Genomic DNA, 71,749 nt, shown 5'->3' with positions numbered 1-71,749 from the left:
TGACCTAGTGGTTAGGATTCTGGGCTTTCACTGATGTGGCCTGAGTTCAGTCCTGGTTTGGGGAGCTGAGATCCTGTGTCGCATGGCCAAAAACCCTCAGAAAACAAAGAAAGCCATGTAATAGCTGTGTCCATCACCAAAGTAAATTATCATGTCACCCTGCCTTTAAAACCTTCAGTGTTTATAATATAAGCATATTTCTCTATATAATCACAATATCATTATTACAGTTAATGAAGAATAGCAATAATTTCTTAATATCAGATAAAATCTGTTCATATTCAAATTTCCTCAGTTGTCACTAAAGGTCTTTAATGCATTCAGCATGAAAACATAGACTAGGATATAAAATGTTAGAGTGTGTTGCATATAGAAAGGATAAATATTTTTTCTTGAAAACTTCGTATGTGTGTGTGTGTGTGTATACTAGAATGTAAAATAATTTTTTTAAACTGCAAAACATGATCAAAAATGTTGAGAAGCTTTGATATACAGGTGAAAGTACTGATAAGTCAGAAACAAAAGCAAGATGTTCAATAGCATGACTTCTTGTCAACAGTTTCCTGGAAGTGTCAATCAATGAGAAAGAGAAATAGAAATGTATAAATATTATAAAAGAAAAGACAAAACTAGCTGTCATTGTTTGCAGACAATATGATTTTCTTCTAGAAAATCTGAGAGAATGTATATAGCCAAAAACTTTATCTTATTGTTATTGTTTTTGGTAAAGCAATCACAAAAATTTAATTCACACTTGTTCAGCTATTCATATCCACATCTAAATCTTACCCCATGTGTAGTTTACAGTTATCTATAGATTGATGAAAGTGACTAAAATTGTATGGTTCTGTTCAAACTTACAGGAAAATGACAGTATCTGCTCTAGCATTGTTTATTTCTCATTGTGTATTTTATTTGTTTTCCTGTCATACTTTCCCTCATCTTTTTATTTTTTAACCTTTCAATTGAAGTATACATAAAGTGCATAAGCCTGATGAAATTTCATAAACACACTCAAGAAATAGGCAGCCAATTAGCAAAGAAAAGACTGTTAGCCACTCTTTAGTCACTACTCACCTCTTGCCCCCAAAATAATTAAAACAAATTTAACAACAGATTTAAAGTGCTGTCTATAAGTTGAATTATTGTAAAGAGAATCATACTCTGACCATACTTGCTATAAATCAAATAACTTTTTAAATACAGACACTCATTTGTTATGTTATCATCTGAATTTTGATACATATTTGCTTTTGAGCACATTTAAAAAATACATTCTACAGCCAAACTGGTGTGTGTGTTAGTCTTTCAGTTGTGTCCAACTATGCGACTCCATGGATTGTAGCCTTCTAGGCTCCTCTATCCATGGAATTTCCCAGGCAAGAAAACTGGAGTGGGTTGCCATTTCCTTCTCCAGAGGGATCTTCCCAACGCAGGGAATGAACCAAGGTCTTCTGCATTGCAGGCAGACTCTTCACTGTCTGAGGCACAGAGTGGTGAGCTTTAATTATATGAAAGCTTGAATTATCCATGATACTGTTTACCTTCATTAGTGAAAGTAACTAAATTATTTCTAAATATATATAATGTATTGTTCTTTATATTTCATGATAATATGGGTAATAGTGAAAGAAATGTGGTTGATGATTCATTGTGTGACCAATCATTATTTTAGTACTATGCATGTGTGAACAGTATCCTTCAGTTTGTAACTATAATAGTAGTGTTGTAGCCATGTGTTCAGGAAACAAACTCACTCAGAAGGACGATGCAGATAGTGGAGTGCAGTTTATTACACTGGCGAGCCCAAGGAAGAGTATCCTCTTAGCCAAGGACCCCAACCAGTTTTTGTGAAAACCTTATATACCCTAAGTGTATGTGCACAAACCCACCTTCCCAAATTCCCTGACAATCAAAGTTAACCCGTGATTCATATGCCTTAAACCTAGGTAGTTAACAGTGGACAGTTATCAACAGGCCTGTGGTCATACCCCAATAAGCATAATAGAATGAATAGAATAGAATAGGATTCTATTCAGTTGCACAGATAATTAAGGTATTCTTTTAGGCGATGGAGAGTGCTGGGGCTCTTCCTTCTGGGGGCCTGGTTTTCCAGTTGGTATGTCGTTTCCATAGATACTGGGGATATAGATCAAAGTCCACAGTCCGGCCCAAGATGGAGTCCTGCTTTCAAGATAGAGCCTTTCTGTTTCCTCCTTCGTAGAATCTGTTGCAATTTGTGGGTTTGTTGCTTCATTTTACGATAAGGCCAGTGTCTGCTGAAGTTTGCCTTGCTTCAAACTTTTCTTAAAGTGTTTCTTTTCCCTCTCTTTTTTTTTTTTCACTTGCTTTAATTCCAGTCTTTGATCATGAACTATTAGAGTCCCCTAAAGTCACTGAGGCCTTAGGCATGTCCTAGGGTTGAATTCTTATAGAATTGTCCAGCCCTCCCCCCAAACCAAATTTAATTATTCACAATGACAGATAACAACTACCATAGTGAATAGATTCCAGAAAACTGAAATTCTCAAATTTTATTGTGCATTAGATTCACCTGGGGTACTTGATAAAATTTTATAGCTCCTCTTTCAATTTGTATTACATTTTTGTATTGTATGAAGTTTCATCTACCATATAATCTAGTAAATCTTGGTGGAGCTCAGACATTGTGTGGAACTAGACTGAGTTTTGTCCTGGCCCATCCATTTCCCTGCCTAACTCCATTTTCTAAGCTCTCATGTTTCATCTTTCCCTCACAATCCCTATTATTGTGGCTCACCCAAGCCTGCCCTCTTCTGGGTTCATTGCATCATTCCTTTTAGCTTTCTTTTCAGAATGAAAATAATAATTTCTTGTTCTCATTTTTCAGAACTCCAGTTTAATTCTTAATATTATTAGGTTCAGTTTAGTCACTCAGTCGTGTCCAACTCTTTGTGACCCCATAGACTGCAGCACACCAGGCTTCCCTGTCCATCACCAATTCCTGGAGCTTGCTCACACTCATGTCCATTGAGTCGGTGATGCCATCCAACCATCTCATCCTCTGTCATCCCCTTCTCCTTCTGCCTTCAGTTTCCCAGCATCAGGATCTTTTCCAATGAGTCAGTTCTTCACATCAGGTGGTCAAAGTATTGGAGGTTCAGCTTCAGCATCAGTTCTTCCAATTAATATTCAGGACTGATTACCTTTAGGATGGACTGGTTGGAGCTCCTTGCAGTCCAAGGGACTCTCAAGAGTCTCCTCTAATACCACAGTTCAAAAGTCCAACTCTCACATCCATACATGACTACTGTAAAAACCATAGCTTTGACTATATGGACAAAGGTATAGTCAAAGGGTAGGTAAATGACAATTGAGACACTAGCTTTCTCCCACCAGTGAGTCTCATCACTGGCATCTGCCTACTTCCTGGTTTCTCCCAAAAGTAAATTGAATATTTGATGCAAGTCTTTGTACTATCATGGAGAGAATTTAACATCCATGAAGATAAATCATACAGAGCACCACTTGGCTCAACTTCAGAGACTTCTCCTGCACTTCAGTTGTCCACACTCATGGCCACATCCAGGGTCTTTTAAATCACTCATTACTGTTCCACTTCTAATATCTTAAATTTGTATTTGCAACACTCTGGCTACTATTTTCCCATTTAAGGGATTATATTTCCTTATTCTTACTATTCCTAATCTTTGGTCTCCTGTTTTCTCCCAATTTATCAGTCTCTTGCAGACTAATTTTCTTTCCTAACTGGCCTGGGCCCTACAATCCATTATTTCAACCACTATTTTTCCATATTCTTGGCTTACCACATTTTGATCTGATAACACTCAAAAAGTTCATAGTCTTCTGCTTCAATAAAGTTCTCAGTGCTATAACCTCAATCTTTCCAAGAATTTCTGGCCAGCTTTATCTCCCATCCTTTCCTATTCTCTTAGAAATCTCTTTCCACCAATCACTACTCTTACTTTGAATCTTCACCCCTTCCCTGTCTGATGGTTCTTTCTCCTCTGCACAATATTAGGTAATCACCTAATACAATTCTCTAACTACCTAGTTAGACAAGGTTTTCCAAATTTTACCCAATTGCCTTAAATGATTTAAGTACTTGTTAGTTTCAATGTACCAGGAAATCTAAGCAAGGTGGCCACTTGAAGCCATTTGAAGATCCTTATCAATTCTCTCTATTCATACAGCTATCTTTGTATATGGCCAAATGGCTAAATGATTCAATAAAAATTCCTTGCATGCTGTGATCTCATTGTTGCTGATCCTCTCTGCCATTTTCCTATGTGGCCTAAAGGGACTGCTCTTGAAACCATATGTGATGACTAGAAGAGGGACAGGAAGAAGTCTAACTGCTATAGAGAATTCTGCACACATCACCTTTTCTGTGACTTCTACTGTAGTTTCATGGTATTTGGATTCTCGAGCCAATTTGCAGCCCAAAGACACACCAGTTTTCTTGATTTTGTCTTTTATAGGTATACTAGTAGCATGCTGGTGTTCACTGAATGTGTATGTAGCAGGATTTAGTGATGGCTTTGGCATCTGAGTAAATGAAAACCTTGGGTTTTCATAATGCAGTTGATGGATGACTTTGTTTTCCTCACCCTTATTTTTTTTTCTTTGAAATTTATATTTATTTGTTTGTTTAAAACAAGTAGTATATCAGCATAGTTCAAAATGCAAATAATACATTTACTTATATAATAATACTTATTAATACTTGATAATAGTAATAATTATTACTTCAGTTCAGTTCAGTTCAGTTGCTCAGTTGTGTCTAACTCTTTGTGACTCCATGGACTGCAGCATGCTTAGGCCTCCCTGTACATCACCGACTCCCCGAGTTTATTCCAACTCATGGTCATTGAGTCGGTGATGCCATCCAACCATCTCATCCTCTGTCGTCCCCTTCTCCTCTTGCCTTCAATCTTTCCCAGCATCGGGGTCTTTTCAAGTGAGTCAGTTCTTCACATCAGATGGCCAAAGTATTGGAGTTTCAACTTCAGCATCAGTCCTTCCAATGAATATTTAGAACGGATTTCCTTTAGGATGGACTGGTTGGATCTCCTTGCAGTCCAAGGGACACACAAGAGTCTTCTCCAACACCACAGTTCAAAAGCATCCATTCTTCAGTGCTCAGCTTTATTCACAGTCCAACTCTCACATCCATACATGATCACTGGAAAAACCATAGCCTTGACTAGATGGACCTTAGTTGGCAAAGTAATGTCTCTGCTTTTTAATATGCTGTCTAGGTTGGTCATAGCTTTTCTTCCAAGGAGCAAGCTTCTTTTAATTTCATGGCTGCAGTCAGCATCTGCAGTGATTTTGTAGGCCCCCCAAAATAAAGTCTGTCACTGTTTCCACTGTTTCTCCATGTATTTGCCATGAAGTGATGGGACCAGATGCCATGATCTTCATTTTCTGAATGCTGAGTTTTAAGCCAACATTTTCAGTCTCCTCTTCCACTTTCATCAAGAGCCTCTTTAGTTCTTCTTTGTTTCTGCCATAAGGGTGGTGTCATCTGCATATCTGAAGTTATTGATATTTCTCCTGGTAATCTTGATTCCAGTTTGTGCTTCATCCAGCCCAGCGCTTCTCATGATGTACTCTGCATATAAGTTAAATAAGCAGGGTGACAATATACAGCCTTGATGTTCTCCTTTCCCTATTTGGAAACAGTCTGTTGTTCCATGTCCACTTCTAACTGTCGCCTCTTGACCTGCATACAGATTTCTCAGGAGGCAGGTCAAGTGGTCTGATATTCCCATCTCTTTAAGAATTTCCCACAGTTTGTTGTGATCCACACAGTCAAAGGCTTTGGCATAGTCAATAAAGCAGAAGTAGATGTTTTGTGGAACTCTCTTGCTTTTTTGATGATCCAATGGATGCTAGCAATTTGATCTCTGGTTCCTCTGCCTTTTCTAAATCCAACTTGAACATCTGGAAGTTCACAGTTCACATACTGTTGAAACCTGGCTTGGAGAATTTTGAGCATCACTTTGCTAGTGTGTGAGCTGAATTATTACTTACATAATACTCAAATTTAGAACTCACATTACCATTCCTGTTCCTATGTACCCCACTCTTTCCACTCTCACAACTAACCATTTTATTAGTTTCTGATATGTCCTTTTAGTGTTTTTTAGTGGCTCAGAGGGTAAAGAATCCACCTGCAATACGTAAGACCTGGTTTCAATCCCTGGGTTAGGAAGATCCCCTGGAGAAGGGAATGGCTACCCACTCCAGTATTCTGGCCTGGAGAATTCCATTGACAGAGGAGCCTGGCAGGCTACAGTCCATGGGGTCACAAAGAGTTGGATACAACTGAGTGAAATTTCTTTTCACTTTTACTCTCATACAGATATAAGCAAAAATAAATATATATTTTAATTTCTCCCCTAACTTATACAAAAGGTAACTTATTACTATATACTAGTCTGCATCTTGCTTTCTTCACCTAAGTACATCCTGAAAATATATCAGTGCTTACAGAGCTTTCCCATTCTTTCTTACAACTTCATATATAGTATAGCATTCTATTGTATACTATAGTTTTTAAAATTTAATCCCCTATTGATAGAAAGTTAAGTTTTTCCTGTCTTTTGCTATTATAAACAATGATAAAATGTACATACATTATCCATAAAGTGCAGAAGTGTCCTTATTGTGATAAATTTTCATAAATAAAGCTGTTGGCTCAAAGGGTAAATCCATTAAATCTTTGTTCCACTTAGAGTTTTAACCCAGCTTATAGTGTAAGGAAGAGATTAAACTTTATCTTTTTCTGTAGTAACAGCTACCTGCTTGTATCAACACCATTCATTCAAAAAATAAAGTCCATGCTTACTGCAGTGATTTGATTTTGTACTAATTTTCTCTATATGTTTGGTTCTATGCTGGACTTTCTTTTTAGTCCCAGTGGTCTGTTCCTCATATTGTAGTGACTCAGTGTGTACTTTTTAAATTTTGCAAGTTCAGCTCAGCATGGTTTTATTAAGGAGGGTGCAGGTACTGTAACAGAGAGACCCAAGACTGAACGCAGGTAGTTTAACAAGATAGAAGTTGGTTTTTCTCATATGTTAACAGTGTAGAGGTAAGTGGTCCAGGGCTGGTAAAGAAGCTCTGCCATGTCTGAGTCCAAGGTGGCTGCTTCATCTTTTGTTATCTCCTAGCCAGCAGGATGGGGGAAAGGGCCAAAAGAGAACATGAACTTTCCATTTTAGTGTCATATGTGGGATGGCTCACACTGATTTTTCAGAACTTGGTCACTTGGCCACTCCAAGTGGCAAGGGAGATGAGGAAATGTAGTCTCTCACTGGATAGCCATCTAGCTGGCTAAAATTTAGGAGTTCTATTAGTAAATAGGGGGAAATGGTTTCTTCTACAATGGTGACCTAATGCTAAGGACTATGACATTGAAGTTATTGAGGCACTGTAACCTGAAGAATGGCATAAATTCTTCCCTCCCAGGGACCAGTGCAAAGGTGTCTAGGGTTCCTTTAGGCTTTACTTTCCTGCCCTCACAACATTGGTGCCTTTTTTTTTCCATCAGAATCATTTACTATTTGCTAGGTCTGCTCTCTCTCTCTCTCTCTCTCTCTCTCTCTCTCTCTCTCTGTTCTCATATGTGTGTAGGCTTTTTTCTTTTGCTTGTTCTTTTCTTATTGCTTTACTCACATGTCCTTGGAGAATAACAATTGTTTTCTGAGGCAACTCGTGGAGCTTGTTAATGAATTAATTGGCAAAAAGTGGCCTCCCAGAAAACAAAAACAAGAACCTGTTTATATCTCTAAACTTTCCACATCACTTGAATGTGAAAAAGAATGGGTAGCTTAAGTGACCCAAATAAGTGACCCTTTTATATTTGCAGAAGGTGAAATTTACATATGACATGAGATTTGGGTTATAGAAACTGCTATGCTAAAGGATAGGGATGAAAACAAAAAGGAAAGATCCTAAAGCCTTAGAGACCGTATTAACTAGACTGGGATACTTTAGAGAGTGAAAGGAGGCATTAAAGTAATTCAATATATATGAAACATTTACCTATTTATCAACAAATTGGCTTTATTATATTGGTAGACTGTAAAACAGTACTGTTAAAAACTAATTTCAAAAATAAAATTCTTTCTAAAAGTAAAAACATATGTCACTTCACATTAAAGCAAAAACACTTATTTGTATTGATTATTTGAACATTAAAAAGTAATACAAGCAGAAGAATTTTTGGTATATATCCACATACTTTAATTTGTTTCTTAGCCACACCTTTCTCTAACATCACACTGTCAATATTTCTCTGAAAATGTATTTTTCCATATGGTTGTGATTTTTTTTTAATAAAATTGTCTGCAATTTGTTTCACAGTTGCATTTTTCATAAAATTGCCTGCAGTTGTCCCATAGTTGCAAATTTTTATAAATTTGAAATGGCAAACATCTTCAATTGGCTCTTCTCATCACAATGTTTTTAACTGAGAAAACACCCTCCACAGAAGAAAAAACAATTCTACTAAATGGAAGACATTCTCAATACTAATATTTTTATTAGAAATGGATATATACTTTAACTCAAATATATTCATAGGTTCTGTCTTTTTGCTTCCATTCAGAGTACCTTTCCTTGACTAATGTTTTTATAAGATAAAATCTTATCCAATAATTTATCTCTACTTTTAATTCCTTTGACTGTTTTGACAAATTTAGATACTGAAAAATTTTAGAATGTCTCAATTTCATTCCATTCTGGAGCAGATATCCATTTACCTAATTAAAATACAATCCTCATTTTTATGCAAAATCTAAAAAGAAATTATACAAATGAACTTATTTACAAAACAGAAACAGACACAGACTTAGAGAACAAACTTATGGTTTTTGAGGGGAGGGTAGAGGGAAGGGATAGTTAGGGAATTTGAGGTCTATATGTACTCACTCTTACAAAAAAAAAAAAGAATCCTCAACAAGAGATCTTCCCTCCAAGTTGAGATATCTATAAGAAGAGTTACATAGTTTCAAAATCAAATGTTGTACACTATGAAGGATTGTCAGTCTCCAGTCTTCCTTGACTGATTGTCAGTCTCCATACCTTCCTTTCTACAAGGTGTATGTATTAGTTTTCTATTGCTGTGTAACAAATTTAACAGTTTAAAGCAACATCCATTTATTATCTCATAGTTTCTGTGAGTTAGGAGAATGGGCGTATCTTGGTTGGATAATCTGCTCAAAGTCTCATTAGTCTACAGTCTAAGTGTTGGCCAGGTGTTGGCCAGTCTCACCAGAAGTTCAGCTAGGAAAAGATCCACTTTTCTCAGTATGGTGGCAGACTTCATTTCCTTACAATTGTAGTACTGAGGTTCTTGTTTTCTTGCTAGCTACTTACCAAGAGCTTCTCTCAGCTCCTAGAGGCCACCTGTAGATCCTTGCTATATGGCTCTTTCCATAGTCCCTTTCACAACATGGCAGTTACTTCAAAGCCAGCAAAGGAATCTCTCTAGTGTTTGTCTGCAAGAAGCACTCATATCTATCTTGTAATCTAATTATAGGAGTGACATCCCATCAACTTTGGCTTATTCCATTGGTGAGAAATAAGTTGCAGGCCCTACTCACTCAAAGGGATAGGATTACACAGAGATGTGAATTCCAGAGGATGAAGATCATGAGACCCATCTTAGAGTTCCTCCCAAGTTTCCCTGGGAAACACTCTGAGTTTGAGATTTGTGGATAGGTGGATTACTGGGGACTGCTTTTGGGAACAACAACTGTAAAGGAGTGAGGAGTAATAACCTATATGGGAAAAAATCTAAAATAGAGTGGATGTGTATATATGTGTAACTGACTTACTTTACTGTACTACTGAAACTTACTTAACATTGTAAATCAACTATATGTCAATAAATTTAAAAAAATTTTTATATATAAAAAAAAGATTGGATAGAGAGGAAAAAGGTGCAATTCGAGGTTGCAATCTCACAGAGTAAGATAGTCCTTCAGAAGTGTTCTGAAATGAAGCAAAGGAACTAGGCCTTTGTGACCTTCACTGAGCAACCACTGCATGTGGGCTGCCCCTGAGAAGGGGACATAACCTTAAGCAAGGCAGGTTCAACACAGGACAATTTCTTTCTTTCTTTCTTTTTTAGCAGCAAAAAGCTCAGGTTTTTATTGAATGTGTTACTAAAGAAGTTTAGTCAAAAAGACCAAAGCCCATGTCATCATCAGATTCTTAAAATTCTTCTTTCTTTGCTTCTACTTTCTTGTCCTTAGCTGGGGCAGCAGTGTGGATTGGGCAGGACCTCCTATGGGTGCAGCACCAGCTTGCTGGCATCAAGTCCACCAGCCCCCACTTTGCAGATGAGGCTCCCAATGTTGACATTGGCCAAAGCCTTTGCAAACAAGCATGGCCAGAAATGCTCAACATTTACATCGGCTGCTTTAATGAGGGCATTGATCTTATCCTCAGTGACCTTGACCCTCACCTCATAGCCCGCACAGGATGAGGACCGAATAGATGCAGGTGAGCTCCAAGGTGGAGGCCATAGTGCATGCAAGTGCTAGATGGGGGCTGCTTGGAGCGGTGCTAGTCACCCAGATGAAGTGAGGGTCTCACCACAAAATGGCCTTAGCTTCCTCAGGAGAACCAAGCACCTAAGCAGCAGCAGAGGAAAGGACAACACAGGGCAATTTCTGAGGAAGTACTCAGTCATGAGTGGCCAGCAACCAATATTTCCAGCAGCTAGGAATAAGTGTCTCATTTCTAAATTGGGGGATGAGGGGGTGAGGGATGAGGGTGGTGGTAGTTCTAAGTGACATGTCACATGGCCACTACACTTGCTTAACCATAAAATCTCCTTAATTGGTACATATATTTCCCAAGTACTTTGAGTAAGATTTAATTGAATTTACAACAACAGAAGTATTCCAAGGCTTCGGAACTCTATTGGTAGGTGGGTCAAAAAGGGAAGGGCTACTCAGAAAAAAGTGGTGGTTTTGATATATGATGTCAAGGGTGGGTAAAGGGAACAGAGTTTGGTGGATGAGAGCTCTTTCATACCTTTTATTTTTTAAATCTCAGTTCAGTTCAGTCACTCAGTCATGTCCAACTCTTTGCAACCCCATGGACTGCAGCATGCCAGGTTTCCCTGTCCATCACCAACTTCTGGAGTTTGCTTAACCTCATGTCCATCGAGTAGGTGATGCCATCCAACCATCTCATCCTCTGTCGCCCCCTCCTCCTCCTGCCTTCAATCTTTCCCAGCATCAGGGTCTTTTCCAATAAGTCAGTTCTTCCCATCAGGTGGCCAAAGTATTGGAGCTTCAGCTTTAGCATCAGTCATTCCAGTGGATATGCAGGACTGATTTCCTTTAGGATTGACTGATTTGATCTCCTTGCAGTCCAAGGGACTCTCAAGAGTCTTCCTCAACATCACAGTTCAAAAGCATCAATTCTTTGGCGCTCAGGTTTCTTTATGGTCCAACTCTCACATCCATTTTTAAACCTGGGGTGTATTTATTTATTTTTGGCTGTGAGCAGAGTTTCTCTAGTTGGGCAAAACAGGAGCTACTCTTCTGTGCAGTGCCTGGGCTTATTTTGAGGGCTATTCTTTGTTGTTGAGCATGGGTTCTAGGGCACATGGGCTTCAGTGGTTGTGACTGCAAGGCTCAGTAGGTGTGGTGCACTGGCTTAGTTGCCTCTCAACATGTGGAATCTTCCCAGGCCGGGGATGGAACCCATGTCCCCTGCATTGGCAGGCAGTTTCTTTAATACTGGACCACCAGGGAAGTCCTCATACCTTTTAATAGCATGCAAAATATCATGCAGGTCCAGGCTAAGATATTAAATTTACAAATCCAAAGATACATTTCAGTAAAATAGAATAGAATAAGAGCAGAAGCAGGATGAACTTTTATAGGGGGGAAAATCTAAAGTCCTGTCTAAGTTTAGAAATTACTTGTATGTATGAAGAAAAGTGTTGCTATGTGTAAAAAGCAGTTCATGTGAAAAAATATCTAAGTTTAATTTACCATGGTTTTATCTCTATGACATGACTGAGAAAAATGATAATGTAACCTTTAAGTTGAGTTAAGTTTATGCTACTGTAAATGACAGTTCTAGTGTATCCTGTGTTAACCAGATCTCATCTGTACTCAGTTCAAAGTATTTTATAGCACACATATAGAAAATGCATGAATCACAAATATACAGCTCAATGAATTTTCACAAAGTGGACATGCCCACTGGAGTGACCAAATGTTCCAATTTCCCTAAAGGTGTCCTGGTTTCAGCACTGAAAGATTTGTATTTTGAGAAACCCCTCTGTTCTGGACAAACTAGGTTTGTTACCCTGCTGCTGCTGCTGCTAAGTCGCTTCAGTCATGGCCGACTCTGTGCGACCCCATAGACGGCAGCCCACCAGGCTCCCCCGTCTCTGGGATTCTCCAGGCAAGAACACTGGAGTGGGTTGCCATTTCCTTCTCCAATGCATGAAAGTGAAAAGTGAAAAGTGAAAGCGAAGTCGCTCAGTCGTGTCCGACTCTTAGCGACCCCATGGACTGCAGCCTACCAGGCTCCTCCATCCATGGGATTTTCCAGGCAAGAGTACTGGAGTGGGGTGCTACCCTAATTCACTCAGATTAAAAAACAGAACATTATCAGCACCCTAGAAGCCCTCATATGGATTGTCCGTCACATAAAGGACAATCTTCCCCTCTTCCCCAAAGGAAATAACTATCCTGACTTCTAACACCATAGATTATTTTGAGGTCCTTTATTTTAGTATGAGCACTGCAAACTAAAGAGCAGAGGTTAAACTTCATAGCTCATGGGCTGAATCCAGCTGGTAGATGTTCTGTTTGAGTTATGCAATACTGGCCTTTTCTTTTCCTCCATGTACTTTATTTGAGGGACAGTGCTAAGAGTTTTAATACAGGTACAGATTCATGCAACCCCTACCACACTCAGTATACAGTGTGTTTGATTGTCACAAAAATCTTCCTCATGCATCTCCTTTGCAATCACATATTCCACTGGCTCTTAGTCCTTGGCAACCAATGATCAGATCTCCGTCTCTCTAGTTTTGCCTTTTCCTGACTGTCATACATTTGGAATCTTACACACCAGGTAACTGGTGAGTGTGCCTTATTTCATTCAGCATAATACCCTTGAAGTTCATGCAAGTTGTTACTTGTATCAATAGTTCATTCCTTTGTATTGCTGGGCAGTATTTCATTGTATGAACATCTGTTTGCTTATCCATACAAGGACTTCTGAGTTGTTTTCAATTCTGAGCAATTATGACTCAGTTCAGTTCAGTCACTCAGTCGTGTCCGACTCTTCGCGACTCCATGAATCGCAGCATGCCAGGCCTCCCTGTCCATCACCAACTCCTGGAGTTCACCCAGACTCATGTCCATCGAGTCAGTGATGCCATCCAGCCATCTCATCCTCTGTCGTCCCCTTCTCCTCCTGCCCCCAATCCCTCCCAGCATCAGAGTCTTTTCCAATGAGTCAACTCTTCGCATGAGGTGGCCAAAGTGCTGGAGCTTCAGCTTTAGCATCATTCCTTCCAAAGAAATCCCAGGGCTATCCCAGGGCTGATCTCCTTCAGAATGGACTGGTTGGAACTCCTTGCATTCCAAGGGACTCTCAAGAGTCTTCTCCAACACCACAGTTCAAAAGCATCAATTCTTCGGCACTCAGCCTTCTTCACAGTCCAACTCTCACATCCATACATGGCCACTGGAAAAACCATAGCCTTGACTAGACTAACCTTTGTTGGCAAAGTAATGTCTCTGCTTTTGAATATGCTATCTAGGTTGGTCATAACTTTCCTTCCAAGGAGTAAGCATCTTTTAATTTCATGGCTGCGTCACCATCTGCAGTGATTTTGGAGCCCCAAAAAATAAAGTCTGACTGTTTCCACTGTTTCCCCATCTATTTCCCATGAAGTGATGGGACTGGATGCCATGATCTTCATTTTCTGAATGTTGAGCTTTAAGCCAACTTTTTCACTTTCCACTTTCACTTTCATCAAGAGGCTTTTTAGTACCTCTTCACTTTCTGCCATAAGGGTGGTGTCATCTGCATATCTGAGGTTATTGATATTTCTCCCAGCAATCTTGATTCCAGCTTGTGTTTCTTCCAGTCCAACGTTTTTCATGATGTACTCTGCATATAAGTTAAATAAGCAGGGTGACAATATACAGCCTTGACATACTCCTTTTCCTATTTGGAACCAGTCTGTGGTTCCATGTCCAGTTCTAACTGTTGCTTCCTGACCTGCATACAAATTTCTCAAGAGGCAGGTCAGGTGGTCTGGTATTCCCATCTCTTTCAGAATTTTCCACAGTTTACTGTGATCCACACAGTCAAAGGCTTTGGCATAGTCAATAAAGCAGAAATAGATGTTTTTCTGGAACTCTCTTGCTTTTTCCATGATCCAGTGGATGTTGGCAATTTGATCTCTGGTTCCTCTGCCTTTTCTAAAACCAGCTTGAACATCAGGAAGTTCACGGTTCACATATTGCTGAAGCCTGGCTTGGAGAATTTTAAGCATTACTTTACTAGCATGTGAGATGAGTGCAATTGTGCAGTAGTTTGAGCTTTCTTTGGCATTGCCTTTCTTTGGGATTGGAATGAAAACTGACCTTTTCCAGTCCTGTGGCCACTGCTGAGTGTTCCAAATTTGCTGGCATATTGAGTGCAGCACTTTCACAGCATCATCTTTTGGGATTTGAAATAGCTCCACTGGAATTCCATCACCTCCACTAGCTTTGTTCGTAGTGATGCTTTCTAAGGCCCACTTGACTTCACATTCCAGGATGTCTGGCTCTAGGTCAGTGATCACACCATCGTGATTATCTGGGTCGTGAAGATCTTTTTTGTATAGTTCTTCTGTGTATTCTTGCCATCTCTTCTTAATACATTCTGCTTCTGTTAAGTCCATACCATTTTTGTCCTTTATCGAGCCCATCTTTCCCTCTTCCTTCCTCCCCTGCCACACAGTCACGTATGCAACACATGTTTCCCCTGAGAGAGGTGGCAAGACCAGAGGGCCCCACCCGAGTCCATGTGCCATTTTCATTGTCAGATATGAGCCAGATAGAAGAAAAGTTAGGATCATTTTCTGAAAATCCTACCAGATACAGAAAAGAATTCCTGAGACTCTCCCAGGCCTATAACCTCATATGGAGTGACGTATACTATATTCTAAATGCCACTCTCACCCCTGACGAAAAAGACTGTATCTGGAAAGCTGCAAAAGCCCATGCTGATCATTTAGATAACCAAGACTGGGATAGCCCAGTTGCTGATGAGGCGGTGCCTCAGTTAGATCCCCACTGGACTTACCAGCCCCGTGAGCCAGGTATCAGGAGACTTAATCATATGATTACCTGCATTCTAGAAGGAATGCAGAAAAATACTCATATCCATGTCAATTATGATAAAGTCAGAGAAGTCAACCAAGGGGCAGATGAAAATCCAGTCTTATTCTTGGCACGCCTCACGGAGGCAGTACAGAAGTATACCAACCTAGATATCACCACCCCCGCTGGATTACTCTACCTTCACGTTCAATTCATCAGCCAGTCTGCCCCTGACATCAGAAGCAAGCTTCAACAACTAGAAAAGGGCCCTGAGACCCCTCAAAGAGTCCTTCTAAAAGTAGCCTTCAAGGTGTTCAATAATAGGGAGGAGGAGGCTAAGATAGAAAAAGAACGTGAGAGAAAAGCTAAATATGTCTTTTTGGCGGCAGCAATTAAGGGAAGAGATCAGCCTGGCCCAAGTCATCCCAGAATGGGGCTTAAGACCCTCCCCCCCACCCCCCGCGCCCCAGACCCTGCTTACAATGCAGAGTCAGGACACTGGGCAAAGGCATGCCCAAACTCACGGTCCCCACAAAAGCATGCCCAACCTGTGGCCAATGGAGACACTGAAAGATGGACTGTCCCCAGGGACGCCCTGGCACCCCTGGGGAGGTCCCCACCTCCCAGAGTTGGAGAGTGGAATGTCCACAGGGACGCCCTGGCGCCTCTGGGGAACTCCCCACTTCTCCCCAGAACCCCAGCCCAACCCTACAAGAGTTGTTCCAATGACGGGGCCCCGGTTCCAGCCCCCTGGCCCGTGTCCCAAACACGAGCTCGGAACTTAGGGTAGACAGAGTAGTGGCTGGAAAAAAGACCTCTTTTATAGTAGACACTGGAGCCACTTTCTCTTAACTTCCTACTCTGGCCCAACTCAAGACTCAGAACTCACAATCAAGGGGGCTCTGGAGTTCCCCTGAGGCCAAAAATCAGCCCTCCATTACTCTGTCAATTTGGAAAATTGACACGTATACACTCATTCCTGATAATGCCTCAGTGCTCGATGGCACTCCTAGGGAGAGATTTGTTATCCAAATTAGGGGTCTTTATTATCATACCCCCCTCGATACAGTCTCCATATTCTGCATGCAGATGGCACCTGGACGGTCCCTATCCCTCACCCCTGACCTTCCCTTGGATCTACCCTTAGACCCCCAAGTCTAGGACACTGATCACCCATCCATAGCCAAACATCATCCCCCAGTCCACATTACCCTAAAAGACCCCTCGACTATAATCACCCAACAGCAGTACTCTCTTACCCCAGAGGCCCACAAGGGACTTAAGCCTATCATAGACCGTCTTCTTCAAGCCTTTATCCTAATTTCTACCCATTCACCACAAAACACCCCTATTCTGGCAGTAAAGAAGGGACCAAACTCTTGGAGACTGGTCCAGGATCTGCGAAAAGTCAATGAGGCCATCACATCAACATTCCCAGTAGTCCCTAACCCTTACATCCTTCTGTCTACCATACCCCTGACTGTAACCCACTTCACGGTATCAGATCTCAAAGATTCCTTTTTCACCATCCCTCTCCACCCCCTCTCCCAACCCCTTTTTGCCCTTCACCTAGCAAGACCCCGAGACTCACGTTTCCCAACAACTAACATGGACAGTTCTCCCCCAGGGGTTCAGAGACAGTCCTCACTCTTTTGGACAGGCTTTACAAAAGGACCTACAGACAATCGACCTAGCCCCGAGTCATCTCCTCCAATACGTAGATGACCTCCTCCTTTGTAGCCCAACCCGAAAACTCTGCCTCCAACATACTGCCAAACTCCTTGGGGCTCTGGGATCCTGGGGTTATCGGGTATCCCAATCTAAGGCCCAAATAGTCCAGACAAACGTCACCTACCTGGGGCTCTCCATATCCCATCAACAAAGAACTAGTCCCCCAGATAGAATCCAGGCCTTAATTAACGGTCCACTTTCAAAAACAAAAAGGGAACTCCTGTCTATCCTCGGCCTCCTAAATTTTTTCCGTATCTGGATCCCTAACTTCTCCCTCATTGCAAAGCCGCTCTATGAGGCATCTAAAGGATGTCTGGATGAGCCCCTCTTTAACCCCTCCTTGCTGGCCAATCCTCTTCGCCAGCTCACTCAGAGCCTCCTCTGAGTGCCAACTCTCCACCTGCCAGATCACATCAGACCATTCTTTCTCTTTGCACATTCCAACCAAGGACAGGCCCTGGGACTTCTGTGTCAGCGGGCTGGAGACACCTGGGCTCCCATAGCCTATCTATCAAAACAGCTTGACATGGTGACCAAGGGGTGGCCTCCCTGTATACAGGCCATGGGTGCTATCACAGCCCTTGTACCCGAAGCAAATAAACTCTCTAGACATGCCCCTTTAACAGTCTGTTCTCCACACACCTTCCGAGACTTACTATCACACGGGGCTTTCTCTCCCTTCCCCCTTCCAGGGTACAGGTCCTACATGCCTTTCTCCTCGACCCTCAGCTCTCATTCTCCCCCTGCTCTCCCCTTAACCCCACCAGCTTATTACCCACATCCTCTACAACAGACTCCCTCCTATATAGCTGCAGCCTAACAGTAGATCTTACCCAAAACCCCTTCCAACATTTAACAGATCAGCCCATCCTAGACCCAGACACCCCACGCTGGTTCGTTGATGGCAGCTCTCAAAAATCCCCACCCTTCGCAGCAGGATATGCCATCACCCAGGGGGACCTTCGTCACAATCACGAAACTCAGACAATTGAAGCTTCACCTCTGCCACCTCACACCACCTCCCAACAGGCAGAACTGATAGCTCTCACCAGAGCTTTAACTCTGGCTAACAATCTAAGGGTTAACATCCACACAGACTCCAAATATGCCTATAACATACTTCACTCAAACATCCTAATATGGAGAGAAAGAGGTTTCCTATCCCAAAAGGGATCCCCCATTATTAATTCAGACCTGATTCACAAACTTCTAGAGGCAGCACTCTTACCAAACAAAGCCGCCATCCTCCACTGTAGGGGACATCAAAAGGGAAGTCTCATATCAGCCTACAACAATGCTGCAGACCAGAAGGAAAGGAGATAACACTGTCCCATCCTTCCCTCCAGTCCCCTGTCATCTTAGCTTTGACTCCACCCGACCCTCTCACCACCAGAGAAATCCTCTCTTATCTACATTCACTTTTTCATCCCTCATCCAAGACACTCCAACAGTTCCTCCATAACCACTTCTCCATATCCAATGCTGACCAACAATATTTAGATAATCTTACCCGCTCCTGTCAAACATGTCAACATACTAACCCCAATTCCAACCTTAAACCGGCATCCTTTCCAACCCTTCAAACACGAGGCAGCCTCCCAGCACAGGATTGGCAGATAGACTTTACTCATATGCCCCCGGTCTGGAGAGTCAGATACCTTCTGGTCCTTGTGGACACTTTTTGGGATGGGTAGAAGCATTTCCCATTACGAACAAAAGAGCCCACACTGTGGCCCAAATCCTCCTCACAGAAATTATCCCCGGGTTTGGCCTGCCTTCATCCCTACAGTCTGACAATGGCCCAGAATTTACATCCAAAGTCACCCAACAACTTGTCCAATTCTTACAGATACCCTGGAAATTTCACATTCCATACCATCCCCAGTCCTCAGGAAAGGTAGAAAAGATGAATAGAATAATCAAAGGAATCCTTACCAAACTAACCCTCGAAGTACATCTGGATTGGACTAAACTTTTGCCAATTGCTCTCCTCAGAATACGGACCTTGCCCAGAAAGCCCCTGGGGCTGAGCCCCTTTGAGGTGATGTATGGAAGGCCCATGCTCCCTCCTGGACTCCCCCCTGAACCTCCTCTCATACCAAGCTTCTTACACTCCCCTCTGCTGGCAGAACTCCACAATGCCCTTCAACCACAACTTGCCTGCCCCTGACCCCCAAGCCTCCCTGCCCCCTTTACAAACTGGGGACATGGTGTATCTGTCTGATAATCCCCAGGGTGACCTAACCCCAAAGTGGCAGGGACCATTCAAAATCATCCTCCTTACCCCAACTGCAGCTAAACTTGAGAAGGTCACCTCCTGGGTACACCTCTCTCACCTAAAACAGGTCACCTCTGATCCTGCACTGCTCTCCTTAACAGACAACTATCAGGTCTCCCTCACAGGGCCCACTTCCTTAAAATTCACCCGGCGACAACCTCTGTCAACCATCCAAGAAGACACTGAATGACCTGGACTCTCTTCAACCTACAACTGTTCCTGACCCAACTACTACAAGACCTCTGGACCAGCGCCCCGACAGGAACCTCCTTCAAAGACATGACTACACTGGTGTCTCAACTGTGGCTCCAGGGAACCTTCTACAACCTGACTCCAGACAAAATTGATTTCTTTACTCTCATTCTCTACATTATTCTACAGCCTAATGAACACTGTTCCTCCTCAGATTCAAACAACCACCAACTTGGGGCCTTCTTCCCCTCGCCCTGACTGGCCTCTCCCTGTCTCTCTAACTATAATAGCACTGTTAATCTTAATCCTTGCTATAGGCCTAGTAACTGTCTCCCCTCAGGACTGGCTACCTATCCTTCATCTTTCCATGGGTATCGCCTACGTTGCTAGCTGTGTTCTACTCCTAGGGTACTATTTCCTCTGCACTGCCTAACTAACAGCCCATGACTCCTCTGTTCCTTATCCTTGCTGCACTCCTCAGCCTTCTGGCTACTCCCTGCCCCTGCTCTGACATTTATTCCTATGTACATTCCTCATGTTATAATACAGCTCCAAAACCACGCACCGTGAACCTCGGGGGTGGGAAGTCCAAATTCCTACTCACTGTTAAAGTACAAAAGAGAGGGAGTTTCGTGAGTACCTGCCATAAGCCAAATGGAAGAAACATATGTTTCTATCCCATTAATCACTGGGGGTACTCAGACGGGGGCAGGGTACTAGATCAAAATCGGGAAAAGAAACAAGAACAAGTCATAAAGAACATAATTTCCCGGTTACAGGCAACCCCTGAGCCTTATAAATGCCTAGACCTTCTTTCCCAATTACGGCCTCTCCTAAAACCTCCCTCTGGCAACCAACACCTTACCCGCCTTCTCAACTCTTCCTTCCAATTCTTCCAGTACACACAACACACATCCCAGTGTTGGATATGCATGCCACTGTCTCCCTCACCGCACATAGCAATTCCTTTACCTTCAACCTGGCTGTTACAGGGCAACTATACCTCCCCTTCCCAACAAAAAACTACACAACTCATTGGGCAACAATTGAGTGAGTCACAACTCACTCTGACAATGTCCTACTCTCAGCCTCTTCAAACCTAACCTGTATTAACTACTCTAGTCCCAACTACACTGGTCTTACAAACTCTGCTCCCTCCTTCTGTTCCACTTGGGTTCTCTGGAACAGCACAAATAATTGTACCAATCCAGGAATCTTCATTCTCTGCGGGACCTATGCATATTCATGTCTCCCGTTGGACATCCCCCACCCCCCCCCCCCGGACCTTGCATCTTGGTCTTCCTGACCCAAGGCCTAATATTCCTCAAAGAAGAAGAGGTAGAACAAATATTCTACCCCCAAGGGGAACTTTCCCACAGGAAAAGATGAGCTGTCATAGCCTCCCTCCTGATTGGGACTGGCATAGCAGCAGCCCTAGGCACTGGGATTGGAGGCATCTCTACCTCTGCCCATTTCTACTACAAGCTGTCCCAAGAACTTAATGAAGACATGGAGCAGGTAGTGGAGTCCTTCATTTCAATTCAAAGACAAATTAACTCATTAGCTTCTGTGGCCCTTCAAAATAGGTGAGCCCTGGACCTTCTCACCGCAGAAAAGGGAGGGACCTGCCTTTTCCTAGAAGAGGACTGCTGCTATTTTGTTAATGAAATGGTCACAGTCCAGGACAGAATCAAAGAACTTAGAGACAGAATTGAATGCCGCCAAAAAGAGTTACAAAACCTTTACAGCCCCCAAAACCTGTCCCAACAGGTCCTCCCTTGGTTGCTCCCTTTCCTGGGACCACTGGTACTTATCATTCTATTCCTCTTATTTGGACCCTGTCTCTTCAGTCTCTTTCAAAGGTTTCTCCAAGAATGGATTCAGGCCATCTCTCGAGATCAGGTCAAGACCATTCTTCTTGAGAGCCTCACTCCAAGCTCAGAAAAAGGAGACCCTGGGCCCTAGGGCCATCCTCCATTCCAGACCCAAAAATCGTCACCCCTATCCAGCAGGAAGTAGCCAGAGAGATACGGTGCCCTTTTCCCCATTTTTTTTTTATGATTTCAGGGTCTGGAATAAAGGAGTCTTTGGGGCCTAGGAAAGAAAACAATAGTTTCAAAGGCCCTTGCTGAATCATCTAACTTCGGAGAAAACAAAACAGAAGTTTAGGCCCTGATGCTCCAGGCCGGTTGCATCTATCTGGGACTTATCACCCCCTGTCCAGAAACCTTCCACCCCCTACACCTGTCCAGAAGACTTATCAGCCCCTGCCCAACTACAAATGCCATCTAACTAAAGACTACCCAAAACATCCCGCCTGATTAACGTTTCCCTTACCGCTTCCACAAACCTCCCTATAAATGTGGAGCCTCCCTGATCCCTCTCTGCCCTCAGCCTGGTCGTTAGGCCGACTGTCTGAATAAAGGTAACCTACTTCTGTTGAGGTCGTCTTTCCTCTTTCTGCCTCAGCCCGAACTATACCTTACATCTAGGGTGAATACCTGGGAGTGGGATTGCTGGGTCATATGCTAAGTATAGGTTTAATTTGATAAGAAACTGCCACACTGTTTTCTAGAGTGGCTGTACCATTTTGCATTTCTACCAGAATGTAGGAGAGTTCCAGTGGCCCTCCATCCTTGTCAACACTTGGTATTATTATTTTTATTTTAGCCACCTTAATAGATACAAAGTTGCATCTCATTGTGGTTTTAATTTGCATTTCCCTAATAGCAAATGATATTAAACATTTTCTTATGTGCTAATTTGTTATCTGTATATTGTATTTAGGGAAGTGTCCATGAACACAGGAGCCTGGTGGGCTACAGTTCATGGGGTTGCAAAGAGTTGGACAGACTGAGCAATTGAGCATGCACACACTAAATCCTTTGACCATTAAAAAAAAAATTGTTTTCTTAACATTGAGTTTTGAGAGTTCTTTATATATCACGAATTCAAGGTAACAGTGGTTACAACAAATAGCTTCTCATAGCTCTTTAGGATAAAAATCACATCTTTATCATGTTTGTTAAGTCCTCAGGATCTGCTCTCCCCTTGCCTTGCCTCATCAGTATAATTTTAGACCTCTCTTCCTTCAACTCTACTTTCCAGCAACGTTGGACGTTTTATGTTGTCTCATGCTCTTTCCCATTTTAGGATCTTTGCATATCTGATGCTCCTTCAAATCTGTAGTGGAAAAATCTTCCTTATCTTTTTTGAGGTTCCGTGTTCTCATCTGTAAAACAGATAATAACGGTACCTACTTCAGAAAGCTATTGTGAGGAGTAAATGAGTCAGGTATGTTCAATCCTTAGTACAGTGTCTGGCATAGAGCAAGTGCTCAATAATTGGGAACTATTATTAAATTCAGTCTGTCAGATTATATGCTTGCTGATACCCTTGGTTGCTATTCTATCTTATGCAAAAGGAATTGCTTCCGACTACTACAGCAACAACCCAGGTGGAGTGAAATGAGTACTTAACGTATGCAGAGCTGATGACCAGGAGGCCAGCAGGCCCATCTGGGTCTCAAATTCAGACTCAGTTGGAAATAACTCCATGGAGATTTCCCAAATATGCATTGACAGGATTGAAAGAAACGAATGCTTATAACTTTGAACTTGTGTCTCAGTACCAGTGCACTATGAATTAATATTTCCTACATCTTACACAGATCTTGAGTGCCATGTGGAAAATTTTTGTTTCTGACTCAAATTATTTCATTCCAGCCAACTCTAAGTATGTTGGACCTGAGTGCCTGGTCCTGAGCAGTGGTATCTGTACTATACTATAGTTAGGTGTATGAACTCTACATCTTAACTGTCTAGGTTTGAATCCATCATTTACAAGACCAGAAACCCTAAGCAACCTCTTTGTGCATCACTTCATTCATCTGTAAAATGAGGATTGAGAGTTTGTGAGCAATGTGAGTTAATACGTGAAAAATGTTCTATGTGTTTGCCATTAGCTTTGCGTTGTAATCAAATCATTGCACTTATTACAAAAAAAGGTAAGCAGGGGTGAAAGGGAGAAGCAGGGCCTTTCCCAACTTCTGAAAGGTCTCAATTCTTAGAGGCACTTAGCAGTCTTACGGAGAATTCCTTTTGGGGGAGCCAGGAAAACAGAAATTTTCCACAAGGAGGTGTTATTTGCATCTATCCTGAATAGGGTTGCCGGGAATTCCATGGGATGTGGGGTGACGTTTTCCCCCAGGCTGCCATGGGTTTGCGGGGCTCTGCAGCTGCCTTCCGTGCGGCCGCAGGAACCCGAGCCGTGTCCGCCCCTCGGCGCCAACCGGCTCCCGATCCCGCCTCCGGCTGGCCCGGCGGCACCGCCTCCTGCCTCTGGTCACGAAAGTTCCCAGCCGCTCGCTGCGTGCTGGACGTGACTGGCGGCAGCTGCACGTCCCACAATCGCGCTCTCTGACTGACAGCGCCTCGGTGCAATGGCAGCCAGCGGGCGCCTTCGGGCCGCGTTCTAGAGCGGCCACTGGGCGCCGAGAGCTGGGCGCGGCGGCCGGAAAGGGGCGGGGCGGGAGGAGTGGCGACCCGGCCCGCGAGGTGCTAGGCATTTTCCACGCGTTCGGACCCTGAGTCGGTCTCAGTCTCTGCCGCTGTCTCATCCCCTGGCCTCTCGCTGCAGCTGAATTGCCAAGATGTCGCTTTCTAACAAGCTGACTCTGGACAAGCTGGATGTGAAGGGGAAGCGGGTCGTCATGAGGTAATCCTTGGGGTTCTCCCGCAGCCTCTCCGGCCGGGGCAGACTTCTTTTCCTCCTGCCTCAAGTGACCTTTAGCCCTACTCTCGGCCCCAAGGGCTCTAGCCCAGTAGGGCGAGGCTGGCCACCATTGTGGCTGAGGTTTTGCCCGGGTTTAACGGTTTCTGACCTCATTTTCCCCAGCCCAGAAACTGAGCCGAATTTGCTCTTTGCTGGGGTGGATCCTTCCAGGGAGGGTCAGATTGCGGGGATCCATTTTGCCCTCTTTTCTTATTTCTGAAGGGCAGTTCCGTCGCCTCCAGTTCTCAGTTGGTGAGGTGGGACCTGATGCTTAGCCTGCAGATCCCTAGGCCTCCAGTGAAGGGACCTTGAAAGGTCATTTGGATAGTTTTCCTTCCTCCACCACCCTAGACCACCCCAGACAAATGAGAAGCGGCCCACATTTCTAAGGTCCCTGCCCAAAGGGACATGTTTCCCAGAGGATGTTGATTTCGTTGTTCAGGAGCAGAATCCACTAAAGCGTTGAGGGTAGGAGGGTAGGAGGGTGAGGTAGGGTGGGGCGCACCGAAGGAGGCCCTGCAGAGCTTATGTAACAGGCCTCTGCCGCCATGTAGTGTCTTTGGACCACAGGCCTTGGGTTTTGCATCAGGATTGTGACACATACTGGGTAATGGTGGAGCAGGGTGTGGCTGCTCATTCTTGATGTTCTCTAACCGCACTCCCAGAAGTGGCTAGAGAAGCAGGATATTAGAATATTAGAAGTGGGGAAGGCTAGCCACCTGCCTTGGGATCTCTTACTCCAAACATGTGGATCCCTGGCCACATGGCTTCTCCCTTGTTTGCCAAAATTACTAGTATGATGTATGGAGTATTTACATTTCTCCTTTTTGTAACGTGTACATTCGTGCATGTCAGGAGCTAATTGCAGGAATTCAGTTAGGTATGTAACTGACTTGACTTTGATAGGATCCAAGGGTGGTGCTTTTGCCAGCATAAGGGCTTGACAGCATTGGGTAGTCTTGTCCTTTTAGGGAAGTGGTTGATTGATGGGCAGGCATGTGAATGATGTGATCCTTTCCCAATTTGGGCTGGTTCAAGAGAGGGCAACTTTTCTATATTAACGGTTCAGAAAGCAGTAGGGGAGCTCCCTTTACTTAAGGCTTAAACTAGGTAGGTGCTGTGAATTGGTGTACTTTATGGATGCCCTAAAAGTTAATGTAGCTCTCCCCTTCCCTCTAATTTCATTATGGCCACTATTAGTTTACAAGTGGCCTTTTCTGCTTTGCTTTGCAATAATCAGAAGAACCCAATAGCTTATGGTCATGAAAAACGCCTGGTGTCCCCTTTTGCTAAATCACCTAGTCCTTTGCAATCTGAACAGAGTAGGAATCACAGACATCCTAGTATTAGATAATGGCCCTGTCTATCCCTCAGATGCTTTTAAGAAAGATGGATAGAACTTATGAAAAACAGGACAAGTGGAAAGTGGCGTGCAGCTAGATCTTGGCTGCTAAGTCACTTCAGTCATGTCTGACTCTGTGCGACCCCATAGACGGCAGCCCACCAGGCTCCCCTGTCCCTGGGATTCTCCATGCAAGAACACTGGAGTGGGTTGCCATTTCCTTCTCCAATGCTTGAAAGTGAAAAGTGAAAGTGAACTCGCTCAGTCATATCCGACTCTTAGCGACCCCATGGACTGCATCAGACTCCTCCATCCTTGGGATTTTCCAGGCAAGAGTACTGGAGTGGGGTGCCATTGCCTTCTCCGATATCTTGGAGAACCTACAATTGCAGTCTGGGGCTTTATCTCCTCTCTTCCCAGGTTTGAGGAATTATCTGAGCTGGTTGAGAGTGAGACTGGAGGAGGTGCTTATCTTTTCTCCCTCTGGACCTAATTTGAAATATGTTTCTGCCGCAGGGCTCAAAGTTTCATTTAACACAGATTAACTGTAAGCCTTGAAATGATTAGCTAGTCCTGTTTTGCTGGTGGAAAATGACCTATCCAAGGTCACTGAACTAGCAAGTTGGTGGCAGAACCAGAACTAGAATTTGGGTCTCCTTGCCTACCAACCATATCCTCTAAATTCTTGGATGTAGTGAACAATGACAGGTTAAAATAGACCTTTTGTCGGCTGAAGGTTGCAGTCAATAATTTCCCCCTGTAATCTGGATAAATTCTACTTATCTGATTTGAGGACAGGAAGTTGCTTTTTTCCCAGATTATTAATGTAGCTCTTGAAAAGAGCTCTTGAACATTGTAGGATTGCTTTTTGCAAGAGTCTAGGTAGCCTTGCTCAAATTTCTTTTTGTTTTAATTGCCTTTATGTAGTGGTTGCTGGCAGTGTTCCGGAAGTGGAGCCTCCAGAGTAGTGGCTGCTTTACTAGCCTCCTTTCTTTGTCTTGCAAAAGGGAGCTGTGATGTTTAGGGCCCTGCTTTGAACTGCCAAGGGAAATTGACTGATTTGTTGAGGGAACTTCCTGATAGCCAGAAATCTCTGACTGGATAATTACCAGGTTGTACCTCAGTTTTTTAGGATTCCATTTGACTTTATAGACCTTGAATAAATTTCCTGTTTCATTTTGCTGTGTCATTTCCTTTCTTCCTCTCATAGGTTGCCAGTCATACTCCTTTGCTGACTGGTGAAGCACTTCCCTTTTGCTTGCTCTCCCTCCTCCATTTTTTAAAAACCTCACAGTTTTTCTCTAACCTGTTGTAACTTGTTAAGCAACAGCTACAAGTTGGTGTAGTGGAAGAAGAAACAGGGAGGAAAAACAGTAGAGAAGAAAAAAAAGTCTCAGAGAGTCAGTTAGTTATTAGTCACTCAGTTGTGTCTGACTCTTTGCGACCATGTGGTCTCCCACGAGGCTTCTCTGTCCATGGAATTCTCCAGGCAGGAATACTGGCGTGGGTTGCCATTTCCTGCTCCTGGGGATCTTCCTGGCCCAGGGATTGAACCTGGGTCTCCTGCATTGCAGGCAGATTTTTTACTGTCTGAACCACCAGGGAAGCCCTCTAAGAGAGCCATAATACCCCTATTTCCTGATCAGGGACAGTGAAGTAAGGGTGGGAATGGTTTCTTGGAGAGCTTTAAATGGAACTGGGCCTGGACTTCTGAGATTTCAGGTGATAGAGACTTGATATCCTTATTACAACTAAATTAATATTTTTAAGATTCATTCTGAAATAGTTATATGTTCACAGAACATTGCAAAGATAATATAGAGAGGTCCTGTGTTCACCCAGTTTCCTTCATTGGATACATCTTACATAATTACAGTACGATATCAAGAGTAGGAAGGAAGTTGACATTAGAATAAACCATATAGTTCTTTGCTGTTTTATAACATGTGTAGATTTGTGTAACTCCCACCACTATTCAAGATACAAAACTAATTTTCTTTGAGCAGCACCAAGATCTCCCTATGTGTCATCCTTTAGCATCTTGGCCCCTCTCCCTCCATTCCTAAACCCCTGGTAACTACTAATCTGTCCTGCATTTCTATAATTTTATTTCAATATGTTATATAAGTGGGATCACACATGGCATTTTTTCACCCAGCATAATGCCCTTGAGATTTATCCATATTGTTGTGTGTATCAGTCATTCATTCCTTGGATTGCTGAATAGTAGTCTATGGTATGGGCTTCCTGGGTAGCTGAGCTGGTAAAGAATCCACCTGCAATGCAAGAGACCCCAGGTCGATTCCTGGGAAGGTCCTCTGGAGAAGGGATAGGCTACCCACTCCAGTATTCTTGGGCTTCCCTGGTAGCTCAGACAGTAAAGAATCCGCCTGCAATGCCAGGGACCTGGGTTCAGTCCCTGGGTTGGGAAGATCCCCTGGAGGAGGGCATGGCAACCCATTCCAGTGTTCTTGCCTGGAGAATCCCATGGACAGAGGAGCCTGGCAGGCTGCAGTCCAGTGGGTCGCAAAGAGTCGGACATGACTGAAGAGACTTAGCACACATGCTTAACCTTTTGAGGAATTTCCAGACTGTTTTCCAAAGCAGCTGCATCATTTTACATTCCTACGGGCGTATGAGTGATCAATTTCTCTGCATCCTCACTAACGCTTGATGTCATTTTTTATTTCATCCACTATGATATGAGTGGTGTGTAGTGATATCTGACTTTGTTCCTGAGGCTGAGCTCAGGATTAAGAGAAATAGAAAAGGAAAGGGTGCAGATTTTACACAGGACAAGTGAAATGTGTAGGCCAGAGCAGTTTCTGTGGTGGAGTCCTCAGAGAGGAGATGTAAAAAGCAGAGCTGTTGTTAACAGTCTAGGAGATGATGGGGGAAGGTAATCCACAAGCAACGAGAAGAAAGTATAAGTCCTTTTCTCATCAGTAAGCTATGCCATGGCAGCATGGATAGATGAGATAGATTCTTGAGTGTTTCTAGAGAATTTCTTCTGTGTCATGGCTCTGGGATAGGGAGCAGCACTGAAGGGGTGGCTTGTGCTCAGCCCCTTGCTGTTAACCCTTTTGAATGTGGGCCTTCTTGGAGGCTGCAGAGGGTGGGGGAAAATGATACATGATAATGAGATACTCTATCCTCTTTGGAATGCTCTGAGCCTTGCTTAGGATATTTAAAGAAGATGCTTAGAATCAGAATCAAGTAGCCTGAAGTTAAGTAGACTGTTTCTTTTTTCAGACGCATACTGCTTTTATTTTTCAAGATTTTAAATAAAGTATTTGAATATAGAATTAATCCTTCAACTCATCTTTGGAAAGGTTGTTCTTCAGTGAAGTAGCGTACAGGCCTAGGAGACATAGGAAATTGGTGGTCTTCTTAGTTGGTTTAGGATTTTGTAATTGTCTGCCAAGCCTCAGCCTAAGAGAGGAAGGACTAGTGATGGAGCTTTATGGTCAGATACAGCAACAAGTCTTTTTGAATCAGTCACACCTTCACTGTTGTCCTTTGGTGCGTGCTGCTAGCTGTTTTTAGTAATGGTTGATGTGCCTTTTAGATCACAGAATCATGTTTTGGAGAAGTCCTCACATGAATAATAATAGTTACCACTTTTATGGCACTGTTTATCAGTTACTCTCCTAAGCACTTTGCAGATCGCTAACTCATTTAATTCTCACAATAACTGTGAAGTAGATACTATCATCTCCATTCTATAGATGAAAAAGAAATCAACTTAAAAAGGATCTTGGCAAGTGAAACCTTACAGATAGCTAGCCACCACACATCATTGCTTTCTAGGGGATTGAGGTTCCAGTCTGTCTGGAAGAAGGGGGAAGGAATGACAAGTTCTTAAAAATGATAAAGCATCAAGAAGTTGCATAAGAAAGGAAACTGCTATATTTTTTCCCCCTGCCCTGGCCGTGCCCTGTGGCTTTTGGGATTTTAGTTCCCCAACCAGGGATTGAACCTGGACCCTTGGCAGTGGAAGCGCTGAGTCTTAACCACTGGACTGCCAGGGAATTCCCTGCCTGTGCAGTCTTGATCACTTCTCTTCTGATTGTCTGTTTGTTAGGTGGGCAGGGTCACATGTTCCATCCTCTCAGGTTTTTTTTTTAAATTAAGTTTTTTTAAAAATTGAAGTATAGTTGATTTACAATATTGTGTTAGTTTCAGGTGTACAGAAAAATGTCCTATCAGGCTTTTAGAAAGAAGCTATCTTGTGGTTATTGACTGTTTTGCTTGAAGGATACTGTGTGAACTTAGTCTTGGACACTGGGTTTCTTGCTGGTCCTGAGGTCCCAGACTTCGTCCAAAACGAATGATACTCTCTTGGTGTGTTTTATTTTTCCAGTTTTTTTTCTTTTGAGAAATGTTTGCTTCATTAGGACCCAGAGATAATACCAGGGAAATCAGAATCCAGATGTGTTCTTTATAACCTTACCCTTCAGGCTGCCACCATTATTAGATAGTAGCATGCTGGGCCCACATAAAAATCTTTTTAGATGGAACTAGTTTCAGCTTCCCAGGTCTTCAGGGCTTGTTCCTGTGATTTTTTAAAATTTTCCTCTTAAAAAGTGTGAGATACATACCTAAAAGGGTACAAATCAAAAGCTCAAAGAATTATCACAGAAAGAACACATTTGTCACCAACATCAAGAAAGAGAACACTATTAGAACCCCTGAAGCTCCCTCTGGTGTCCTGTCTAAGTCACTACTCCCACTCTCTTCCACATGGCTAATCACTATCTTCTAATACTGCTGATTATTTTTAAGGTGACTTTTGAACTTCCACTTATTTAACTGGTTCACTAAAAGTACCTCTCATAATCTTTGAGGGAATGAGAATTTGATTGTGGCTCTGAACTTGACACTTTGTTTCTTTTTCAGAGTAGACTTCAATGTTCCTATGAAGAACAACCAGATAACAAACAACCAGAGGTAATGTCCCTGCTACACCCTGAGCTAGGTTTAAGATGTATGTGGATCTGAGTATATGTAATGAAATGGTTTTCCATTCTTATTGTAGAATTATGGCAACTTAAGCTGCATGATCTTGGCTTTCAACCAACCCACCATCTGGTTTGCTTTCTTATGACAATTTAGAAATTGAAAAAAAATCATTTTAAGAAGGTGATTTTTTTCCTCCTTTTTTTTTAATTTGAAGAATTTGAGGTTGTACATTTTTAAAGATTATTAAGGTTTAAGGTTACTTAGCTTTCCTGCAAAATGAAGAACTGTTCATGTAGTTTTACAAGCCCCTATTCTAACTGGCTCCCATAAAATCAGTTTTTGAGAATTTTGATTTAAGGGAAAAGACTTCGCAAGTAATACTTTCAGTTAGTTTAGGCTCTCCACATGTCTTGTTTAGGCTGTCCATGTCTTGGCTCCTAGATTCAGAAGCAGAAATTTTAAGTGATAGTATTGTTCTTGCTTTTGATTAGATTCTAAAAGATTTTTATTTTAAATGAAGGGTTTGAGCTGGAAAGGTATGTTCTAATGATCTAGGCCTGTGCTGTCTAGTAAAAATATAATAAAAGCCACATGTAATTTAAGATTTTCTAGTTGCCCCATTAAAAAGTAAACAAACAGATTAACTTAATTTTAATATATTTAATCCAGTAAGCTCCAAATAATCATTTTAGTATATAATCAATTAAAAATTAATGAAAGGAACATTTTAACTTTTTTGGTATTAAGTATTTGAGATCCAATACATATTTTACTCTTAGACAACATACCAGTCTGGCTAACCACATATCCAGTATTCAGGAGGTCCCTGTGGCTAATGGCTACCATATTGGACAGTGTAGGTATAGACCTAGAACAGTTTTAGATATTGGCCCCAGAATAGAGCCTGGCATTCTGTCAAGCATATCCCTCCTGCACCATAGTGAAAGGTCTTTGTATAAGCCATCTCTGACCCTTCTTGGCTTTTTTATTATTTTCTGCAACATACATAAAAGATTAGAAATATGCCTATCAAGGTATTTTATGAGTAGAAAGCAGAGAAACAAGTCTGAGTAGATCTTCATTTTCAGAAATCCGTGGAGTTGATAAATAAAATGAAGCATTAGAAATAATAGAACTTGACTGTTAAGGGAAAGCACTGAAGATTAATTTGGTTTCATTGGGCAAATGTACCTGATGAAGGTTTCTTGTTTATTTGGTATAATTGAGTTTTTATATCTGCCAAATAGCATAAGATAGTTAGAAATATAACTTGGCTTTTTATTATTCCATTCTTTGCTGAAATGTCATCTTATTAGAGAGACCTTCCCTGGCTACCCTCTCTAAAATCCCCTCCACCACTATTCTCCAGTCGTTCTTGTCACTGTACCTTGCTTTATTTTCTCCATAGTTCTTATCACTTCTGTGAGAGCAGAAATTATTTTATTCACTGTTGTATTCTCAGAATCTGATATAGTAGCTGCTACAAAAGTAGCATTCAATAAATATTTGTTGAATAAATAAGTATTTTCTTTGTTATCAGGTTTAATTTCTTAAGTACTGCCATGAATGGAAAGTTAGTATTGGGTTTGTAACAAAAATTGAAGTGTTTAAAGAAGTTAAATAAGTTTTTGGTTAAACTATAATTTAGTAAATGCAATGTGTTATGTAAACCACATTTTATATAATGTATTTATTTTATCCTACATAAAAAGTGACTTAGGATTTTGTAATGGGTACTGAAAAGTAACGTTTTTTCAGTTTTCCCAAAATTTTTTTTAATGGTTTCAAAATTTGAGAATTTTATATTTCTTCCAAAGTCAAACACTTAGGGTGTTTCAGAGGTCCCTAAAAGCACCCACATGTTTGGTGATTCACTAGAAGGATTCACTGCTAAAGTTTATTAAAGTGAAAGGATTCACTGCTAAAATTTATTAAAGTGAAAGGATGCATGACAGAATCAGCAAGCAGAAAGGACACAGGCAGAATCTGGAGAAATCCATGCTTAGGTTTCCCTGCTCTCTCCCTCTCATGACACCAAGTGTGGTCCTTTCTCCAGCAGTGAAAATGCAGTAATTGTGTGTGATATCTCTGCCCAGAAAAGCCCTTCAGAGACTCAACTCCCAAGATTTTTACTGGGAGCTGATCACATAGGTACTCTCTGTCCAGCAGCTACCAAAATTCCTTACTCCTGGAGGGAAGCAAGTGTTGAATATAAACCTGTTTGTACAGACGATCTAGGAACTGTGAACAGCCTTTGTCAGAGAACTGAAGGACCAGCTCAAAAGCCAAGTTCCCAGACACCAGCCAAGGGCCAACCTTGCAAGGAGGTCCTTCTGAAGACAGCAGTTTCAGTCCTGCTATATTAATTTTTTTTCTGCACAAGGTACAAAACATGATGAAATTGTATAACCCTAGGTAGAGGGTTGACATCCTATTAACTTCTTCCCCTACACATGAACCTGAGGACTATCACTGAGTTGCTGACAGATTTGAAGGAATTTGGAGAAGAAAGGCTTTATGTTTTATGAGGCCATGAATAAAATAGTTCTCACTAATTCTTAGGAGTAGCCTTATTCTACTTGCTGTCTCTTCTTGGTTGCAGGATCAAGGCTGCTGTTCCAAGCATCAAATACTGCTTGGACAGTGGAGCCAAGTCAGTTGTTCTTATGAGCCACCTGGGCCGGCCTGATGGTGTCCCCATGCCTGATAAGTACTCCTTGCAGCCAGTTGCTGTAGAACTCAAATCTCTGCTGGGCAAGTATGTTTCAGGCTCTTGTCAACTCTGTGACAGGAAATGTTGTCAAGTATGTTGTTGCTGATTCTTAACATTCAGACTGTTCAAGTGTTTCTGTGTCATAATCTCTCCAGGGATGTTTTGTTCTTGAAGGACTGTGTGGGCCCAGAAGTGGAGAAGGCTTGTGCTGACCCAGCTGCTGGGTCTGTCATCCTGCTGGAGAACCTTCGTTTTCATGTGGAGGAAGAAGGGAAGGGAAAAGATGCTTCTGGGAACAAGGTAGGTCCTGTGATTTCGACATTAGTAGGGGTGAGGAGGGCTGAGTATATGAGACTGTGATTGAAGAATAGAAGAAGCTCATGTTTATTTTGACACCTTTTTATTGAAATACATATATAAATGCACAGCCTCATGAATTATCACAAAGTAAGCACACCTGTGTAACCACCGAGGTCAGAGAATAAGATATTGCCAGCCCTGGAAGCCCTCCTCATCATGCTCAAGTGGTTTTTGAAATACCTTGGAAAGATGTGAACACCATTTGGGTGTAAGGGTATTTGGTGAACATGCTGCTTCTAATTGTCCCTTCGTTACACACCTGGCCTTTGATGTATGAAGATGTATTTTTCTAATAGTATGTGATAATATCCTATCAGAGTGTAGGCTATCGTTCCCAAGGACTGAGAGCAGACATTTACAGGTGGTTGTGGGGAGTGAGTATTCATGATATACCAGCTGTCCTTCCAGCAGAGCCAGTTTTAGATTTTTTTTGTCAGGGCTAGAACAGTTTTTATAAGCAGCAGGCCCTAGTGTATTATGGAAGAATAATCTCTATTCTTATTTAGAAGGGGAATTAACTTAAAGCTTGAACTTGTTACTTTTAAGACAGTAAATTAAATTTGATATCATTGGGGTTTTCTTATAAAAGAATCATGTGACCAGAAAAAGTACTTTTGTAAGTCAAGTGGAAAGGGACTATTTGAAACATTTGATTGAGTTAGGTAGATAATGGTCATGATGATATTACCTTGGGTTTAAGGCACTTTTCTTAAGTGTAAAGGATCTTTCTTTGAATTTCTTAAGATAAAGAATGACAGGTACCTTCATATTTAAAAAAAAAAAAAACCTAGGTCTCAGAAAGGCAGTTATTTGACTAAAGTTAGGAGTAGTAGTACTGTTGCTGGGCTTTATATGTAGCTCTGTCCATCAATAAGCAAACTTTATATAAAGAGTCAGACAACAAATATTGTAGGCTTTGTGGGTCATACGGTCAGTCACAACCTTATATGGTTTCTATTGGAACTAGTCAACTCTGCCATTGTTGTACAAAAGCAACCATAGGGGAAAAAACCAAAAAAATTTTAAAAGGCAACCATAGATACCCACAACATAGATTACCGTGACCTGACAACCAGGATTTAAGTATTAAATGATAGAGCATGATAGAGCTGGCTCTTTTGAGGATGATTTCGAATTTGTAGAAATTCCTATTTGTAGAAAGGAAGCTGGGCTTCTCACGTGGCTCATTGGTAAAGAACCCACCAGCCAATGCAGGAGCCTTGGGTTTGATCCCTGGGTGGGGAAGATCCCCTGGAGGAGGGCATGGCAACCTACTCCAGTATTCTTGCCTGGGAAATCCCATGAACAGAGGTGCCTGGTGGGCTACAGTCCATAGGGTCGCAAAGAATTGGATACAACTGGGCATGCATGCTACTGGAGATCAGTGGAGAAGTAACTCCAGAAATAACTGCCTTCCTGAGACCTAGGTTTTTTTTTTTTTTTTTTTTTTTTTTAAATATGAAGGTACCTGTCATTCCTTATCTTAAGAAATAAGAAGGGAATCAGAAAGCACCCTTTATACTTTCCAATCTTAATGTCTTTAGTATCTTGGGGAACAAGATGCTCTGAGGCTAGCATCTCAATCTCCTGTTGCGCTTCTGACATTTCTTAAGGTCATCAGAGTGCCTGCTTTCAAGCAGTTTCTTTTCTTAGCACTGCAGGCTCAGGTCTTGCCTTATCTTGCCTTTGGCATGGTCTTGCTACAGTAGTAGGAGTTAAATGCTGACCTAAAATCTGGTGCCCTTTTAGACTGAAACTCAAGCTGTTCAACTCTTGGGCTTAGAAATGGCAGGAGGCAAGTTGAGGCAAAACGTTATATACAGTAAGTGATGAACCAACTGTGCTAGTCTATGTCTTTGTGGGCAGTTTACTTTACATTTAGTGTTCAGTGGCTTTTCATGCTTGAAATTTTTGGAGCCAGCCATAAGTTCAAAGTGAATAAAAAACGAAGTGAGGCATGAACTTTTTCCTTTATGCAGGGTACCTGCATTATCTTTTAGGAGCATTCTCTTCCTTCTGGTTCCTGGCAGATAAAAAATGAGAAATAGGTTCTGATTATTACTAATTTTTACAATACCTTTTTCATAGATAGCTTTTAATTTGTGTCATTTTCCCATGAACAGTTCTTAGAGAAGTTATCTTCCCTTTTTAATAGATGGGAAAGGATAGAGAAAAACTTGACAAAGGTTACACGGTAAATTAGCGTCAGACGTGGGCCTAGACCCCAGGTCTCCTGCCATTTGGGCAGTGTTTTCATGACTACCCATCTTGCAGTCACCGGTGGCAGATAATATTCCATTTTAAAGAGATTATGGGGGCTCTACACTTTAGTTTTAGCATTAGTGCCCCTGTATTCTTTCGGCCACTAGAGGAAAGCCCATTCTATGTGACAGCCTCCTTCACTTCAATATATAGGAGAAGGGGAGTGGACAGTGACTAAACATCTGCTTTGATACTTCTCTGCCATAATCCCCCTCATCTGGCTTTCTATGCATCTTTGCTTTGTTTCTTACTGGAGACTCATTGTTTATCCTGCTGTCCTGCTTTCTTTCCCCTATGAAAAGGGTAGTATCCGTGGATAGTGAGCTGACATTCAAAGCCATATGTTTTACATCAACTTTCTGTCCTCTATCTTTTTTGTAGAAGTGTATTGTTTTCTCAGATGCCTAACTTCCAGGGAAAGCTATATGAATCAAAAGGAGGTTTCCATCTGCCTTCTCTGTCCCAGCTTGTCCTTGTTGCTTTCATGAGAAATATGTATGAGTCTTGGCAGCTAGCAGCTTGACACAAGTATAATCCTAAATTTTACAAGGAGAATATGTTAAAATGAAGCAATGAGTCAAGGAGAGAGAAGGATAATTTGTATTTTGTCCTAGGAGCTGGAGAGAGACCAGTAGGATGTGATTAGAGGTTAAGCTGTGATTTAGGAATCTTAGGCTTGCAATTTGAGGGAAGGCAAAGGAGAGCAGAAACATACAGAAATGAGCAAAAGATCTGGAATATTTGGAAGAAAGAATAGATCCTGTTGCTAGTTTTAAAAATTACTATCCTGCCAACTCAGGGTCTTTAGATATGTTGAAGAGGACTCTTGGTATGAAATGCTTTTAAGGTTTCTTTGGAATCATCAATATCTTCCTTTTTTGTTTTTCTCTTCAGATTAAAGCTGAGCCAACCAAAATAGAAGCCTTCCGAGCTTCACTTTCTAAACTAGGGGATGTTTATGTCAATGATGCTTTTGGCACTGCTCACCGAGCCCACAGGTACTAAAAGTTTTTTGTTCATTGTCAAACTGAGAGCATTATTTCTCTGTTTACTTAAGCAGCCAAAGCTCTGGAATGGTTTTGGAAATTTCTGTGTTGTATTGTGATGTTTTTGGATTCTATTTCTAATTGGAGCTACAAATAAAACTGTGGTTCTTGTTGAGTATCCCTGATCTAAAGATGAAATAAAAGTAAAAAATGTTGAGGATTGTGGAACTTTTTGTCGAGCTTTAGGAAGATGTTGTTCTGTCTTACTTCGGATATTTCATGGAGAGCTCTCCCTTTGTGATTGCTGTGGGAGCAGAGTCTTAGGCCATCAGTAGAAAGCAAACTGAGGAATCCTTCCCTGTTGTCATCACCTGGCTGATAATTTATTGTGGTTAAACCCTTGGCCTGAAGACTATTAATTGGGTACCTTAAATTCTACTTAAGGTAGTTGCTTTTCACTTGTTCTCCTTTATCCTGCATTATTAGCCAAAAACCTTATCTTGTACTTAAGTGTTTTGTTGTAGTTTGGGGATGAAAACCATGGTGTCCTGGTGTCTCAAAAGTGAAAGTATTTCAATGATAAGGAGAAGGCCTTTAGAATTGGGAGAATTGCTAAGGATTGACTAAAATTTGAATGTCTCTGTTCCTTTCTAGCTCCATGGTAGGAGTAAATCTGCCAAAGAAGGCTGGAGGTTTTTTGATGAAGAAGGAGCTGAACTACTTTGCCAAGGCCTTGGAGAGCCCTGAGCGACCGTTCCTGGCCATCCTGGGCGGGTACAGAGAACTCTTCAAGATCATGCTTTAAGTAGTGTTTTATACCTGGTTCAGTTCAGTTCAGTTTAGTCGCTCAGTTGTGTCCTACTCTTTGCAACCCCATGGAATGCAGCACACCAGGCCTCCCTGTCCATTGCCAACTCCTGGAGTCTACTCATGTCCATTGAGTTGGTGATGCTAACCAACCATCTCATCCTTTGTTGTCCCCTTGTCCGCCTGTCGTCAGTCTTTCCTAGCATCAGGGTCTTTTCAAATGAGTCAGCTTTTCGCATCAGGTGGCCAAAGTATTGGAGTTTCAGCTTCAACATCAGTCCTTCCAATGAACACCCAGGACTGATCTCCTTTAGGAAGGACTGGTTGGATCTCCTCGCATTCCAAGGGACTCTCAGGAGTCTTCTCCAACATCACAGTTCAAAAGCATCAATTCTTCAGTGCTCAGCTTTCTTTACAGTCCAACACTCACAACCATACATGACTACTGGAAAAACCATAGCCTTGACTAGACAGACCTTTGTTGAAGTGATCTCGAGTCTTTCCCATTCTATTGTTTTCCTCTATTTTCTTTGCACTGATCCCTGAGGAAGGCTTTCTTATCTCTCCTTGATGTTCTTTGGAACTCTGCATTGAAATGGGTATATCTTTCCTTTTCTCCTTTTCTTTTCACTTCTCTTCTTTTCACAGCTACTTGTAAGGCCTCCTCAGATAGCCATTTTGCTTTTTTGCATTTCTTTTTTTTATTGGGAATGGTCTTGCTCTCTGTCTCCTGTACAGTGACACGAACCTCCGTCCATAGTTCATCAGGCATTCTATCAAACCTAGTCCCTTAAATCTATTTCTCACTTCCAGTGTATAATCATAAGGGATTTGATTTAGGTCATACCTGAATGGTCTAGTGGTTTTCCCCATTTTCTTCAATATCTGAGCCTACCTGCTAGTAGGCCATAACTTGGGCTTCCTTGATGGCTCAGTGGTAAAGAATCTGCCTGCAATACAGGAGCTGCAGGAGATGTGGGTTCAATCCCTGGGTCAGGAAGATCCCCTGGAGGACAGAATGGCTTACCCACTCCAGTATTCTTTCTTGGGAAAACCCATGGACAGAGGAGCCTGGCGGGCTACAGTCCATAGGGTCACAAAGTGTCAGACATAACTGAAGTGACTGAGCACAAGCATGAGGCTATAAATTGGGTGGTTTATTGTTATTAGCACAATCAAACTGGGTGACTGAGGAAAATTTAATAAAGGGAGTATCTGTAAAGGTGTGGGTGGGGTTTAGGGAAACACAAAAGGGACTATACAGTCATCTGAGGAAACCATCATCACCACCCTTAGACCTGAAGGGCAAAAGGGAAGTGATGGTTACCAGAATCCAGAGAGGGTAGTTGTGTGGAGATGGACCTCTGATAAGAACTGTATAGCCTTTGGTCAAGGGATGGAGGATAGTCATCTAGCAGGGAAGGAGCCAGGGAAATAGATACTCTGATCTCATTTTAATTTCCTATTGATGTATCCCCTCTTACCCACAATGGGCTGCAACCCAGCTGGACGTCAGAGGGCAGAGGACCTCCTTGATGCAGTCTATGCAGGTCAGCCTCCTGGGACAGAGAACAGGGCTAGAAAGGATAGAAGATGGTTCTGGGGAGAAGAATTGGAAAGATCCACTATTGCCTACTAATGCTCATCTAACAATTTTTGAAGCACTTGAGCCTTTCAGATATGAAAACCTCCTTATATGTGTTGAATATATTATTTGGAACTCATTTTTTCAGATCCCATACCTTTTTATATTTTCTCCTATGGGGAAAAGTACTCTGAATAGTGATATGCTACTGGCTTAGTTAAAAGTAGAAATTTCAGTAGTGTAGGTCAAGAGACTAGGAGGATGCATTTTAGGTGATAAAGTAGGGACAGAGACCTGGGACTTCCTGGATAAGATCTTGTCACTTGGCACGACTATCTAGATAGCAGCCTCTTTATGGCTAGATGCTCCTGACCCTTTTATGAGCAGGGTATTTTTTTTCCACGGGACTGAACACACTCAGCATTTCCCTATGAAAGCTGACTCTGGAGTTGGGTGTCAATTTCAGGTAGCATAGTTGCTCTCCAGGCTTCATGAGCCCAGTTTCAGGGTCCTAAAAATAGTTCAGGTAGGTACTTGAATCTGTGTCCTGGAAGCATTGCCACTCTTGTGCACTGGATTATAAAGGTCAGCCTCTGATCTTTGCTTCTCTGGAGACTAGGACTTGAGTTTTGTTCTCAGTCCTTCTCTAGACCTGGAATATGGGAGTGAGTGCTACCTAGTGCTTATGATTAGGTTTTGGACTCTGCCTAAAATTGCTATTTGGGGGAAGTTTACATGGAGGGTTTTTTTTGGCCACCTTTCTTGCAATGTAGTGTCCCTGAGAACATTAATAATATAGGGGAAGAATTTATATTTAATTAAAAAAATTATTCTGTTGGGAATTCCCTAGTGGTCCAGTGGTTAGGACTCCTTGCTTTCACTGCCCAGATTCTACCCCTGGTAAGGGAACTAAGATTCCACAAGCCATGCAGTGTGGCCCAAAAAAGAAAAAAACCCAAAACATTGTTGTAGAAACATTCAAACATTATAGAAGTTGAAAGATTAGTATAATAAACTCACAGGTACCTATTACCCTGTTCTAATAATTACTGGCATTTTTGCCAATCCAGTTTCATCTGTCCTCTAATCCTTTTTTTGTCAGGAGTGTTTGAAAGCAAGCCTTAGATATCATATAGTTTCATTTCTTATACTTCTGTGTACATCTCATAGCTTGAGATTTCTTTTAAAATAACCACCTGTTAAACCTAACAAAATTTAAGAGTGTTATTATTAATACTGTCATCCAATACCCAGTCTATATTCAGAAATTCTCCGTCATTTCAGAAATGCCTTTTACAGTCAGTTTGTTTGAATAAGGATCCAAATGAAGTCTATGCATTGTATTTGGTCGTTGCTGCTAAGTTGCTTCAGTCGTGTCCGACTCTGTGTGACCCCATAGACGGCAGCCAACCAGGCTCCCCCATCCCTGGGATTCTCCAGGCAAGAATACTGGAGTGGGTTGCCATTTCCTTCTCCAATGCATGAAAGGGAAAAGTGAAAGTGAAGTCGCTCAGTCGTGTCCGACTCTCAGCGATCCCATGGACTGCAGCCTACCTGGCTCCTCCATCCATGGGATTTTCCAGGCAAGAGTACTGGAGTGGGGTGCCATTGCCTTCTCCTTTCTTCTGTTTGCTGCTGCTAAGTCACTTCAGTCATGTCCAACCCTGCACAACCCCATAGACGGCAGCCCACCAGGCTCCCCCGTCCCTGGGATTCTTCAGGCAGGAACACTGGAGTGGGTTGCCATTTCCTTCTCCAATGCATGAAAGTGAAAAGTGAAAGTGAAGTTGCTCAGTCGTGTCCGACTCTTCACGACCCCATGGACTGCAGCCTACCAGGCTCCTCCATCCATGGGATTTTCCAGGCAAGAGTACTAGAGTGGGGTGCCATCGCCTTCTCCATTTCTTCTGTTTAGATATGTATATTTCTCTCACAGGGAGGTGAAAGGTACATCTGTGTTGATTATCTTATTTCCCTCTTCTAGAATATAAGCTCCAAGAGGGTAGGGATCTTTGCTTTTGCCCAGTGATGTTTATGTTTCTTTATTTTTTTTTTATATTTTCTTCTTTTTTTTTAATTTAATTTTATTTTTTAAACTTTACATAATTGTATTAGTTTTGCCAAATATCAAAATGAATCCGCCACAGGTATACATGTGTTCCCCATCCTGAACCCTCCTCCCTCCTCCCTCCCTATACCATCCCTCTGGGTCGTCCCAGTACACCAGCCCCAAGCATCCAGTATTGTGCATCGAACCTGGACTGGCGACTCGTTTCATACATGGTATTTTACATGTTTCAATGCCATTCTCCCAAATCTTCCCACCCTCTCCCTCTCTCTCAGAGTCCATAAGACTGTTCTATACATCAGTGTCTCTTCTGTTGTCTCGTACACAGGGTTATTGTTACCATCTTTCTAAATTCCATATATATGCGTTAGTATACTGTATTGGTGTTTTTCTTTCTGGCTTACTTCACTCTGTATAATAGGCTCCAGTTTCATCCACCTCATTAGAACTGATTCAAATGTATTCTTTTTAATGGCTGAGTAATACTCCATTGTGTATATGTACCACAGCTTTCTTATCCATTCATCTGCTGATGGACATCTAGGTTGCTTCCATGTCCTGGCTATTATAAACTGCTGCGATGAACACTGGGGTACACATGTCTCTTTCCCTTCTGGTTTCCTCAGTGTGTATGCCCAGCAGTGGGATTGCTGGATCATAAGGCAGTTCTATTTCCAGTTTTTGAAGGAATCTCCACACTGTTCTCCATAGTGGCTGTACTAGTTTGCATTCCCACCAACAGTGTAAGAGGGTTCCCTTTTCTCCACACCCTCTCCAGCATTTATTACTTGTAGACTTTTGGATCGCAGCCATTCTGACTGGTGTGAAATGGTACCTCATAGTGGTTTTGATTTGCATTTCTCTGATAATGAGTGATGTTGAGCATCTTTTCATGTGTTTGTTAGCCATCTGTATGTCTTCTTTGGAGAAATGTCTATTTAGTTCTTTGGCCCATTTTTTTATTGGGTCATTTATTTTTCTGGAGTTGAGCTGTAGGAGTTGCTTGTATATTCTCGAGATTAGTTGTTTGTCAGTTGCTTCATTTGCTATTATCTTCTCCCATTCTGAAGGCTGTCTTTTCACCTTGCTAATAGTTTCCTTTGATGTGCAGAAGCTTTTAAGGTTAATTAGGTCCCATTTGTTTATTTTTGCTTTTATTTCCAATATTCTGGGAGGTGGGTCATAGAGGATCCTGCTGTGATGTATGTCAGAGAGTGTTTTGCCTATGTTCTCCTCTAGGAGTTTTATAGTTTCTGGTCTTACGTTGAGATCTTTAATCCATTTTGAGTTTATTTTTGTGTATGGTGTTAGAAAATGTTCTAGTTTCATTCTTTTACAAGTGGTTGACCAGTTTTCCCAGCACCACTTGTTAAAGAGATTGTCTTTAATCCATTGTATATTCTTGCCTCCTTTGTCAAAGATAAGGTGTCCATATGTGCATGGATTAATCTCTGGGCTTTCTATTTTGTTCCATTGATCTATATTTCTGTCTTTGTGCCAGTACCATACTGTCTTGATGACTGTGGCTTTGTAGTAGAGCCTGAAGTCAGGCAGGTTGATTCCTCCAGGTCCATTCTTCTTTCTCAAGATCGCTTTGGCTATTCGAGGTTTTTTGTAGTTCCATACAAATTGTGAAATTATTTGTTCTAGCTCTGTGAAGAATGCTGTTGGTAGCTTGATAGGGATTGCATTGAATCTATAGATTGCTTTGGGTAGTATACTCATTTTCACTATATTGATTCTTCCAATCCATGAACATGGTATATTTCTCCATCTGTTAGTGTCCTCTTTGATTTCTTTCACCAGTGTTTTATAGTTTTCTATATATAGGTCTTTAGTTTCTTTAGGTAGATATATTCCTAAGTATTTTATTCTTTCCGTTGCAATGGTGAATGGAATTGTTTCCTTAATTTCTCTTTCTGTTTTCTCATTATTAGTGTATAAGAATGCAAGTGATTTCTGTGTGTTGATTTTATATCCTGCAACTTTACTATAGTCATTGATTAGTTCTAGTAATTTTCTGGTGGAGTCTTTAGGGTTTTCTATGTAGAAGATCATGTCATCTGCAAACAGTGAGAGCTTTACTTCTTCTTTTCCAATTTGGATTCCTTGTATTTCTTTTTCTGCTCTGATTGCTGTGGCCAAAACTTCCAAAACTATGTTGAATAGTAATGGTGAAAGTGGGCACCCTTGTCTCGTTCCTGACTTTAGAGGAAATGCTTTCAATTTTTCACCATTGAGGATAATGTTTGCTGTGGGTTTGTCATATATAGCTTTTATTATGTTGAGGTATGTTCCTTCTATTCCTGCTTTCTGGAGAGTTTTTATCATAAATGGATGTTGAATTTTGTCAAAGGCTTTCTCTGCATCTATTGAGATAATCATATGGTTTTTATTTTTCAATGTGTTAATGTGGTGTATTACATTGATTGATTTGCGGATATTGAAGAATCCTTGCATCCCTGGGATAAAGCCCACTTGGTCATGGTGTATGATCTTTTTAATGTGTTGTTGGATTCTGATTGCTAGAATTTTGTTAAGGATTTTTGCATCTATGTTCCTCAGTGATATTGGCCTGTAGTTTTCTTTTTTTGTGGGATCTTTGTCAGGTTTTGGTATTAGGGTGATGGTGGCCTCATAGAATGAGTTTGGAAGTTTACCATCCTCTGCAATTTTCTGGAAGAGTTTGAGCAGGATAGGTGTTAGCTCTTCTCTAAATTTTTGGTAGAATTCAGCTGTGAAACCGTCTGGACCTGGGCTTTTGTTTGCTGGAAGACTTTTGATTACAGTTTCAATTTCCGTGCTTGTGATGGGTCTGTTAAGATTTTCTATTTCTTCCTGGCCGAGTTTTGGAAAGTTGTACTTTTCTAAGAATTTGTCCATTTCTTCCCTGTTGTCCATTTTATTGGCATATAATTGTTGATAGTACTCTCTTATGATCCTTTGTATTTCTGTGTTGTCTGTTGTGATCTCTCCATTTTCATTTCTAATTTTATTGATTTGATTTTTCTCCCTTTGTTTCTTGATGAGTCTGGCTAATGGTTTGTCAATTTTATTTATCCTTTCAAAAAACCAGCTTTTGGTTTTGTTGATTTTTGCTATGACCTCTTTTGTTTCTTTTGCATTTATTTCTGCTCTAAGTTTTAAGATTTCTTTCCTTCTACTAACCCTGGGGTTCTTCATTTCTTCCTTTTCTAGTTGCTTTAGGTGTAGAGTTAGGTTATTTATTCGACTTTTTTCTTGTTTCTTGAGGTGTGCCTGTATTGCTATGAACTTTCCCCTTAGGACTGCTTTTACCGTGTCCCACAGGTTTTGGGTTGTTGTGTTTTCATTTTCATTCGTTTCTATGCAAATTTTGATTTCTTTTTTGATTTCTTCTGTGATTTGTTGGTTATTCAGCAGCGTGTTGTTCAGCCTCCATATGTTGGAATTTTTAATAGTTTTTCTCTTGTAATTGAGATCTAATCTTACTGCATTGTGGTCAGAAAAGATGCTTGGAATGATTTCTATTTTTTTGAATTTACCAAGGCTAGCTTTATGGCCCAGGATGTGATCTATCCTGGAGAAGGTTCCATGTGCGCTTGAGAAAAAGGTGAAATTCATTGTTTTGGGATGAAATGTCCTATAGATGTCAATTAGGTCTAACTGGTCTATTGTATCGTTTAAAGTTTGTGTTTCCTTGTTAATTTTCTGTTTAGTTGATCTATCCATAGGTGTGAGTGGGGTATTAAAGTCTCCCACTATTATTGTGTTATTGTTAATTTCTCCTTTCATACTTGTTAGCATTTGTCTTACATACTGCGGTGCTCCCGTGTTGGGTGCATATATATTTATAATTGTTATATCTTCTTCTTGGATTGATCCTTTGATCATTATGTAGTGACCATCTTTGTCTCTTTTCACAGCCTTTGTTTTAAAGTCTATTTTATCTGATATGAGTATTGCTACTCCTGCTTTCTTTTGGTCCCTATTTGCATGGAAAATCTTTTTCCAGCCCTTCACTTTCAGTCTGTATGTGTCCCCTGTTTTGAGGTGGGTCTCTTGTAGACAACATATGTAGGGGTCTTGTTTTTGTATCCATTCAGCCAGTCTTTGTCTTTTGGTTGGGGCATTCAACCCATTTACGTTTAAGGTAATTACTGATAAGTATGACCCTGTTGCCATTTACTTTATTGTTTTGGGTTCGAATTTATACACTGTTTTTGTGTTTCCTGTCTAGAGAATATCCTTTAGTATTTGTTGGAGAGCTGGTTTGGTGGTGCAGAATTCTCTCAGCTTTTGCTTGTCTGAAAAGCTTTTGATTTCTCCTTCATACTTGAATGAGATCCTTGCTGGGTACACTAATCTGGGCTGTAGGTTATTTTCTTTCATCATTTTAAGTATGTCTTGCCATTCCCTCCTGGCTTGAAGAGTTTCTATTGAAAGATCAGCTGTTATCCTTATGGGTATTCCCTTGTGTGTTATTTGTTGTTTTTCCCTTGCTTCTTTTAATATTTGTTTTTTGTGTTTGATCTTTGTTAATTTGATTAATATGTGTCTTGGGGTGTTTCGCCTTGGGTTTATCCTGTTTGGGACTCTCTGGGTTTCTTGGACTTGGGTGATTATTTCCTTCCCCATTTTAGGGAAGTTTTCAACTATTATCTCCTCAAGTATTTTCTCATGGTCTTTCTTTTTGTCTTCTTCTTCTGGGACCCCTATGATTCGAATGTTGTAGTGCTTAATATTGTCCTGGAGGTCTCTGAGATTGTCCTCATTTCTTTTAATTCGTTTTTCTTTTATCCTCTCTGATTCATTTATTTCTACCATTCTATCTTCTAATTCACTAATCCTATCTTCTGCCTCTGTTATTCTACTATTTGTTGCCTCCAGAGTGTTTTTAATTTCACTTATTGCATTATTCATTATATATTGACTCTTTTTTATTTCTTCTAAGTCCTTGTTAAACCTTTCTTGCATCTTCTCAACCCTTGCCTACAGGCTATTTATCTGTGATTCCATTTTAATTTCAAGATTTTGGATCAATTTCACTATCATTATTCGGAATTCTTTATCAGGTAGATTCCCTATCTCTTCCTCTTTTGTTTGGTTTGGTGGGCATTTATCCTGTTCCCTTATCTGCTGGCTATTCCTCTGTCTCTTCATCTTGTTTAAATTGCTGAGTTTGGGGTGTCCTTTCTGTATTCTGGCAGTTTGTGGAGTTCTCTTTATTGTGGCATTTCCTCACTGTGTGTGGGTTTGTACAGGTGGCTTGTCAAGGTTTCCTGGTTAGGGAAGCTTGTGTCGATGTTCTGGTGGATGGAGCTGTATTTCTTCTCTCTGGAGTGTAATGAAATGTCCAGTAATGAGTTATGAGATGTCTATGGTTTTGAGGTGACTTTGGGCAGCCTGTATCTTGAAGCTCAGGGCTGTGTTCCTTTGTTGCTGGAGAATTTGCTTGGTATGTCTTGCCCTGGAACTTGTGGGCCCTTGTGTGGTGCTTGGTTTCAGTGTCGGTATGGAGGCGTTTGATGAGCTCCTGTCAATTAATGTTCCTTGGAGTCAGGAGTTCCCTGGAGTCAGGGTTTGGACTTAAGCCTCCTACTTCCAGTTATCGGTCTTATTTTTACAGTAGTTTCAAAACTTCTCTTTCTATACAGCACCATTGATAAAACATCTACGTTAAAGATGAAAAGTTTCTCTACTGTGAGGGTCACTCAGAGAGGTTCACAGCGTTACATGGAGAAGAGAAGTGGGAGGAGGGAGTTAGAGGTGACCCAAATGAGATGAGGTGGAATCAATAGTGGAGAGGGTGGGCTAGCCAGTAGTCACTTCCTTATGTGCACTCCACAACTGGACCGCTCAGAGATGTTCACGGAGTTATACAGAGAAGAGAAGAAGGAGGCAGGAGACAGAGGTGGCCAGAAGGATAAAAGGGGGAAATGAAAAGGAGGGAGACAGATCCAGCCAGTAATCAGTTCCCTAAGTGTTCTCCACCGTCTGGAACACACAGAAATTCACAGAGTTGGGTAGAGTAGAGAGGGGTTAGGGAGGAGATACAGGCGACCTGGTGGAGAAAACGGAGAGTCCAAAGGGAGAGAGAGCAGTCAAGCCAGTAATCTCGTTCTCTAGTGAAAAATGGGTCCTGAAGATTGGGTTCTTAAAGGTACAAAATTGGTAACAAATACATAAATGCAAAAATTAAAAATCTAGAGTCGAGTTTTTGAATTTCAAAAATGCGATGTTAATGAAAAGAAGAAGGAAAAGAAAGAGAGAAAAAACGAACAAAGAAAAATAAACAAGGTTGCGAAAATTATAAAGAAACTACAGGTACAAAATTGATAACTAATACCAAAAAGCAAAAATTAAAAATCTAGAGTAGAGTTTGGAATTTCAAAAATACAATGTTAAAAAAAAAGAAGAAGAAAAATAAAGAGAGAAAACAAACAAACCAACAAAAACCATGTCGCAAAAATTATAAAGAAAATACAGGTACAAAATTGATATCAAATGCCAAAAAGTATAAATTAAAAATCTTGAGTAGAGTTTGGAATTGCAGATGTACGATGCTATATAAAAGAAGAAGAGAAAGAAAGGGGAAAAAAGGAAAGAAAAAAAAAGTCACAGAAGTTATAAAAAAAAACTATATGTACAAAATTGATAACATATACCAAAAGGCTAAAATTAAAAATCTAGAGTAGAGTTTGGAATTTCAAAAATACGATGTTAAAGAAAAGAAGAAGGAAAAGAAAGAGAGAAAAAACGAACAAAGAAAAACAAACAAGGTCGCGAAAATTATAAAAAAACTACAGGTACAAAATTGATAACTAATACCAAAAAGCAAAAGTGAAAAATCTAGAGTAGAGTTTGGAATTTCAAAAATACAATGTTAAAAAAAAGAAGAAGAAAAATAAAGAGAGAAAACAAACAAACCAACAAAAACAATGTCGCAAAAATTATAAAGAAAATACAGGTACAAAATTGATATCAAATACCAAAAAGCATAAATTAAAAATCTTGAGTAGAATTTGGAATTGCAGATATACGATGTTATACAAAAGAAGAAGAGAAAGAAACAGAGGGGAAAAAAAGTCACAGAAATTATGCAAAAAACTATATGTACAAAATTGATAACATATACCAAAAGGGTAAAATTAAAAATCTAGAGTAGAGTTTGGAATTTCAAAAATACAATGTTAAAGAAAAGAAGAAAAACAAAACAAAAAAAAAAAAAACACGGTCAAAGAATTATAAAATATATATATGAAGTTTGCTGAAGAAGAAAAAAAAATAGGGTCTTTTTTTTTTTTTGCAAAGTAATAGTTATAAAAGTGAAAATTAAAGGACAATAGAGGAGTTAAAAAATTTTTTTTTTAATTAAAAGAAAAAGAAAAAAAGAAAGATTGATCGTAAAAATAGTAAAAATATATCTAGGTCTTTCTCTGGTTTTGTTGTGAGTATTGTGGGTTCAGTTCATTTTTGGCTAGTTCCTTGGTCTGACTTATATTTCTCAAGAGCCTATGTAGTCCGTAGTAACCACAGGGTTTTAATCTATGGCCTGTAGCTTCCAAGGCGTTTCCCTCTGTTATAGCTTCTTCTGTTTGCTGGTGTCTTCAGTGTCTGGTTCCCGCCCTGACACAAAGGGGACGGTGGAGGACACTATTTTTTTTATTTTATTTAGGCTCACTTGTTCAGCCGCGCTGTGGGGAGGGAGGGAGGGATGCTGCAAACAGATAACACTGGCGTGCGCGCGCAGTGCCTCAGCCACACTGGGTCTGCCCCCATTCACGGCGCGTGTAGCCTCCCTGCCCAGACTGCTCAGGCTCTAGGTTGTTCCGCCGGGAACAATCAGAGGCCGGCCCTGGGCTGAGCTCCCAGGTCCAAGCCGCTCAGGTTCAGGCACTCGGGTAGTCCTCAGAGGCACAGACTCGGTTGGGCCTGCATTTTGTGCTCTTCCCAGATCCGAGCAGCTCAGGTGATGTGTTTGGTGGGCACCAATGCTGCGACTTATTACCTCCCCGCCACTCGGTTATCTGAGTGTAAAACCGGCCCACCTTCTCAGGCAGATGTTGACCGTCCAGACCCCCAAGAAGTTTTAGTTAGCAAAGAAGCCTGCTTACAGTTTTATAGATAGTGTCTCTCTTGGGCTGCGATTGCCCCCTTACGGCTCTGGCTGCCTGTCACCGGAGGGGGAAGGTCTGCAACCGGCTATCTCTGTTCAGTCCTTTGTTCTGTGCGAGGGCCTGGCAGTGTCTTAGGTTAGGGCTGGCTTTTCGCGTGGTAGATATCCCACAGTCTGGTTTGCTAGCCCAAATTATTTTGCTCAGATAGCGCTCAGGACATTTGGGCGGATTCTTACTCTAAGGGACACAGCCTGCGCCGCGCTTCCCTGCCCAGCCCCTGCTTGCTAATGCTGTGTGCAGGCGTCTGCGCTGCTTCTCCACTGGGGGAGTTACCGTAGGGCTCACAATCTGCGATTTTTAATTGTTTGTTTATTTTTTTTCTCCCTTTTATGTTGCCCTCTGTGCTTCCAAAGCTCGGCACAGATTCGGCAGTGAGAAGGTTTCCTGGTGTTTGGAAACTTCTCTCTTTTTAAGACTCCCTTCCCGGGAGGGAACTCCGTCCCTCCCTCTTTTGTCTCTTTTTTTGTCTTTTATATTTTTTCCTACCTCCTTTCGAAGAGTTGGGTTGCTTTTCTGGGTGCCTGATGTCCTCTGCCGGCATTCAGAAGTTGTTTTGTGGAATTTACTCGACGTTTAAATGCTCTTGTGATGAATTGGTGGGGGAGAAAGTGTTCTCCCCGTCCTACTCCTCCGCCATCTTGGCTCCTCCTCGATGTTTATGTTTCTTAAAGACCTAGAACAGTGCTTGGCACAGAGTAAGTACTCAGTGTTTTTTAAGATTTTTTTTGATGTGGACCATTTTTAAAGTCTTTATTGAATTTATTACACCATTACTTCTGTTTTACATTTTGTTTTTTTGGTAATGAGGCATGTGGGATATTAGATCCCTGACCAGGGATCAAACCCACACCCCCTGCATTGGAAGGCAAAGTCTTAGGCACTGGACTACCAGGGAAGTCCCACAACCAATGTGTTGAATCAAGTGGTCCAATAGAATAATGAATGCCATAAAGCAAATGTTCCAGCAACTAAACATGGACCTAAGAGTGTGAATATCTTGTCTATTTTTGCTCAGTATATATTTGTTTGGTATGTAATTTGATACCTGCTTTAGAGTTAGGACAGTTCTCAGTGAGCTTAGGGATCCCACAATTAGCAGTCTTTCTCAAGTATAATTACCGGTCTTGACCTTTGATGTTGGGGGAATAAGAGGGACAAAACAGATTTATTTGGAACTTGTGATTTCTTTAGATGATTGCAAGTCTTCTAAGCCCTTCTTGGCCAAGAGCCACACCTTAAAAAGATTTCTTAGTAATGGATTGGCTTTTTGGTGTTGGGGAAACATAGGGCAAAGCTAGCCAGTACTTTTTAAAAAATATTTTTTTAATGTTTAGTTGGAGGATAATTGCTTAACAGTGTTGGTTTCTGCTGTACAACAACATGAATCAGCTATAAGTATATATATATATATATCCCTTCCCTCTTGAGACTTCATCCCACCACCCCCATCCCACCCCATAGGTCTTCACAGAGCACCAGGCTGAGAGCCAGTACTTTTCTCACTCTGTGGGACATTTCTCTGTTCCTGTCCCTTGATATAAAACCTCAGGCTTTGTGTAATACCAGCTCTTTAGTCCTTTGTTCTTTTGGTGATGATTCTTGCTTTCCCTTCCAGAGCTAAAGTTGCAGACAAGATCCAGCTGATCAGTAATATGCTGGACAAAGTCAATGAAATGATTATTGGTGGTGGAATGGCCTTTACCTTCCTTAAGGTGCTCAACAACATGGAGGTAGGAAACCGATGCCAAGTAGATGTGAAATAGCTCTCCATGAGAAATAGGTTATGTAAATTTAAAAAGGAAATTAGCTTATGGCATGAGCCCTAAAAACTCCATTTTTATTTATTTTGCAAGTTGTTTTTCTTTTGTCTTAGAATTATTCCTTTATATTGTGCTATATTTCATACTGTCTGCTTTGTGAGGTAACCACATTCTTAGTATATAGGCTGACCTTCATCATCTTGACTTCTCTATATAGATTGGCACTTCTTTGTTTGATGAAGAGGGATCCAAGATTGTCAAAGACCTGATGTCCAAAGCTGACAAGAATGGCGTGAAGATTACTTTGCCTGTTGACTTTGTCACTGCTGATAAGTTTGATGAGAATGCCAAGACTGGCCAAGCCACTGTGGCCTCTGGCATACCTGCTGGCTGGATGGTGAGTCATTTGGGTGGTTGGTAGTATGAGTGAACAAATACATTTTGGTATCATTCATTCAACCAATAAAAAATTAAAGGAAGTGCTCCAAATATGGCAGTGAGCCCTTCCTTCAGGGAGAGTCCATGGGGCAAAAGCAGTGGTATCAGATTGCTGCTAAGACTTTTCATTTGAAAAGTGAGGGCAAAACTGCTTTTTGTTTCTTCATCTATTTAATGTTTATTAAGTACTTAACTGATTGCTGTGGATGATGCTATGTACTTTCATAGTTTGGGCTGTTCTGTTGGATTAAATATTATTATTTCTGCCTAGAACCCTGTATAAGAATTTTTTTGTATATGAAAACATTAAGGTAGTATGATTATTACAAGCAGGGAAAAATCTATGTGTATATTAAGGACTTATTTAAATAGTTGATTGTAGTACTCTCCATTTGTTATCGTTCTAATATCTGTAGAAAATTGTTAATGTTGACATACTACTTTGCATAGTCACTGTCCTTTTGTTAGGCATGTGGCTTTAAGTGTGGTTCCAAGAACAGCAGCATCATTTTGAAGCTTGTTAAAAACTGCAAATTCCTGCCCCCTTCTCCCAACCTGCTGAAGCAGAAACTCTGGGAGTAGGGCCCAGAAATTTGTGCTTTAACAAGCCATCCTAGTGATTCTGATGCACCACAAGGTTTGAGAACCACTGATCTAGTTTAGTGTTTTTCAACCTTGGCACTATTGACATCTCAGGTAGTTTTAGTTATGGAGGGCTGTTGTTGCATTGTAGAATGTTTAAGGACTGTTTGCCCACTAGATACTAAGTAGCAACTCTCTACCACCTCTAAATCATGATAGCCAAAAATGTTGAGATATTACGATATGTTCCCTAGGGAGGGGTGGAATTGACCCTAGTTGAAAACCACTGAGCTAGTTACAGTCATAAAATAATGTGGCTAAAAATGTTTTTATCAAATAACTTTTGAGGTTTTCCCTTAGACTTGATCTTCCATAAAGGATATGAACAAGTTTGTAATTTTAAAGAATGAAATGTATCTTGTATCTTTTAGTTCTAGAAGACACTCTGGTATTCAGCCTTGAGTTCTGGTTTTGGTGGAGGTGTGGTATTTGCTCCTCTAAGTAGCTTTTCTTGGTAGCTCATCCTCTCTTTTTAAATCTGCCTCTTAGGGCTTGGACTGTGGTCCTGAGAGCAGTAAGAAGTATGCTGAGGCTGTTGCTCGGGCTAAGCAGATCGTGTGGAATGGACCTGTGGGTGTATTTGAATGGGAAGCTTTTGCCCGAGGAACCAAAGCCCTTATGGATGAGGTGGTGAAAGCCACTTCCAGGGGCTGCATCACCATCATAGGTAAAGGGTACAAAGCTAATGCCATGTGAGCTAGCAGATCAGAGGAAAGTAGAGGAGAAATAATTAACTTTTCCTAGGTTCCTTGGTGCTGGGTGGATCTTGAGAGCTAAGTGGGTATATGATTCATGGAGAAACCTCTAAATGAGATGGAGTTGGGGGGTTATCAGCTACCTTTTGGGCTTGAGAACACAGTGCCTTGTAATTTTGGTGCCAGTCTTTTTTCTCTTCTCTCCTTTCTCCTTTTTATTTGGCTTTTGTTCAACAGGTGGTGGAGACACTGCTACTTGCTGTGCCAAATGGAACACGGAGGATAAAGTCAGTCATGTGAGCACTGGGGGTGGTGCCAGTTTAGAGCTCCTGGAAGGTGAGGATCTTTAATGTTTTTGGCTTATTTGGAGGAATGACAGGGTTTATGCAGTAAGAGTTAAGTAGAATGGGGTGGAGACAGTAGGTGGTAGTGTTGTCATTAGAAGTCATGGGCAGTACAAATGGAGGAACGTCAAGTAAAGCTCCTGGGTTCCATTTGATGTGGGGAGGGCCAGATGGGAAGACTTTTATTCTCAAAGAGGTTACACACTAGTATACCTGGGGCCCAGAATGTAGAAGTTACTCAACTCCTGGCCATATATCCTAGAGAAGAACTGCTATGTTATTAGGAAGATAGGAGGGAACAGATCTGGCTTAGTGGATCTTATAGTAATGCTGACCGTGTGTGTGTGTTTGTGTGTGTGTGTGTTCTCTCAAAAACAGGTAAAGTCCTTCCTGGAGTGGATGCTCTCAGCAGTGTTTAGTACTTTTCTGCCTTCTGGTTCCTGTGCATAGCCCCTAAGTCAACATAGCACTGTCTGCATCTCCACTTGGCATTAGCTAATGTCTTCCCCTTTGTCAAGAATCAGCTAGTAGCCAAGTGATGTAGTGCCAGGAACCCTCAAACAGTTGCAGAACATCTCAGCTCATCTTTGCTGTACCTGGGAATTGCCTACATTCTTCAAGATCCCATTTGAATTTCTTAGAGACTAAACTGTTGTGCATTCTAGAGTACATATATTTATATTATGCCTGTTAAAACAAAGTGGGCTGTGTTAGCTTAGTTCTCTTTCTGAAGTAGCTTATTCTGATTAGCTTTGTCATTGCTTTACCACTCAGCATGAAAACAAGATGAAATTCCAATTATTGGTATGGAGGGAGATGAAGTTGATGATATATTAAATAAAAAGATCCATTGAAACTGGATTTTTTTTTCCTGTCCTATTTTGTTATTTAGGATGAGAATAGAATCTTGAGGAAGGGGTCAGGTCATCTATGTCCATGTTTCTAAGTAACATACTTAAACTGTTAACGTCTCGATTTCCTAAACAAGGTATCTGTTAATTTCATACATGGGGAGATTTAGCTCCCTTATAGCCTCTGTTCCATATATACTTCCCCTATTTGATTCTCCCAGTATAGTTTTGTCATAATTTGAGATTTAATTAATAGAAGCCTACATTGTGATTATAACTACAATTCACAGCTGAACTATGCCATGATTATATTTCCTTATATACCTTTTTTCTTTGGAGTTAAAAAATAGTTTTAAAACTTGGTGTCTTTTTTTCTGTGTATCTATCACTGATTCATTCCCAACATACTCAAACGTACCAGTTGGTTCTTTTTTTCTTTTGACCGCACTGTGTGGCATGTGGAACTTCCTAAGCAGGGATCAAACCTGGGCCCCCTGCAGCCAGAAGCATGGTCTTAACTGCTGGACCACTGGGGTAAGTCCCAGTTGGTTCATTTTTATTAGAGATGTCCCTTCTGGAGTCCTTGTGTTCCTGTTCCAGTTTGTCCTGGATGCCCCCTAGATTGGCTGTATAGCTGTTGCCCTGCAGTTTCTTCTTTCCAGAGGAAATCTCTGGGGTAGCTCTTGGGGATTTCTTTAAACTCCTGTGTTGGGCCTTCCCTTTCCTGAATCTCTTCCCCTCCCCACCCTTTCTTCTTTTACTCTTCTTTTGTGAAACACAAGACTCCATTAGCTTTATGAGAAATTGAGTGCTTAGGAGGTAAAATTTTTATATGTCTGAAGATATCTTTATCTAACTCATATTTGCCTATTTGGTTATATGTAGAATTTCAGCCTACACGGCAGTTTCTCAGAATTAGAGGCTTTGATTCATTGTTATTGCTGAAAATCTAATGGCACTGTATCAAAAGATCAAAGTAATTCCAATGACATGATTCTTTTACTGTCCTTGTAATTGTTCCTCCTTTCTTGTTCCTGTCATTTTAATGGAGTTTCAGGAATGAGCAGAAGTAAACATGTATTTTCAAAAGGTCGTGTTTAACCAGAATTTTTCTACTGGGCGTTTTACATACTAGAGTATATATTCACCTTTATGGATAAAGAGATAGTTAAACTATTGGCCACAATCATAGAGCCAGTAAGTAATAGCAGGGATTAAAATCCAGGTTTGTCTGACTCCAAAGGCTGGTGATTTTTAATTTGCCTCTCTGAGATGATTACTGTAGACTATTTTATTAATATTAATAAATATTATTTATTCTACCTTTTGCTTAACTCTGGATAGAACAGCAAAAGAACATTTTGGTGGCTGCTTTAAACAAATTTTGAAGGCTTGAATTTTTTTCTAAAAGTTCATTTGTATTTTAATTAATACTGTCCTCATAGCTGTAGTTAATCTTAAAAAACACCGTGTTTCTATATACCTCTAATAGTATGCTATAACCTTATGTGAAAAGCAGGAATTCTAGTACAATCTTTTTGTTGGTGAGGGCTAGTGATACTACCCATTGATCCAGTGAATTAAGTGAATCATAGCAGGGCCAGAACTTCAGCCTACTGATGACTTTTTTCCCCTACTGATTACCTTTCCCCCAACATTTTATTTCAAATGTACAGAGGAACTGAAAGAATTGTAAATGCCCATAAACCTAAGACTCTACAACTGCCAGTTCATCCATCCATCAACCCAATTGTACGAGTGCTTTCTACTAGACTCCGTTTCCAGGATCTTTCCCCATTTATTTTAGTCATTAATCCAGAAAATGAATGGGGAAATGCCAACAGCCAAATATTTGAGTACCTGCTATATGCTTAGGACAAAATGGAGGCATAATGGAGGCAATTTAACACTTATGTCCTAAAGGAATTTACAACTGAGTTAAGGAAGGCAGTACGTAACAACTTATGAGTACATAAGGTAGAATTGAACAAAGATGTGCTTCCTGGTTTAATAATAGAGTTAGGAATTATTGATAAAACACTGCAAAGGTTTAGGCTTAAGTGTAGCAAATTCACTTTTAACCTCCAGAAAACATGTATGCCAGTATATAGAAAAAAATTATAATCATGTCATAAATGAGTTCAGTTTCTTTAGTTCAGTGTTTCCAGCTTCCTTTATTTTCCTTTTTATGTGTAAAACTTCCTTCTAGTACATGATACCAAAGTCAAAAAGGGGCACACAATGAGAAGACCCCTTCCTACCCTAGCTGCCAGTTTCCCTTCTTAGAAACAATCAATCACTGTTAAGACTGGTTTCCTTCAATCTAGAGCTACTTAATGCACATACAACAGGTATGTGTGTGTGTGGGTTATGTATGGTGGTATGTTACACACTGCTTTGCACCTCTCCTGACTAGTTTTTTTTTCCTTACCTCGAGTACTTCTCTTCACTCTGGACCCCTTAGGCCACATCTTCCATTCCCTGAATTCTGACTGTATCCCTATATTCTTATTCCAATTAAAGACACTTGTTTCCTACTTGTAGAAGGAAGAACTTAGGATGACAGTTACCTAATTTACTATAGTACATCTTCATCTTTAAAAAAATTCCACCTAGAAGTGCTTCTGTCTGATGTCAGTCTTGATGCTGGAATGGGCGGATGTAATTAGGAAAGGGAGATCTGCAAGATAAAGCAGTCTATCTGAAAGAGCAAACCGCCCACTGGCTGGCTCAGTTAAATGTATAAATTCCCATTAAAGACAGCATGTGTAAATGGGAAGGATTAAAAAGGGATATATATATATATATATATCTTTTTTATATATATATATATATAGCTGATTCATTGCTGTGCAGCAGAAACACAACATTTAAAGTTGTGTTTTAAATGTAGTAAAACATTTTAAAACAACTATGTAGTTGTAGTTTAAAATGTAGTAAAACATTTTAAAACAAAACATAGTAAAGCAACTATATTTCAATAAAAATAAAAAGAGCATGTTATTAACAGATTTAAGCCCATATTTTCTTTCATATTTATTTTGCTTTCATTATGACAAGTCACATGCTGATTCCAAATAAAAGCAAGCTATTCCTTGATTTATAATTCATACATTAAGCAAATCTTATATTTTGGATTTCAGAATTAATGGGCCTTGTTCATCCTCCTTGAATCCATTAAATAAAATATGAGAAATAAGTTCAATTTTTTTATTAATAATCTTAGAACAAATATGTTAACAATTCCTCAGAGTTATATAGCATTTTTACAATTATGAAAGAACTTTAACATATACCAATTAAACCTTCACAACATCCCTGTGAGGTAGGCAGGGTTGGTGTCAGTTTCCTATTACTAGTGAGAACAAGGCTCATGGGTGAAATAAGGTCACACAGTTGGTTAGTGATGGAGCCAGGACTAGAACCTAGGCCTTTGACATGCTGCCTCCCTGAGAACATTCAAGTAATGACATCCTACGCTACATAATGAACATTTCTCCTATGATGATCAGATCTATTTTTGTAAGTTTGATATCACCTTTTATTATCCAAAAATACTGAATCACAGTTTTGATGAGACATTTCTTCCATGTTATTGGACTATTTTTCTTTGATGTATCAAGCACCATCCTAAGATGAAACTTAACCTGCATCTTAAGTTTTGAGGATCTTTGGCTATAAGTTCTAAATTGTGATACGAAAACTTATTGTAGAAGTTTTACAAAAGTATTCCTATGTTGAATATGTCAACTTACTTAACAAAAAGAACACAAGCCTGTTTATGTTTTTGAAAGCTTTGTAGTTTTTCCCAATAAGGTGTTTAGATGTGTACAAATGGAAAATAGGGAAAGGTGTTTAGCAATATTATTGGGAAACCTATACAGAGTACACCTAAATGCAAGTCACATCACATTAATTTGTTTGCTTTGGCCTATAGGAAGGAAAACCATTAGAAAACTTTCAGGTGTGATCCCATCTTATGTGTGACATTCTCAGCGACAAGCTGAAAATTGATCTGCATTATACACAACATTCAGAAAACTAAGATCATGGCATCTGGTCCCATCACTTCATGGGAAATAGATGGGGAAACAGTGGAAACAATGTCAGACTTTATTTTTTGGGGCTCCAAAATCACAGCAGATGGTGACTGCAGCCATGAAATTAAAAGACACTTATTCCTTGGAAGGAAAGTTATGACCAACCTAGATAGCATATTGAAAAGCAGAGACATTACTTTGCCAACAAAGGTCCATCTAGTCAAGGCTATGGTTTTTCCAGTGGTCATGTATGGATGTGAGAGTTGGACTGTGAAGAAGGCTGAGTGCCGAAGAATTGATGCTTTTGAACTGTGGTGTTGGAGAAGACTCTTGAGAGTCCCTTGGACTGCAAGGAGATCCAACCAGTCCATTCTAAAGGAGATCGGTCCTGGGTGTTCTTTGGAAGGAATGATGCTAAAGCTGAAACTCCAGTACTTTGGCCACCTCATGTGAAGAGTTGACTCATTGGAAAAGATTCTGATGCTGGGAGGGATTGGGGGCAGGAGGAGAAGGGGACGACAGAGGATGAGATGGCTGGATGGCATCACCGACTCGATGGACGTTGAGTTTGAGTGAACTCTGGGAGTTGGTGATGGACAGGGAGGCCTGGCGTGCTGCAATTCATGGGGTCGCAAAGAGTCGGACACGACTGAGCGACTGAACTGAACTGATACCAATAGTAGGGTTCAAGCAGTAGTGATCAAAACATATATGCGGGTGGTAAAAAGGAAGAAAACACTTGCTCTTCAGTGGTTTTGCCTAGGTCCAGTGTAAATATACTTATCAAGGCAGATTTTAAACTATACCATCTTCTGTGTTAAATTTTGAAATGTGAAATACGGTGGAGTTATCAACTTGGAATATAAGGTTGAAACTGCATATAACTGACCCAGAAACTACCTGTCAAAAGCAGAGGAATGCTCAACGGGCATAAAAGGCAAGGGATAAAACAACTGCTCTGATATGGAGAGAAAAACAGCAAATGTAAACCTTCCAGTTAAAGTAAACCACAGACCATTAGGCATGTGAAGCAGGTTTTAAAAATGACACAACTATATTATCAGGAATTATATTGCTAACGGTCCAGTTTTAGCCTTTTAAATTTAAGAGCAATAGGGAGAAACCTAAGCCTGTGGAGAGGAGGTAGTGCAGAAAACGAATAGGATGTAGAAATGGGGCTGAGGAGGTGGGAGGTTACAGTTTAAATATATTCAAAATGAATTCAGAATCCCTCTAAATCCATCCCCTCCAAAAAATGTTTGCTTAATTAAGAGATTTGGTCAAAAAAGCTGGTGACACAGAAGTGACTATTTTATCTTCAAAAGAAGTATTTAAATATAGATTAGAAATTAGGCTGTTAAAGATTAGTCCATTGATCAGGCTTAGAAACTGACACTTAAGTGCTACATCAGATACATTGCAGAAAGCTGTTTCCAAAAATAGAATTACTGTAGCAGGAGTCAACATTAATGAAACCATTAAAAAACAAGCACTTAGCTTTTTATACTTTAAGCCTAGTGAAAAAACATTGGTACCCTTAAGAAATCTAACAGTTTAAACTAATGTGAAAAATACTGCAGCTACATTTAAGTTTTCTAAGATAAAACTTGAGATCAAGAATGTTCTAGTTCGGTATATGGATTCAGAACCAACTACAATTTTGAAATGCATAGAGACTACACTGTATTTCTTACATAGTATCATTGTCATCATCATCTTCATGTTTTCTCTTCAGTGGGTTTGATTCATTGGCTGTGTTCTGTGATGAAACCATGTTGGTGGTAATAAGAATATTTTTGGGCCCAATCATTGAAGGATTAAGCAGAACATTTTGAACTGCAGTTGTTGCAGGAACTGTAAACAGAGGAGAAAACACACCCAAACTATGAACTACATAGAATCAGAAACATACAGTAAAAAGTATTCAACAAAGCTGAATGTAATTCTCATAATAATTTCTTTTTTTTAAAAGGTTTTAAAAATAACATTCCTTAAAAGTTAACATACATAAAAGAAAATCAAAAAACACAAGACACAAAAAACCAAAGTCATCCATAATCACAAGCAGTTTACTGTTTGTGTCCTAGGTCTCGTTTGTGTATTTACAAAATTAAGTATCCACTTTTATATAATTAAGATACTATAGTTATGTATATGTTTCTTCATATATCATGAATATTTACTATTTCAGCATCCAAAAGCTATGAGTATTTTGATAACCAAGAATATACTATACCAACTCAATCTGGAAGGAAAAAATGTAATCCTGCTTTTCTTGGTGACAAAAATTTCATAAAAGATAAACATGGCAACAGGCCTCTAGATAAAGACATTGGCAGAATTATGATTAAAATGCTACATTCCCTTAATGTTCAATTAAAAAATGAGACAGAGCAACAGAGTACACAAGGTATAATGCTTTAAAGAGTAACAAGTATTCCACAAAGCTGAATGTAATTCTAATAATAATTTTAAAAGCATGAAGTAAAACTATCATAGAAGAAACTGAGGTGATATACTGCATTAAGAGTTAAACTACATTTTTTAATGTTTCAAAGTACTTAATATATACTATAAGGTTAAACAAGTTCTGTTAGGGTTTTTTTTTTTAATTTACCTAAAATTTCAATTAGTACTTAGTCATAGGAAGCAGTAGACTGGATTCATCATGCAACATACTAAAGGCATATGTTCAAGGTCAGGAATCATCCTTCCCTTACAGACCAATATTTTATATAAGTAGCTTATTGTACATGGTTAGTTTCAGAAGATGTGAAATCTAAACTTATTCAAGAATAAACTATGTTAGAATTCTACTTATATTCAAACTTCCTATCTATACTTCCATGAATTGAATAAACATACAGTTTTCATTTGATATACACTAAGTTGTATTATTTTCTTGAGATTTAACACTATGTTGTTTGAGAATCTGAGGATCATGTTGAAATCTCTCCCTCCCCCCCCAAAAATGTTACACATATAAAATTTCATACAATTTTAATGGGGTTATAGACCTCTGATGAACCCTAATTTACCTGTTATGATAGTAAAACAATTCAATTATTGCTATGGGAATACAAACTGTTCAATAATGACAATCACTCACAAATTTTAAAATTCAGGAAAATTTAAAAGAACAACTTTCAACCCCCCATGCCCCACCCATCATGTTACCTGGTTTGACAGGTGTGGACTGAGAAGGTGGAATCTGCACCGTGAATCTCTGGCTTGTCACTGACACTGGAGGTGCCACTTTGTTTGGGACAGATGCTGTTTGTGGGGTTGCTACAGTTGTAATTAACAGATCATGTTAGTTAGATGACTTATTATATAGGTTCAATTTCTGCTTTCCTTTAGCTTAATAGAAATTACCTTCAAAACACATGGAGTTAATGAAAGGTGAAAAAAAATCATTGGAAATAAGCACAAAGTAACTTCAAAAATGTTTACAAGTTCAGTAGTTTAGATGCTAAAAATTCAGGATAGTATAGTGGTAAAGAATGTAGGCTCTGGAGCCTACTTGCTTCAGTTTGAATCCAGGCTTTATCACTGAGTGACCCTGGGCAAGTTATTTAATCTGTTTGTGCCTCAGTTTTCTTATCTGTCAAATGGGGATAACAATACTTATTTCATAGGATTCTTGTGAGAATTGAATAATCCATGTAAAACTCTTCACACAGCATTTGGCACTGAATTTTAGCTACAAGAATTTGTGAAGTTGAACATTTAAATAAACTGCAGAATTAAAGGCCCAAGTTTTCTATTAATTACCTTATATGGCACTTTAATCTCTGTCATTTGTTGGGTATAAGAAGGTGTCTATTATGCCCATGAAGCTAAATCAACATGCATCTAACAAAAGCCTAACATGCCTCCATCTCTAGGCAAGTTTTCCCATGTATTGAGGAGTGGCACAAAGAGTTTGGTGATGGATAATGAAGCAGTATTTCACTTTGTCAGGAAAATTCACAGCAGGTGAATGTTTCTTTGTCCGTTATAGATTATAAAATCTCTAAAACATGTACAATAAATGTCCAGGAATAAAAATCACAACTGATAACTAAAACTGGTTAACTTGCCAACACATGTAACTGATTACCACAGCCTAGAGTTTTTAAAAAGTTCATAAAAAGTAATATGAACCAACATATAAACAGTATATGATCAAAAAGTTACAGAAATTATATATGCAAACTCCTGCCTATAAAGGACATGCATATAATTAGAAGTGTACAATTAATACTGTACCAGGCTGGTTTTAAATGCCAAAATGTGAATTCACACCTTGAAAATATGAAAGACTGTCTACACATCTCAAAAATCAAATGCTGCTTACTCTAGAGCTATACAACATCTGTAGGATTCAAGTTATAAGCAATAAAAACCAAGAAATCACTACTGGTCAAAGAGAAGGGGATTTTTTTTTCTGAAAAGACTGACTATGAAAGAAATCCAGCAGGAATATAGAACAAAAATCCAGGAAATCTAGATCCATTATTTATGTGTTTCTTATTATCTAAAGAACAATGACATTATGGTTTCTAAATACCATTATATACTAAAAGGAATGAAGGTTCTTTGGAGAAAGGATGATTCTGGGACTGGGGTAAAGAAAATATAAGATGAGCTTGGAACATCTTGTGCCAGAAAGCAAGAAATGCTCAAAGAATGATGGAGACCTGTTAAAACTGACAGTTTGAAGGGGTGCTCACTGACCAATACAGAATAATAGTACTACTTTTGAAAAGGTTACATTAAAAATGATTTTCCTTGATATTCTTAAGGCTTCCCTTGTGGCTCAGCTGGTAAAGAATCAGACTGTAATGTGGGAGACCTGGGTTTGATCCCTGGGTTGGGAAGATCCCTTGGAGAAGGGAAAGGCTACCCACTCCAGTATTCTGGCCTGGAGAATTTTATGGACTTTATAGTCCATGGGGTTGCAAAGAGTCGGACATGACTGAGCTTTGTGTATTTTAAACTTCTTTTGATTGCATCTCTTCCCAATTTACTCAGAAATTTAATTTCTGATAATAGGTAGGCTACTGCCATGAGTGAGTTTGGCAACTTCATTTGTATAAAAGCCAGATAGAACACAGCTTAAACTTTTGTTTTTGGTACCACACTTAGTACATACAATAATGTTGAGTAACTTCCAATTCTATTCTCATTTGGGATCAGATAGTCCTCGTGGCTGTCTCATTTTGAAATCTGATAAAATATATGTTTACAGCTATATTAGAGGATGAGTAAATGTATTAATGGCAACACATATGGGAATTTCTGACTCCATTTTTGACTTGGATTATAGTTCAAAATCAAGTGCTGGGGCACTTCTTTACCAGCTAGAAAAGCCATTTTTCTCTCTCTCACTTACCTATGCTAGGAGTGGTAGGTCTGCTACTAACAGCTCCAACACTTAACCGTGGAACCAGTCGTCCTTGGTTAGGTCCCTAGGGGATTTAAAACACAAATTAGTTTTAATGTTGTTCAGACTTGACACCTAAACTTACCAGGAAATGAAATTAGGATTTTTGATGTGAATTATCAATGGATAACTGATGGCAAGAATGCCTTTTTGTTCAGTGTTCTAATGCAACATTTAAACTAGGGGTTTCACAAATACATACACACCCCCCCCACACACACACACTCACATATAAACACAAGTAAAAGAAACAATACATATCTATATCAACATGGATATGAATATATATATATATAAAATATATAATCCTATATAGTTTTAAAGTTTGAAGTAGAGTCTTATTTGGGTATAACAGCTAACTTCCTTATGATTTTTGAATCTTAACTAGTTAATATCTTAACCCAAAAAGAAAGAAACTCCTTATGGTGGAATTTCAGAGGTACAAATGTAGCCCAGTGTGGGGAGAACTTTCTCAGTGGTGGGAAAGCCTTAGGTCATATTTTAGAAAGCAAGTCCAATGCCTGATGGTTTATCATTTACTCTGTTACAGTGTAGTGTAAAGATTGGGAGTTATGAGACCTGGGAATAAGCACAAAGTAACTTCAAAAATGTTTACAAGTTCAGTAGTTTAGATGCTAAAAATTCAGGATAGTATAGTCGTAAAGAATGTAGGCTCTGGAGCCTACCTGCTTGAGTTTGAATCCAGGCTTTATCACTGAGTGACCCTGGGCAAGTTATTTAATCTGTTTGTGCCTCAGTTTTCTTATCTGTCAAATGGGGATAACAATACTTATTTCATAGAATTCTTGTGAGAATTGAATAATCCATGTAAAACTCTTCACACAGCATTTGGCACTGAATTTTAGCTACAAGAATTTGTGAAGTTGAACATTTAAATAAACTGCAGAATTAAAGGCCCAAGTTTTCTTGTTTAAAAAAATTTTATTTATTTATTTATTTATTGTGTACCAAATATTTAATTTTCCTGTTTGCCTTTTAAAACTTAAGCGTTATGACATTTATATAATACAGGCTTTTATTTTTATTATTTTTAATATAAATTTATTTATTTTAATTGGAGGCTAATTACTTTACAATATTGTAGTGGTTTTTACCATACATTCACATGAGTCAGCCATGGGTGTACATGTGTTCCCCATCCTGAACGCCCCTCCCACCCATCCCTCTGGGTCATCCCAGTGATGACCCAAGTTTTTTTATTAATTACCTTATATAGTATTTTATTTTCTATTATATTATTTTCTATAATATTTTCTATTATATACCTTATAAAGTGCTATATATGGCACTTTAATCTCTGGGTATAAGAAGGTGTCTATTATGCCCATGAAGCTAAATCAACATGCATCTAACAAAAGCCTAACATACCTCTATCTCTAGGCAAGTTTTCCCACGTATTGAGGAGTGGCACAAAGAGTTTGGTGATGGATAATGAAGCAATATTTCATTTTGTCAGGAAAATTCACAGCAGGTGAATGTTTCCTTGTCCAGAAACATAAGGAAATTGTTAACATTTAAGTAAGCATGAAGTTTTGGCTTTAAAACTGAACAGAGTATATGCTTACATCTTACACTTTAGAAAACTCATTTTACTTTAAAAAAAATTTAAAACATGGTTCCATCTTTAATAATGGTTTTCAGCAGCTCCCTCACTCTAGATTATAAATTTAGTATTTAGCTTATCTTAGCCTTTAATTTCCTGCACTATTTACAGGAATTTGATCTCTACAAATTCCCCTAACACATCTTACCCTTTTAAAAAACTAAAATGACTAAAAATTCTTACCTTTTTAATTAAGGACTTTAGCCTATAGTTTGGAGCTGTCAAGCAGTATCTGTCAGGCGGCAGTCTGGGTCCTGCATATGGCTTAATCAGCGGTAAAGGGGTTTGATTTTTCTGCCTTGCAATATCCAGTAAGAACTAAAAAAAAAATGCTTATTAGAACAACAATTAAAAACTATAAGTAAAATTAACTTCAAATAAAAGTTTGCTCACATCTCTTGGGGGAGGGGAGGTAAAAGATTGGTCAGCCCGACACTGGATTGCCAGTCTCACATCATCTGCATCAACATTAGGTTTCTTAGCATGGCTTGAATAAATTTTTGCATCATCCAGAATTGAAGTCACGTATCCTTTAACAACAAAACATTATTTTTTAAACATATGAAAATAGCTTAATATTTATGGCCACTTTTCTTAATAAAAAGTTTCACTAATTTCCAGAAAGTTTATGAATTTTGGTTTTAATGTCTAATTGTCCTATCTATACAATCAACTTTAAACAGATGATCACAATATAAATACTGTTCCCTAGCCTGAGCTCCTTTTTATTGCTTTCTGAATTTTATGACATTTTTTTCACATACTTTAAAACTTAATTTTTGTTGAGTAGTTTTAGGGTCACAGCAAAATTTAGGATAATATAGAGATTTCCCATATACTCCCTGCAGCTATACATGCAGCATAGCATCCCCTGTTATCAGTGTTCCCTGCAGAGTGGCACGTCTGTTACAACTGATAGACCTACACTGACCTATCATAATCACTTGTCTGTTGTTTAGTAGCCAAGTCATGTCCGACTCTTAATTGATAGTTTATATTATGGTTCTCTCTTGGAACTCGACATTCTGTGGGTTTGGATAAGTGTATATAATGACATGACGTTAACTGTTAAAAGTAATTTTGTTGAAAATGTTCTTACAATGAACGATTTTTCAAATTCAAAAGTTAGACAAATTTTTGATGTTAACTTACGGAAAGCAAATTCCAACATTTGGTTTATAACCCTTGGTTCGTACTCCGTAATTCCCATATCCTTCAGAATCTGTGCCATCACCTGTGGATTCAAATAAAAATGTCAGATGCTTAATCGAGGTATAGAAATCAAGACTGGACCGAAGGTAATAATTACATTTGTGATACAAGGTTCCCCTTCTCTGGGTTCCAAACTTGTACTCGTCCTTTTCCTCTCAAGCAAGTGTCATGCATGCACGTTAAGTCGCTTCTGTCTTTGCGACCCCATGGACTGTAGCCCGCCAGGCTCCTCGGTCCGTGGGATTCTTCTGGCAAGAATACGGGAGTGGTTTGCCATACCCTCCTCCAGTGATCTCTTAACTCCAGTCTCTTACGTCTCATGCATTGGCAAGAGGGTTCTTTACCACTAGCGCCACCTGTGAAGCCCCACAAAGACCACTCCAAATGCCCTCGGAGTCCTCTTTGCTGAAAACTTTTTTTTTTTGGTGGGGGTGGGGGCGGGGGCAAAGAGAAGAAAAAGTCCCAGGTTGGCTTTCCTTCCCTAGGTAGGGGTGGCTACAGCTGGTTGTCATTTTCAGATGTGGCTACCGGGGAAACTTAGCATCAAAACCCTGGACGTACGAGTCCGGATTCGCAGACGGGGAGGGACGGCTAGGCGGCCGGGGCCCAAGGTCCAGGAGATAAAGCTGGGCGGCCGGCCTGCGCATTCGGAGGGCTCCAGCCTCCCTCCAGCCGGGCCGCCAGGGTGGCGGGAGAGAGCCCCGGGGTCCAGGGCACGCCAGTCTACTACTCCTGGCGTCCCTGGCAGGACTGAACTCGGCCTGCAAGCCCATCACCAGGTTCTCCGCACGGGCCCACCTCTCGGACCCCGGATATGGCCGCGAGGAGCCTCTCACCCCACCACGCATCCTTCGCACTCACCAAGGCATCTCTCGGAGCGTTCTTGGGAGGCGCCATCTTCCCCGACTCCATGTTATCCTGCAGCTCGTCATCCGGGGGAGAGAAGGCTGCTCTAGGGCTCCTCGCTCAGGCCCCTCCCCTGCGATCGCGGAAGGCGGGGTTACCGCGCTGGCCCTTGCTCCGCGGGCGGACGTTCCCTCGCCTCCTCCCCTCCCGTGGAGGCTGAGGGCGGCCGGGCTTGCAGGGAATCCACGGCGCAGGAGGCTTGAAGAGACGCGGAAGCCTTCCCCGAAGAGCCCTTGCCCAACGCTTGGACGAGCCGATAAGTTCGCCTTCCCAGAGCTGTTCCCCGGAAAAGTGCACAATATGGCCACCCTTGACTTTTCTGGGGCCCCTCCTTACCTCCCCTGCCGCCACCCTGGCCCCTTAAGTCTCCCTGAAATGTCTGCAGACGCCCTGCCTCCACCTGCCTCTGTGGTAGGGCTGCCTGGTCAAACGCAGAAAACCCAGTTAAATTTGAATGAACGACGAACACATTTTTAGCGTCCCCTATTTTTATTTGCTAAATCTGGCAACTCTAGCCTAGCCTGCTCTCCACCCAGCAGGCATTTGGTCAGCTGTTCTCACACTCAAAGCCCTGTCATTTATTTATTTTTATTTAAAAAATTAATTTAATTGGAGGCTAATTACAACATTGTGGTGGTTTTTGCCATACATCGACATCAATCAGCCATGGGTGCACGTGTCCCCCATCCTGAACCTCCCTCCCACCTCCCTCCCCACCCCATCTCTCTGGGCTGTCCCAGAGCACCGGTTTTGAGTGCCCTGCTTCATGCATTGAACTTGCACTGGTCATCTATTTTACATATGATAATATACATGTTTCAATGCTATTCTTTCAAATCATCCCACCCTCGCCTTTTCCCACAGAGTCCAAAAGTCTGTTCTTAATTTACATCTATGTCTCTTTTGCTGTCTCACATATAGGGTCGTCGTTGCTGTCTTTCTAAATTCCACATATATGCGTTAATATACTGTATTGATGTGTTTTTTTTCTGACTTACTTCGTGCTGTGTAATAGGCTCCAGTTTCATCTACCTCATTAGAACTGATTCAAATGCATTCTTTTTAATAACTGAATAATATTCTTTTTTTTTAATTTTTTGAAAACATATCTAATTTTTTTGGCTTTATTTTTTTTTAATTTTTAAAAAATTTTTTAGCTTTACAATATTGTATTGGTTTTGCCGTATAGTGTATATGTACCACAGCTTTCTTATCCATTTGTCTGCCGATGGACATCCAGGTTGCTTCTATGTCCTGGCTATTGTAAACAGTACTGCGATGAACATTGGGGTACTTGTGTCTCTTTCAGTTCTGGTTTCCTCGGTGTGTATGCTCAGCAGTGGGATTGCTGGGTCACATGGCTGTTCTATTTTCAATTTTTTTAAGGAATCTCCACACTGTTCTCCATAGTGGCTGTACTAGTTTGCATTCCAACCAACAGTGAAAGAGGGTTCCCTTTTCTCCACACCCTCTCCAGCATTTATTGTTTGTAGACTTTTTGATAGCAGCCATTTTGACCAGTGTGAGATGGTACCTCACTGTGGTTTTGATTTGCATTTCTCTGATAATGAGTGATGTTGAACATCTTTTCATGTGTTTGTCAGCCATCTGTATGTCTTCTTTGGAGAAATGTCCGTTTAGTCCTTTGGCCCATTTTTTGATTGGGTCATTTATTTTTCTGGAATTGAGCTGCAGGAGCTGCTTGCATATTTTTGAGATTAATTCTTCGTCAGTTGCTTCGTTTGCTATTATTTTCTCCCATTCTGAAGGCTGTCTTTTCACTTTGTTTATAGTTTCCTTTGTTGTGCAAAAGCTTTTATTAAAAAAATTTAAATTTATTTATTTTTAATTTATTTATTTTAATTGGAGGCTAATTACAACATTGTAGTGGTTTTGCCATATAGAAATGCAAGAAATTTCTGTGTATTAATTTTATATCCTGCAACTTTACTGTAGTCATTGATTAGCTCTAGTAATTTTCTGGTGGTATCTTTAGAGTTTTCTATGTAGAGGATTATGTCATCTGCAATGCAGGCAGATTCTTTACTGTCTGAGCCACCAGGGAGGCCTGGTGATATAGCAAGGTTGTTTGTAAATAACATTTTGAGGTGTAATTTACATAACATAAAATTAACTCATTTTAAGCATACAGTTCAATGTTTTTTAAGGTTTATTTTATTGAAGTATAGCTGATTTACAATGTTGTGTTAGTTTCTGATGTGCATCAAAGTGATTCAGTTTTATATATATATATATATTCTTTTTCATATTCTTTTCCAGTATGGTTTTTCACAGGATATTGAATCTAGTTCCCTGTGCTATACAGTAAGACCTTGTTGCTTATCCATTCTATATATGAGACTTTGCATTAGCTAATCTCAAACTCTCAATATATCCCTACCCCATCCAATTCAGTAATTTTTAATAAACTTACCAAGTTATGCAGTTATCACCTTAATACAATTTTGGAACAGTTCCATCACCCTAGTAAGATCTGTTGTGCCTGTTTATAGTTAACCCAGAAAGTGGGTTTTAATCTAAATTTGGCACATATATTAAAGGGGAAGCAGTGCATATCTGTGGGACAAATGTGAGAACCCCCAAGGGGCATGAACATATGCTTGAGTTGGTTGTTGACATCATCTGATTTCTACCAAGAACTACTTTTCATGAGCTTTTCTTTGCTCACATCTTGGGCAATTATGTGCTTTAAGAAGAAAGCCATTCACTGATGGGATCTCTTCACACTTCTATTTCTCAGGTAGTGAGCAGTAAACAGTTCTTAGACAATCAAGCGGAGAAGGCGATGGCACCCCACTCCAGTACTCTTGCCTGGAGAGTCCCATGGACAGAGGAGCCTGATGGGCTGCAGTCCATGGGGTCGCGAAGAGTCGGACATGACTGAGCGACTTCACTTTCACTTTTCACTTTCCTGCATTGGAGAAGGAAATGGCAACTCACTCCAGTGTTCTTGCCTGGAGAATCCCAGGGACGGGGGAGCCTGGTGGGCTGCTGCCTATCGGGTCGCACAGAGTCGGACACGACTGAAGCGACTTAGCAGCAGCAGCAGACAATCAAGAAGCAGTTATAGGCTTGCTGCATGGGTAAGAAAGTAGTTGAAATGTTATGGAGATTTTTGGTTTTTCAGTGGTATAGAAGAAGATAAAAATAGGCAAGGCAAATCTGGGATCCGCTAAAGAATAGGGACTCCAGTGAATTGGACCCAAGATGGTACCTATTAGGTGCTACTGTTCTTCGTGATTCTGCCTAATTGCTATTTGTCTACCTCTATGTGGAATTATTGACTTAATCTGCTTGAGTTTAGTATACCAGCATTATAGTTGATGTATCAGGATAGACTCTTAGATGTGAAAAGAACTTTAAAGATCATCTACCTGTAAGTTTTATTTATTAATATTTTATACAATTGATGCCTATAGAGGGGAAAGGGTTTTATTTTTTACCTTTTTAAAATTCAATTATAGGGACTGCCCTGGTGGTCCAGTGGTTAAGACTTTGCCTTCCAATGGAGGGGGTGCAGGTTCGATCCTTGGTTAGGGAGCTAAGATACCACATGCCTTGTGGCCAAAACACCAAAACCTAAAACAGAAGCAGTGTTGTAACAAATTCAATAAAGACTTTAAAAATGGCCCACATCAAAAAACTTAAAAAAAATTCAATTATAGTTCCACTGGATCACAAAGAGTCGGACATGACTGAAGTGACAGCATGCATACATAGTTGAATTACATTGTTGTGTTATTTACCACTGTACAACAAAGTAACTTAGTTATACACATACATATGCATTCTTTTTCATATTCTTTCCCATTATGGTTTATCAGAGGACATTGAATCTAGTTACCTGTGCTATACAATAGGACCTTGTTGTTATTCCATTCTTTAAAAAAATTAATTGGAGGATAATTGCTTTACAATGTTATATTGGTTTCTGCTATACAACAATGCAAATCAGCTATAAGTATACATATATTCCCTCCCTCTTGAGCCTTCCTCCCAACTCCCCATCCCACCCCTCTAGGTTGTCACAGAGTACCAAGCTGAGAACCCTGTTTTATACAGAATCTTCTTACTAGTTATCTATTTTACACATGGTAGTGTATATATGTCAGTGCTGCTCTCTCAATTTATCCCACCCTCTCTTTCCCCCACTGTATCCACAAGTCCATTCTCTATGTCTGTGATTCTATTCCTGCCAT

The 71,749-nt window shown here is 40.3% G+C and overlaps 2 protein-coding genes and 1 pseudogene across 2 annotated transcripts; 1 reads left to right on the top strand and 2 right to left on the bottom strand.

The window, feature by feature from the left end:
- Positions 1–10,191: 10,191 nt before the first annotated feature.
- Positions 10,192–10,865, bottom strand: LOC129639705 (60S acidic ribosomal protein P1-like; annotated as a pseudogene).
- Positions 10,866–24,118: 13,253 nt separating this feature from the next.
- On the top strand, positions 24,119–54,329 carry PGK1 (phosphoglycerate kinase 1). Its single transcript, XM_055563171.1, has 11 exons — positions 24,119–24,288; positions 30,587–30,637; positions 33,252–33,407; positions 33,518–33,662; positions 36,879–36,982; positions 37,625–37,744; positions 51,205–51,319; positions 51,567–51,746; positions 52,919–53,096; positions 53,362–53,460; positions 53,847–54,329. Exons 1-11 carry the CDS (start codon positions 24,224–24,226, stop codon positions 53,885–53,887), a joined length of 1,254 nt encoding a protein of 417 aa, XP_055419146.1. The 5' UTR covers positions 24,119–24,223; the 3' UTR covers positions 53,888–54,329.
- A 3,013-nt stretch (positions 54,330–57,342) lies between these two features.
- TAF9B (TATA-box binding protein associated factor 9b) lies at positions 57,343–67,633 on the bottom strand. Its single transcript, XM_055564060.1, has 7 exons — positions 67,485–67,633; positions 66,564–66,645; positions 65,805–65,941; positions 65,595–65,729; positions 63,737–63,812; positions 61,537–61,647; positions 57,343–60,213 (listed from the first exon to the last, which is right to left on the bottom strand). The coding sequence occupies exons 1-7, from the start codon at positions 67,533–67,535 to the stop codon at positions 60,050–60,052; spliced, it is 756 nt and encodes a 251-aa protein (XP_055420035.1). The 5' UTR covers positions 67,536–67,633; the 3' UTR covers positions 57,343–60,049.
- Between the last annotated feature and the right edge of the window lie 4,116 nt (positions 67,634–71,749).

Source organism: Bubalus kerabau, chromosome X (genome assembly GCF_029407905.1).
Source record: "Bubalus kerabau isolate K-KA32 ecotype Philippines breed swamp buffalo chromosome X, PCC_UOA_SB_1v2, whole genome shotgun sequence".
In the NCBI taxonomy this organism is placed as follows: domain Eukaryota; kingdom Metazoa; phylum Chordata; class Mammalia; order Artiodactyla; family Bovidae; genus Bubalus; species Bubalus kerabau.
This window is presented reverse-complemented; position numbering and strand designations above follow the sequence as displayed.

What these genes read in the sequence shown, in the direction of transcription:
- TAF9B (XM_055564060.1), bottom strand. Translation starts at nt 67,535, where the DNA reads ATGGAGTCGGGGAAGATGGCGCCTCCCAAGAACGCTCCGAGAGATGCC. An exon ending in TAAAGTCCTTAATTAAAAAG is followed by an intron (nt 63,813 to 65,594) that starts GTAAGAATTTTT and finishes TAAATCCCCTAG; the next exon opens with GGACCTAACCAAGGACGACT. An exon ending in ACCTACCACTCCTAGCATAG is followed by an intron (nt 61,648 to 63,736) that starts GTAAGTGAGAGA and finishes TTACAACTGTAG; the next exon opens with CAACCCCACAAACAGCATCT.
- PGK1 (XM_055563171.1), top strand. Translation starts at nt 24,224, where the DNA reads ATGTCGCTTTCTAACAAGCTGACTCTGGACAAGCTGGATGTGAAGGGG. An exon ending in GGGAAGCGGGTCGTCATGAG is followed by an intron (nt 24,289 to 30,586) that starts GTAATCCTTGGG and finishes TTTCTTTTTCAG; the next exon opens with AGTAGACTTCAATGTTCCTA. An exon ending in AAGATGCTTCTGGGAACAAG is followed by an intron (nt 33,663 to 36,878) that starts GTAGGTCCTGTG and finishes TTTTCTCTTCAG; the next exon opens with ATTAAAGCTGAGCCAACCAA.